The 67,688-nt window shown below is 37.5% G+C and overlaps 1 protein-coding gene and 1 pseudogene across 1 annotated transcript; one reads left to right on the top strand and one right to left on the bottom strand.

The window, feature by feature from the left end:
• Positions 1-9,308: 9,308 nt before the first annotated feature.
• On the bottom strand, positions 9,309-51,996 carry LOC120168101 (isoamylase 1, chloroplastic-like). Its single transcript, XM_039176927.1, is given in 20 exon segments — positions 9,309-9,657; positions 10,673-10,790; positions 10,870-10,952; positions 11,032-11,112; positions 11,523-11,606; positions 12,718-12,876; positions 13,529-13,621; positions 14,261-14,347; positions 15,741-15,867; positions 15,957-16,028; positions 27,534-27,619; positions 28,267-28,374; positions 28,460-28,601; positions 35,614-35,705; positions 49,455-49,607; positions 50,704-50,796; positions 50,912-51,094; positions 51,551-51,611; positions 51,613-51,694; positions 51,697-51,996. Coding segments are annotated over 20 exon segments (2,370 nt in total). The 5' UTR covers positions 51,899-51,996; the 3' UTR covers positions 9,309-9,393.
• A 1,621-nt stretch (positions 51,997-53,617) lies between these two features.
• Positions 53,618-56,980, top strand: LOC120168102 (annotated as a pseudogene).
• The last annotated feature ends 10,708 nt before the right edge of the window (positions 56,981-67,688 follow it).

Raw genomic sequence — 67,688 nt, 5'->3', positions numbered from 1 at the left:
AAGTTAACAAATCAAGCAAAGATCGTTTCGAAACAAGGTGTATGATTGACAAAAACTGTACGTGGCGTATGATTGCAAAGAGAATAAAAGATTGCAAAATGTTTCAAGTTAGGACTTTTATTGATAAACATACATGTTCAAGAACCCAAGGTTTTCCTCACCATAGACAGGCAAACAAAAGGTGTTGGGTGGTTTTCTGGCTGAGTTAATGTTTTGAATGGCAGGGTATATCGGGGACATGAAATTATGACTGACATGAATGCTCGGTTCAAGATTAGTATATCATATTCTCAAGCTTGGAGAGCCAAATGTTATGCCTTGGAATTGTTGAGGGGGTCGCCAGAAGCATCGTTTGCCCAACTGCCGGCTTATTGTCACAATTTAAAGCTGAAAAATCCTGGGTCGGTAACTCATATCAAAACAGATAGAGATGGACGCTTTGAGTTGCTGTTTATCGCCATTGGTGCTACGGTTAGTAAATCAATATAATTTTGTTGACTCATTTTTGTTAGTTACATGCATTTCACATTTAAATGATTATATTTCTTGTGTATATTATTTTGTAGATTCGTTCGTTATTACTTGCATGCGCCCAGTTATTATAGTTGACGGAGCACATTTGAAAGGTCGATACCTTGGAGTAAACTTATTAGCAGTAGCCATGGATGCTACAATGGATATTGCCAATAGCTTACGGGGTTGGCAAATCTGAAACCTCTGATTCATGGACATGGTTTATGGGCATCTTAGGGATTGCATAAGTCCTATTAGCAATCTGACAATCATATCCGATAGGGCAACTCAATTGACAACGCTGTTAGAAGGTGTTTCCCAGATGCTTTTCATGGACTTTGTGGTGTTCATTTGTATAGAAATCTAAAATCAAGGTCTGCTGGTATAAAAAAGCACAAATGGACATACTGGAAGGCTGTAAAAGCTTATCGGGAAGTGGATTTCAATAAGCATATAAATTGTTTAAGACGTGTTTTGCCTCAGTGTGCTCAAACACTAGAAGATGTCGGGTTTGAAAGATGGTCAAGAGTACATCAACTTGGAGTAAGATATGGTTTCATGACGTCTAATAGTGCAGAATCAATCAACGCTCTAAGTCGTCATTCCCGGAAATTACCCATTACTATGTTAATGAGTTTTTCGAGCCTCTATTCAACAGTGGTACTACAAGAAAGAAACCATGCAGGTATTATTTCTTTGAATTCGTAACTTATCATATTTATATTTTACTAAGTATTGTTTATTTAAATTTACAGGAACATTGGAACATCGTGTTACACCATGGACTGAAAAAAAGATAACGAACGTGTTGTGAAGTCAACGTCATGGAGAGTTGAACCATGTTCAACACTTTGTTTCAAGTACTGGATAATAACTTAAATGGGCTAGTCGATCTAAATGCAAAGACGTGTAGTTGTATGAAATGGCAAACATCTGGTTATCCGTGTGGCCATGTTATAAAAGTTGCTCTTCATTTAAACCAAGATGATTCAAGCGCATACGCTATGGATTGCTACACTACAGAAGTTTATCGACAGACTTATGCCGAGATTGTCTACCCTATTCCACATCCTTCTGAGTGGGACATACCAGATGACTTACAAACAGTTTTGCCACCAGCCATGGACAGAAGGCTACCTGGCCGACCAAAAAAGTCACGATCGTATACCGTCTAAGGGTGAAGAGAAGAAGAGATCGACATGTAGTCGGTGCAAGGAAAGTGGTCATACAAGGTTGACATGTGGATCACCAGTGCCATCAAAATCATCTTTTCCTCTACCAAAATATGGATCCTCATCAAAATCCAAAGCTCATATGGTGTGAACTTTGTATTATGTAAACGTTGTTATTCAGTTGTATTATGTAAACGTTTTAACATTTAACATTTTATGTGTATTATGTAAACGTTGCCATCAAAAGCTCATATGCAAACGTTGTATTATGTGGATTTTATGTGTGAACTTTTAACATTTTCAGTTGAATTAATGACTCAGGCCAACCATTTTGACTTAACCAACTCTTGTTATTCAGTTGCTATCACTATTAGGCATGCATTTTGACGGAATTACAATCGCAACGAGAGAATCGCAATGCGAAATGAAAATCCCAACATGAAAATCGCAATGCGGAAATAAAAATCGCAACGAGAAAATCGCAATGCGAAATGAAAATCGCAACGAGAGAATCGCAATGCGAAATGAAAATCGCAATGCGAAATGAAAATCGCAACGAGATAATCGCAATGCGAAATGAAAATCGCAATGCGAAATGAAAATCGCATTGCGATTCTCTCGTTGCGATTTTCATTTCCGCATTGCGATTTTCATTTCGCATTGCGATTCTCTCGTTGCGATTTTCATTTCGCATTGCGATTTTCATTTCGCATTGCGATAGTCATTTTTGCCTTCAACATAATGCAGATATCAACAAAATCAACCATTACATTTCAATCAATTAAACAAGCACAAATAAGAATTATGTTCGCATCAATTACACAAATCAACTTTTACAAATCATCTTTTACAAATCAATTAAACAATCAAAAAATAAGCAATAATTCTTATTTCCGATCATCTACTATTGAATCACTTTTACAAATCAATTAAACAATCAAAAAACAATCAATTAAACTATTGAATCAACTTTTGCAGCCATACATCATTTTCACGCAGTTCACTTCTGAGATTAACCTGCAGAAACCAAACATTTGCTCAAACAACACTTTCTACACATCTAAAACCTACAAACAGCAAATTATTGAATTCTAGGTACTTAACCAAACATTTTCAAACCAAAAGTATATAAACTTACCAATTGTTTATGGACATTTTTATAACGCGGATGCAGGTAGGCAGCGTCTCGTATATCGATTTAGCCATATAATGCCAAAACCACAAGCCTACTGCAGCTCTATCTCTATCGGTGGGAGGTAGATACTTGATGCTTCCCGTCGTCAATGCTCCAACGCCAAGCATACGAGAGGACCACAATCTCCTCTGGCTCCGCTCGTTTGTTGTGGCGCGGCCTCGTCTCTAATAACTGTAATATTGAGCTTCTTTGGCTTCTTGTTTCCAGAACGAGTCCAATAATTGATCGCATCCAAGAATTTAGCCAAATGAGAGCTCCATCCCTAATAACATCTCTTAAATCAGCCAATGATATGTAATTTATCATGCTGTCATACACTATTGTCTTAAGGGATGGGAGCTGAAGCTCGACGAGAATCCAATGTTTACGTTCCAAAACAGGGATAACACCTGCAATCATAAGAATAATTCATTCATTTGCGCACTTATTTCATAAAACCTTTAAACTCAATCTAAAATAAATACTAACCTTATCGACCTCCCACCATGCAGGATAAAGTTTAGCTTGTCCATTGCCCAAATCAAATGATTCATCTCGTGCATTCTTCAAGTGAACGGCGTGAAAAGACGTCGGCATAATTGTATATCGTATATTTTTTTTCTTAAGTTTTCTTATTATTAGAAGACGTGTCACCCACGCATCGATATGTTGTTTACAAAAAAAGACATATATTAGTGACTTACATAAATTTAAAAAAAAATTAATCAAATTGAAATATAAGAAAATATAAGACTTACCCCCCCATCGAAATAGCCATTGTCTTCGACCCCTAATAATACGCCCCACCAAGACTGATCAAGCAACAAATAGATATCATCGGTGAGCTTGCATATGTCAGTGAAACCCCTGGCTCCGCTCATGTAGATAAAAATCAACAGCGGTCTTAGCCCAAAAGGTGTTATCCAGAATTGTGTCCGGTAGTTGTTCCCTCTCCTCTTCAGATACCGGTATGGTACTGGCCGGTAACTCATACGAGAGCCAACTTGAATCCATCATGTCCGGCACGTCAGAGGGTTTCTCAAGAAGCCTACATATGACGCCATGTGAATCGGGCTCTTGAATGGTGGGAGGGACCTCTTCAATGATGACAGTGGCCTCTTGATCGGTGGGAGGGGACTCTCGAGGAATGATAGGGGGGGCCTCTTCAACGATAGGAGTGGACTCTTGAGGGATGACAGGCGAGTCGGGCTTCTTCTTGCGGTGTCTTCGCACTATTGGGGTGTACGGAGACTTAATAGCCGTGCACGCTGTCTGATGCGTGAACTCCGTCGTGCAAGCATAACCCGACGTAAAGCATCCACTCTATCGGGCCGCTAAATAATTAAATACAAAAATCAGTAAATAAACAGACATGATATTTAAACAGTGAAAACAAAGACAAATATGTTTCAAACTTGCATTGTATTCACCCAAGTCATTATTCTATCATAGTTCACAAAATGCATCAGATAACAAAGAAAAATATGTTTCAAACTAATACCCTGAAGTTAGTATTTGTCTTTGTTTTGTCTATTGGTTGAAGTAATGCAATCCATTCAAGTTTCAATTTGCAGAAGAAGAAATAGTTTACTTTCGCAACACGAAACTTAAAATCGCAACGCGAAATGAAAATCGCAACGCGAAATGAAAATCGCAACGACAGAATCGCAACGCGAAACCAAAATCGCAACGAAAGAATCGCAACGCGAAATGAAAATCGCAATGCGATTTTGGTTTCGCGTTGCGATCTTGTCGTTGCGATTTTGGTTTCGCGTTGCGATTCTTTCGTTGCGATTTTCATTTCGCGTTGCGATTTTGGTTTCGCGTTGCGATTTTAAGTTTCGTGTTGCGAAAGTAAACTATTCTTCTTCTGCAAATTGAAACTTGAATGGATTGCATTACTTCAACCAATAGACAAAACAAGACAAATACTATTCACAGTGTTAAAGAATACACAGTTTAGCAGAATTGGCAGCAACCGAACAAATTTACTTTCAACCAAAAGACAAACAAAGACAAATACTATTTCACAGTGTTAAAGAATACACAGTTTAGCAGAATTGGCAGCAACCGAATAAATTTACTAAGCAATCTAAGTGAAATGGCTAATCTAAGTGAAATTACGAGTAAATTTATCATTAAGTTAAATATGGAAAATCTTAAACTTACCTCGTTGCGTAGAGTATGAACCTCATTCTGCAACGATACTATCATCTCACGTAGAGCGGCAACCTCACCACGTAAAGTTGACACCTCCACACGCCATGCCCATCGTTATCGCGTAGAGTACCGATCTCCTCACGCAAGGCATTGACCTCATCACGTAACCCTTGACTCATCCCGTGGAGGTGGAGGTGGAGAACAGGGAGATAGGAGTCGTGGCATCTTTGCCGGTCGCCTATCATGAGGTGATGGTGGAGAAGAGGCTCGATGATGTGACGGGATAGGTGATGGCTCTCGTTCTAGAGGTGTATAGTCGGGTCGATCGGGTGATGGCTCTAGGTGAGGTGATGGCTCTCGAATTGGAGGAAGTGGATGCTGCTCATCATCCGTGCCATCAAAAAAACTCTGACTAGCTTGCCACCAATCAGTGGCAAGCTCTTCCTCCGTGGGTGTCAGTCTTTGTAATGGAATGTTGGCCTCCTAAAATATAAAAACTCAAACAAAGTTAAACGTCTACTATTAATAACTTGTTTATATATTATATGAAAGTATTTGTGTTAACTTACATTATTTATTGTCGCATATGGTATTAAGTCTTCCCAATCCAACAGAGTTTCCTCTTCCAGGAAATAGCCCTGGGAATATCATTTGACGTTTTTATTGCATATGTACGCATGCTGGGGAAAGCCTCGAATATCCAAATCTACAAACATATAATAACAAAATTAGTAATTGTTAAATAATTAATTATAATTTTAGAAACATTATATAGAATTCTTACCTTAAAGGCCCAAACAAAGCCTGACAAAGTGTATTTGGACCCATCGCCCCGCAAACTTTTGCGGTCATCAAAGGCAGACGACAACTTAGTCCAGGTAGCTTTCCATATATATGAACCCCACGGAAACAGATTCCATGCATTCAGGTCCTCTACCAATATTATTAGCTCCCGATGAATAGGTTGTCTGGCCTCTCTGCCTAAAAAGCCGGCATACACAAGTAGTAGAAGGCATACTCGGACAACATCGACGTCATCCATCCGAGTGAAACCAACTTTCTTATTAAATAATTTCTTCAGGTCGTCGACATGTAGGTTCGGCTTCTCCATTGACTCATCCGGAAAAACCCGGGATAACCATGATGGGCGGGCGATATGACGAGTGTACCGGCCTACATCATCGTGTCCGAATCGTAGACCAGTGATTAAGCAGAACTCCTTCCGCCCAAAACAAGTATACGCTGGTGGAAAATGAAACCATATCTCTTCCTCACCACGTTGTATACTGTCGGGTAGATTTGATGTCATGGTCTGAAGCCATAAATGGGTCAAATTAGCATCTCCACCCGGATGCTGTACTCTCAGCCATGGCCCGAAGCAGGTTTCCTCAAACAATTGTCTTTGAGCAGGTGAAAGCTTCGAAGCAATTGTAGTGGCCAGGCTGACTTTATTTCTCAAGGTCAATTGAGCCGAAAAAAATTTCTACAAAAACAATAAACATACCAAGTTAGATATACCAAAAACTACACTGTGAAGATATACTAAAAACAATAAACATAAAAAGTAGTAGTTTATTCTTGAAACTAAAATTTGCAACACTGTTTTGTCTTTGGGTTGAAATGAAAATCGCAACGAGAGAATCGCAACGCGAAATGACAATCGCAACGAGAGAATCGCAACGCGAAATGAAAATCGCAACGAGAGAATCGCAACGCGAAATGAAAATCGCAATGCGATTTTGGTTTCGCGTTGCGATTCTCTCGTTGCGATTTTCATTTCGCGTTGCGATTCTCTCGTTGCGATTTTCATTTCTCTCGTTGCGACAATCATTCTCTCGTTGCGACTCTTCTGCAAATTGAAACTTGAATGGATTGCATTACTTCAACCAAAAGACAGAACAAAGACAAATACTAACTTGAAAATCGCAACGACAGAATCGTAACGCGAAATGAAATCTAAGTGAAATGGTTAATCTATTATTGAAATGACCAGTAAACTTATCATCAGTTTCAATATGAAAAACCTACATAATACAAACATTTCAAATAAAAATAATTAAAAAAACTAACCCTCGGAGGTTGATTTTCCATTTCTGAATATGTGAGGGATTTCTGACCGTGAATGGTTGTGAGGGATTTCGCCGGAGATGGGGACGGAAATATTCGGAGATGGGGACAGATTTCTTCGCCGTAGAGAGTGAGAGATGGAGATGGGACTGAGTTGTGATTTTAGGTTTTAGGTTATGAGTTGCGATTACGGGATTTTGTCTTAATATTCGTTTTTGTAATTTGAAAATAAAATACGCGTAGCGATTATAATGGCGCTTTAAATATCGCGTTGCGATTTACGGATTCTCGTTGCGATTTACGGATTATCGTTGCGATTTACGGATACGCGTTGCGATATACGGATACGCATTGCGATTTACCCATACGCGTTGCGATTTACGGATACACGTTGCGATTTACGGATACGCGTTGCGATTTATGTGTTCGCGTTGCGATTTTCATATTCGCGTTGCGATTTTGGAAAATCGCAATGCGAATTTGTACTATCGCATTGCGATTTTCAAGAATCGCGTTGCGATTTTGGAAACTGATTTGCGATTCTGGGGATCGCGTTGCGATTTTTATTTCGCGTTGCGATTTTATTGGTCATTTTGGCAAATCCAAAAAAAGTTGGTTAAAATCGTATATTATAACTTTTTTTTGGTCACTGAGGCGATTTTCTCTTTAGGGAAAGTACCCGACTAAATGATATTATTTTATTAAAAAGTTACAAATAAATCCTCTCATCAACTGTAGTTTTTGTTGAATATTTTAGGTTATTAAAAATTATAAAATAATTATTTAATTATTTATTATATTTTAAATTTTTTTTTTCTTTAAAAAATTGACGATAGATTGAGTTTGATGTTAATCTACTATCTGAAATATGATAGTTATCATATATTAGACAACATATTAACATCCAATTCAATAAATCATTAATTTTTAACAAAAAAAGATGATTTTAAAACTTAATAAATTTTATATATTTTAATAGTCGAAAACTCAATAAAATAATTTTATAATATCAAGAATCATTTATGTACTTTAACTATTCTTTTTAATCAGATGTTTTTCTAAAAAGAAAACGGTAGAAGTCGACTTTCCCTTTTTAACCTTATAGATAAAGAAAAAAAAGATCATTAATATTTGAAAAATTATATTATAACCGCTAATTTTTTTGATTTATCACAGCCGAGGCAGCTTTGAGTTGGAAATTGCTTTAATCCTCCGCCTTATTGGAAAGTGAAAGAAGTTAATGGTAAAATTTATCTGATTTTTTTAAAAATAGAATTGTGTTTATAGTGAAATTAAAAAGATGTTAAAAAAAAGGAAATTATTTATTGAATGAGACTGTCTCAATGTAAAAAAAAGGAAAGAAATTTACATCAAACGAAACCAAAAACCTGCTACACGACAGCCATTCTCTCATACAAAGCAAAGAAACAATCAACCAATTCCCCTTTCGGCGAGGAGGTCAGCATCAGTGTCGCATGGCATCCTCTGGCAATGTGACGAACAATGTCCTTGTTGGACTGAACAGTAGAGATTATATCCTGTACTAAAGACGAATCATTTTAAAGGATTAAAGTTAAGGGACTCAACAAAAGACTATCAAGGTATATATTTGAAGTATATCCTCTAGTTCTAGTATAAAGACTATATCATATATTATATCTTCTAGTAATATTGTGTCTTTAGGACTATTAAAATATAAGTACCAAATATGATATTCAACCATGGAAAAATAGTTGATTGCCCTTTTCAATTGTTTTAAAGGGTTTAAGTCAAAAATAAAATTAAAAAAAATTAAAGAGTTACGGGGTTCAGAATCAAACACTTTGTTCGAGTTTCGTATGGGTAATTTTTGTATACAAGCTCCAAATTTTGTGTTCCAAGATTTATCGACCAAAGTATTTTGTCAATAAAAGAATAATAATTTAGAAACTAATTTTCACCCTTTTTTCTCAACAAAATTTCCATTTAAACTCGGCCAGTACTAAATTTCCGTCTCAAGATTATAAAACAATTATGACTATTTACCTTACCCGACGTATTTATAGGGGAAAAAAGCAACAAAATACTCGTATGCACAAACCTTAACCTATACAAAATAAAGCACCTTCAATCAACATGAGGTATTATTTACTGCAAACTTTAGGACTATAAACATACTGTACAGATTTGAGAACAGTTTTATTTCATATTCCATGGTTTGGTGCATAGATTTTAAACAATAAGCATGCTGTTTTCATACATATACCACCACCCGTTTACTTTATTTAGGGTCTCAGGCTTTGGCTAGATAAATATTGATATGATTTTTTAAGCATTTTCATCAGGTGAAAGTAGCAGAATAATTGAAGAATAACTGAGCATAGGGTATAGATTGGCATCAAGGAATTGAGCATATTGTTTGATGGCGATATCTCTTCCTGGGACTTCTTTGGATAGAAAATCAAATGGTGTGGGCTTACTCGTGTCCACCAATGGCTCCCATCTATATCCTGGACGCTCCGGCAGTGTAATCGTGACAGGTAAATGACTGGTGTTGAAAGCAACATAGATTTCTCCCTTCACGGAATCAATCTGGCCAGAAGCAATTGATAATAAGAAAACTCGATCCAGTCAAAGAACAGAAATAGAAGCAACGAGATTTTGAAAGTGATAATGCACTGAACAAGTTGGTCTGAAGGATTACATATCAACTCAAAGGCCGTGCAACTCTTTCGTTATGACCTACCTGGAAATCCTCCGGTTTGCATTACTGTTCTTCCACGTACAGAATAAATGTTCCATTTTGTGCAAAAGAGGTCTAACAATGTGTTATTTGATGAAAGTTCTCCATGAACTTCCAACAAGGAGACAATTGCAGCAAGTAGAGTAATAGCACCCCCCCCCCCCCAAAGGAAAAACAACAGAAGACAGCACCCAGGGAATCAAGGAGATAGGCTAAAACATCATAAAATATAGTTCTTCTTGAATGTGTTTCTTTAACAAAGATGTAACGGGACAATCTGATCAGACCATGTCGCTTATTTTTAACAGAAAACATCCAGGTGCTAACAGAATGAAAGTTGAAGGGCCCAAACTTAACCCCCAAAAAAAAAAAAATTAAAGGGCCAAAGTGAGAATTTCATTGAAGTATCAGAGAACATGAGTAGTAACCCCAACCCCCTCTCCGAACTTGCCTATTTTAAGCATAAACCCAAGCATAAACCCCAAAACATTGTCCAGCATGTTCTATACTCTACATATCTTCTTGTAATATGCAATTATGGTTAAATCATGCAGGTTAACATGCTCATGTAGCATATGGCCTAGAAAACTGAAGTAATCAGATTCCAGTCCTAACTAGCTAGTTATATTTCTACCTTTTTTTATCACGTTTCATTAAAACTGGCCCATGCAGTAACAGGTTCTATAGCAAGTTAGGCTCTAAAATGGAGTAACCTAATTCCATTCAAAATAGTCAGTTAGAGATGAGACCACCTTACTTGTGTCTTACACTAGACCCTATATTCCTTATCCTAGCAAATAAAAGCTCCAACACCACTAACAGTGCAAAATTGCAAATATGATTTATGTTCTTATAAAAAAGTACCAATGAGAAAGCCACAAAACGGCTTGTGTCAGACCAGTCTGGCTTTCCAGGAGTATGACCATGCCACTGTAACCTCTGTGCTGTTGGGAAGTCATTTAAGCCAAGTGACTCACATTCACTGCATGATTTTGGCACAATCAAATGATCAAAATGCAGAACAAGGAACTATCAAGGCTCTCTCATAAGAAGGTGCTCACCGGCGGAACCTGGTCATGAGACAGAAGAACCTGAAGAGATCTGATGAAGACTCTTCCTTTTTATCCCACCGAAAGTAGTTGATCTGTATCACAGCACCAGATAACAAAATGAACAATAAGGGTCAACATAAATTTGGACCTACTGAGGATATAGAGTATCACATAATTATCATGGCAATATGTGTTGTTGTTTCCTCCTTTAGTGTGACCATATTCATCACCCATGCAAATCATTGGGACACCCTGGTTAAATGAAGATCTTAGTTAGTAAAAATTCTGATATCTCACTCACAAGTTACACGAGTCAAAAGTAACACAAACAAATGGCTCCAAAGTTTGACCCTGAAAGAATTTATTATCATTTATTTAGGTTGTGGTAGTCATGATAACAGCAATTTCCAAAAAGGTGACTTAAAAAGACTAGTATCATCCGTCAATTTATTGGGCCCTATTTTATTTCACCTAGAGCATAGAGGGTGAATTTAAGAGTGGAGTGTTCGAGTATATCATGTTAAGGACTAGAAGTAACCAGCTGAGAAAAACTTACAGTTCAGTTTTCTTTAATTATAGTGTCCACTTCAGACATAAATACAAGTAATAGTAGTCCTGTACAACAAAGCAATCCAATGTGCATAACAATGATTTAACCTTACTTGGGAAACCATAAGGCAGAGGAAGAAATTCCGCATTTGACGTTTCCTCAGTTTCTTCACAGTAATACTTGCAAACTCCCCCTCCTAAATAACCATTGTGTCTACAAGTTAATCAAGTCAATCAAACCTAGAAGTGTAAATATTTTGGTAGCGGATATAGATGATGGCATTTACAGAAAAGTTTTTGACAAGAGATTCAAACCATATAAAACCTCCAGAATGAATGACCTTTAATGAGATTAGTTCTCTTTCGAAGTTTCCAAAATCCAAAGTATTTCCATATGGTTGTATTTGCAAAGGTGCAATCACATTTCCAAAGGAACTCTAATTAACCAACTATGATGAAGGGACGTTAATGTTAATTTCACTAGCCATGTTTTTTTTCTTTTGCTTCTCCTCAACCTATCTAATGTCAACATTGTGAGTCCAAATTCATAATTGATTAGATGGGCATAAGCATATGCTTTCACTCTCAATATTTCTTCTTCATGCAATTTAAATCATCAAAAGCAAGAGTTTCTCTTTGGACCTTTTTGGTCAAAGAAATTGTAAATTGTTTTACGCTCCAAACTTGGTCAAATAGCATTAAAAGTATTGAAACAGAAAATTGCATGAAATATTCTTTTTTTGGGGGCTACCGAACATGGCATCTTTCACTTGCTTCTGTTATTTTTGCGAAATTGGCAAATGGGGAATGAATTCGGAAATAGGAACTATGCATGTGGAAGAAAGAATCATCATAGGCCAGAATCAAACTTTTTGCTGTTCATACAAAAATTTCAAGATGCAATGTACGTAGTCAAGATGCAGGAAGGCCAACACTATTTATCATATTTCCCTTCTTACCATACTAGTTTATAAGATGCAAATCAAGATATGTGCATCAAGTATCTAGGCCAGTATATGGTCAGTTAAATCACAGAATGTATCTAATGGATATGATACAGGGTAAATGGCAGAGCAAATCAAGAAAAAAAAATAATGCCCTCTCTTTTTCCCAGAGCATTAGATTAGATCAACAAAGTACACAGGCAACTTTAGTGTTTTCAAATCAAGACATCAAGCCGGACACATTCTATTCTCCATGCCAATTTCATATACTCATTGGTGATGTTGATCTCATCTCACCCTTCAACATCAATCATCTAAGTAAAACCAAATCCAAGCATGAGTTCAAAGTTTAGTCAATATCTACCTGTCCACAATTCCAGCTATTGTTATGACTTTCTCCATCATTGTTGTATTCACCGTTTGCTAAATTGTGTTTGTTGTTATAGGTAACTAGATCAGCCAAAGTAAAACCATCATGCGCACATACAAAGTTGATACTGTTCCATGGTTTCCTTCCACCTTCCTGATTCACAAACACAGTGAGGATGCAACGAAATTAATATAAATAAAATAGATGATTGGGTAAACTACGTGTTTAGTACCTAAACTATCAGTTTTGTTACGATTTAGTACCTAAACTTTCAATTTTTTAAAAACCATGCCTAACGTTTAATTTTTGTTTTATTTTAGTGCCCCACCGTTAAAAACTTAACGCATTTAGTACTTAAAAACTTAACGCATTTAGTACTTAAACTATCAGTTTTGGTCCGTTTTAGTACCTAAACTTTCAATTTTTTTCAAAACTTAACGTTAAATTTGAAGGGGGTAATAAAATGAAACAAAAACTAAACTTTAGGTATAGTTTTCAAAAAATTGAAAGTTTAGGTACTAAAACAGACCAAAACTGATAGTTTAGGTACTAAACACGTAATTTACCCAAGATGATTTTGTTGGAGTTCAAAAATATTACATGTGAGAATGTATGATAAGGTATGATCCAGAAATGGCTAATAACTATGAAGGATTCTATGACATAAGGAAAATCTTAAAACGATAATTTCTTATTTGAATGTCATAAAGTTTGCATAGGAAAACTTCTATAAGATAATGAGACCATAATTATCCACTTGTTGGGAGGCTAAGTGTGTTCTAGAGGCAGATCATAAATGACAAACCTGATATAAGTTTGGGCTTCCACAAAGGCATTCAGCAAAAGCTCCAGAAAACCCCTCTGTACCTTTTATAAACTGCCGTACAATGTCACGATACTGAAATGGAAAGGAATATGCATAAAAATACTGAACCACTTCCATAGAATAAAATAAAATAAAATATAGATGCATCAAAAAATGTAAGCTGGATTTTTTTTTGATAGGAATGTAGGCCTCGTTAAAAACCCCCTTCATGATTAATGGAACACTAAGTGTTTCTCAATCAGCGGAAGGAGGAAAAGAGTGCCTTAGAATTCATTAAAAACCACAATATACATAATGTTTAACAACAACACATAAACACTCCCTTTACATAATCCACCCCAAAGACTACAAAAACAAATCACAAATGTAAGCTGGATTTTCGTAGCTCAACCACGAATTACAGTGCATCTGAAAGACATGAAAAAAAAGCTTGGCCATGGAAAAAGAAAACTAGTGTTGACCCAGATTTTAGGTAAGCTAAAATTTTCATTTCAGTAAAATTGGGTCCCGAGTAAGGTGTGAACAGTAAAATCTGAAAAATTAAGTACCGAGTATGGTTAGTTCATGCTGGCTACAAAATGCATCATTTTACACAAAGAGGCAAGGACAACCTCAAATGTTTGTACTGAGAACTTTAACAGAACAAATAAGAAAGGAATAATACAATGCTATAAGTTTTGAATTCATCAGTGTCATTAGATCTCCAGTCACCTTCCCATTCCATTCTGACCAAATACCCCAATGAGGAAATCTGCCAACTTGATAAAGGCCACCTGTATCCCATGCTTCAGCTATAAGCTACGTAGATAGAAAAGCTTTAATTAGATTTTCTTTTAAGTAATGTCAAGAACACATTGAAAAACGAAAAGGAAAAATAGAAGCAGGGGAGACAGGAGATAGATACCTCAGAAATGTAAGGTAGAATATAAAGAAATGAATAGTAATGGCAGTTTGACCATTTTGCTAAAGCATTCTACTTAAATTATTTCATAAATTTAGCTAATGTTAAGCGTATCACCCCACAAATATTTAAGTCTTAGGTTTCTTATAAGCTTATATTCAAGTTGGCCCTTCTTTATATTGCCAAGTGGGTTTATGTTGTCGGCTAATCAAAGCCAATCCGATCCTCTTCATCCTAAAGCTTTTCTGCTTGTGTTATGACCATGTCGAGTCACTTTCTTTTTCAAAAGATTTACAGATGAATCGCCACTTGAATATGCAGCAAAAAGGGTTTGGTTGAGAGAAGATACATGAATAGTGTTTGCAGATTTAAATTCGAAGATGCAAGAATAATTTTGCAGAGTCAAAATTCTCTTGACTGTGAAATAACTGGTTTAGTTGATCATTATAAATTACCTAAATAACTTGTGGATTATTTGAATTTTTTTTATTCTATCAAAGGCTATCTTTGTTGGTTATATGATTCGTACAAGGGAGTTTATAGTTGAGATATGCAAAAAAAAAAAAAAAAAAAAAAAATCAAAATCTCAGGAAAGACTTATTGTGCATTCATGGATTTTAAACGTGTGCGAGGAGCTAAATTCTCTTCATCCTTTCAGTGCTAATGTGAAAACTAAACAATTTCAATGTCAACAGATGAATGTTATGAGTTTCATTGTATGTTTTCCATCTAAATTTGATGCTGTTGGAACACGGGTTCTTTCTGGTTTAGGAATTTCCTCCTATGAAATCTTCACTCGCTGTTATGTTTTCAGATATATTCGTCTTCTATTCCAAATGTTACCAATGAGCTAAGGTACTTGGACTGATGATGGTAGAGGAAATTGTGGAGGTAAACAGGGGGTCAGCATAACAATAATTCTCACGTTGGTAGGGATGATGGTGGCTGCTGATTCAGTTGGAGTGGTGGCCATGGACAAAATAATCAAAATAAAGCAACCTGTTGTTACTGTGGTGAAATCAGTCATAATAAATGTGCTTGTCAAAAACTTACGGAAGACTTAATATCAATCACAAGTATCAACGTTACTCCAACTTTTCATTTTTCTTGAATTAACAATGTCGGACGCTATTTTACCTAATACCAAGGCATCTTTCCCGTGACTCTAGACATGATACCAAGATATCCTAAGTGATTAAAAAACACCTTCATGAGGAGTGAAAAATTATTATCGTAGAAAAAAAGACAAGTTAACACAAGGAATGAAGGAAACAAATTCAAGATGTATACCTTCACTCCACGAAGTATAGGATCATTACTCATCATGTCAATCAATGGGGGCCTGCTGAGAGGGGTGCCAGTTGTTATCAAATCACCATCCATAGAATCTCCATATACATTAACCGAATCCCAAAGACTATTAACATCGGACAAAGAAAACCACATAAGAGAAGAAAGCCAACAGAAATAGATGGAAATGTGCACTAGATGTTTGTTTACATTAACCTGCTACTCCTGGTCATAATGGAAGCAAGATCAAAACGAAAGCCATCTATATGCATTTCAGTCACCCAATATCTGTTGCATGAACAGGTAACAATGGATAGCCAAGAAGATCAGTTGTTACAAACAAATTGACAATCAGAAGGCAAGTAAAAGAATATGAGCCTTAGTTTTTGTAAGAAAGAAGGGTTTGTGAGTATAGTTGGCAGGCAAATGTCTCTCTTGCAGTTCATGTGTATAGTTATTGGTAGCTAAGATACTGCTATTTTGGGGTATCTTAATGGTACCCTAGGTGATGATATATATTTTAGAAGAATTATAACTATACTTATAGCAGGTTACTATAGTGATGATTGGGCTAAACATATTGATGATTAGAAGTCTGTTGCAGGATATTTTGAGTTTGTTGGTGTAAAGTTGGGATTCTGAAAAAAAAAAGGAATGAAACTGTTGCAAGATTGGATGCTGAACCTAAGTGCTAAGGCTCTGATAATGTGTGAATTTGTTTGGTTAAAAGAATTGATAGATGTAGAATTCTGAAGTAGAATATTCTTTCACTTATATTTTATTGATTAGTAGAGAGGGGTATATATACAACTCTAATCATGCTAAACTATGTAACACAATATATTACATTGAAGGTAATTAACCTAATAATCAGCCTAACAATTAGCTTAACAATCTTTAACACCCCCCCTCAAGTTGGATCATAGATATTAATCATGTCCAACTTGTTACATAGATAATTAATTTGGATTCCGTTGAGAGCCTTTGTGGAGATATCTCCTAGTTGTTCTCCGGTCTTCACATATCCAGTAGTGATCAATCCTTGTGTATCTTTTAGAGAACGAAATGACAATCAATCTCAATATGTTCGTTCATGAAAGACTGAATTGAAAGCAATGTGAAGGGTAGCTTGATTATCACACCAAAGTTTTGCAAGAGCCGAGCTTTTAATTCCTACTTCATTGAGGAGCTGATAACCCATATGATTTCACATACAAACTTGGCCATTGCTGTATATTCGACTTCTGCACTAGAACGTGAGACCACAGTCTGTTTCTTACTATTCCACGAAATTAAGTTTCCTCCAACAAACAAAACAATATCCCGAGGTAAATCTTCTATCTTCTTTGCATCCTACCCAATCTGAGTCTGAAAAACATTTGATCCGAGTATGACCATGATTGCCATATAAAATTCCTCGTCTAGGAGCACTCTCCAAATAATACAAGACTTGTTCTACTGCTTTCCAATGATCGACAGTTGGTGATGACATATATTGGTTCAAAACACTCACCGGATAAGCAATATCAAGACGTGTTACAATAACATAATTTTTTTTGATAGGAAAAAGGCCTCGTTAAAAACCCCTTTCTTAACTGTCAAGCTACATAGGTATCTTAACGGACATTGGAAGGAGGAAAAGAGTGCCAAAATTTTATTACTAAAACAAAAAGTACATCCTAGGTAAAAACCACCTTAATTACAACTTTCCCCACAAAACAAAACCTTTATCCTCAAAAACACTCAACCTACACAACCAACTGGAAACACCCTACATTACCCTATGCCCGACTTAGCTAAACTATCTGCTTCCCAATTAATACATCTACGAACATGCCTAATGATCACATTATAATCCAACACACACTTGGCAATTTCCTTAACCAGATGAACAAAAGCAGCAGGACTTGCTTCCGGATTTTTAATCCAATTCAAAGCACTGAAAGAATCGCTTTCCAAAATAAGACGCCCCTTTTCGCTCCACTTCGAATCCAAAAAAAGATTCAAACCAACTTGAATTGCTTTGAGCTCAGCAAGAATCGGAGGGCCTGGTCCAGACGCATACGAGAAGGACCACACCAGCTTACCTTCAGCATCCCTAAGCAATCCACTGAAACCACTGCACCTCCAGTCACATCTTACAGCCCCATCCACATTCACTTTAAAACAACCTGGTGGAGGAGGGCACCAATAGGGCAAGGGAGGAATTCTCTTTTCATCGAACCAGTGTGCAAATCAACCAAAGTTAGATCTCCCACAAGACAATCTAGAAGAACAGGGAAATTTGACTTCTTTGCCGAAAACCAGGCAGCCATCCTATATCTAGCCAAAAAAAAATAGTAGAGTTTGATCCAACCTTCCATTCTCAAACACCATTTGATTCTGACATTTCCATACGGACCACATTACAACACCCGGAATGAATTTCCAAATATCAGATTTCGGAAGTAAATCAACCCAATAGTACATAAACTCCTTGGGATTATTAGGCAAGGCTAAGCATAGATTCCACAACCTTAGAAACCATACCCATGCTCCCCAAGCTATCCTGCATGAGAAGAACAACTGACGAATAGACTCGATCTCCGAGCCACACAGTGGGCAAAGAGGATCCTAGATCCCACTCACACCCCGCCTAATTAAAACAGATTTGACAGCCATCTTCTGGTGAAAAACCTTCCATAAAAATACCTCCACTTTGGGAGGTGCAATTCCAACCCAAACAAGCTTCGACCAAGACAAATTCGGATCAGATAATCGTGAAACTACATTAATGCATGATTTAACCGATTATACACCCTCCTTGTTCCCTTTCCAAACACAACAATCATCAACGACCGATTCAAGACTAACATTATCCAACAACAACAATAATTCGATCCATTGATCAACTTCCCAATCCAGCAGATTTCTCCTCATTTGGATATATCCCATACCCATCTACCATTGATTAGAGACCCAAATTTCGCAATAACCCCATCAACCGAAAGAGCAAAAAGCATGGGATAATTCAATTTTCCAATCAGTCTTTTGTACCTTTCAGGATTATCAAATAATTCACCTTCTTTGGATAATTGTAGATTGGGGACCATTGGAGTACTACAAGGTTTATCACCCAATTTTCTCGACTCTGATAATAGATTAAGCACATATTTTCTTTGGGATAGGAAGATTCCTCTTTCACTTATGTTTACCTCAACTCCTAAAAAATATTTTAACATCCCTATATCTTTGGTGTGGAACTGAGTATGGAGAAAAGATTTCATAGATAAAATCCCACAAGAGTCACTTCTAGTGATTACAATATCATCCAAATACACAACTAATAGGATAATGCCCTCATCAGACTTTCTAAAGAAAACATAATGGTCTGACTTACTTTTCTACATCTCGAACTTCTCAATTGCCTAACTCAACTTCCCAAACCACGCTCGAGGACCTTGTTTCAAGCCATATAGAGATTTCTTTAAGAAGATGTCTATTTTTTCTTTCAGCAACACAATTTTGAGGAGTAGTATCAACACACGAGGTTTGATGAAGCATGCATTGATCAAACATGTATTTTTGAAAAGGACTTGAAAGATACTCTTTTGCATTATCATTTCGTAGTATTTGAACAGGTTTACCAAACTGAGTTCAAATTTCAACACAAAAAAAAGAAAAATGAGTAAACAATTCATAATGGGATTTCATCAAATTAAGCCATGTCATCCTAGAATAATCATCAACAAAGGTAACAAAGTATCTAAAACCATGTTTAGATATAACTGAACTAGGACCCCGAACAACAGAATGGACTAACTCAAATGGGGAAGAGGCACGTTTATTGACTTTAAGGTTTGAACCAAGGCGATGATGCTTCGCAAACTGACAAGATTCACAATATAAAGACATTTTTTTTTTATAGAAGATGAGGCCTCGTAAAAAACCCCCTTTTTTACCCTCCATGTTATGAAAGTAACATGAAGGGCATTGAAAGGAGGAAAAGAGCACCTATAATTATATTAAACAGAAGAATAGTACATTGCCAACCCTTACAACAAACAAAACTTCCCAAAAAGCATAAGACTTAAAAACCACTATCAGCTGGACAGCGTAGTCACTAATAACATAAGACTGAGAACCAAAATCTGCAGTAACAAAGTGAAACATACACACCAACTCCCCAAATACTAAGGCAGCAAATCAACCTATACCATCTTTAGCTATTCTGTCCGCTCCCCAATTAGCAGCCCTCAAGATAAGCCTTAACGTAATGTCCAACCCTTCCATAGTAGAGACTATCTCCTTCACCAATGATTGGAATAAAGGGGTGCTTAATTCCGGATTTTTGATCCACTTCAGCACGTTGAAAGAATCTGATTCTAAAATAATCCTCTGATTAAGAACCCCACCTGAATCAATAAGCAAACCCAACCCCCTCTTAATCGCCAGAAGTTCTGCCATAATCGGGGGACCTCCCCCAACATTTTCAGCAATCCAATGAATCAACCTACCACTGCTGTCCCTAATCAGGCCTCCTATACCTCCTTTGTTCCACCCCTTCACCATTGCTCCATCAACATTAATCTTTATGAACCCAACTGGAGGAGGAACCCAGCACGAAGGCTTGGATCTTACTTTGTGACTAACCATTGAATCAGCAAGTGTTAGATCACCCACAAGGGAATCGAAAGGAATCTGCGTATCAAAACTAGCAGCAAACCAAGAAACTATTCTAAACCGAGCAATAAAGAACAACAACACCACATCCAACTTCCCTTTCTTAAAAATAACTTCATTCCTAATTTTCCAAACCGTCCACAAGACTGCCCTTGGAATGTATTTCCAAATACTAGAATTCGGAAGAAGCTCGTCCCACTGAGTGATGCAATCTAAGGGTTTATTAGGAATCACCCAAGCAACATCCCACAAATTCAAAAATCTGACCCACAGTCCCCAAGCAACCTCACAATGCAGAAAAAGATGGGAAACAGATTCACCAAATCTGCCACACAACGGACATAAGGAATCTTCAATTCCAGCCACTCCACGCTTTAACAATTCCTCCTTAACCGCCACTCTCAGATGAACTACTTGCCATAAAAAGGCTTCAACACGGGGAGGTGCTATCCCTACCCAAATATTTCTGTCCCAAAAATCCTGATTCCCCTCAATACCATCTGAGTCAAAGAAACTCTTGATACATGAATTAGTAGAGAAGCAGCCCTCTCCATTCCCAAACCAAATCCAACAATCTTCCTCATCATGAGACAAAGAGGTGTTATTCAGCAAAGAAATCAGATGCAACCATTGATCAACCTCCCAATCCACCAGATTTCTTCTGAATTGAATATCCCACACCCAGCCTGCAGCATGACTCTCCCTAAATTCCACTACTTTCCCCTCTTTATTCGTCGAAAGAGTGTACAATCTAGGGAACAAATCTTTGAGGGGGACTTCTCCCAACCAAGCATCATTCCAAAATACCACAGAATGGCCATTTCCAGTTTTCCACCTCAAATTACTCCTAATGCAGACACCAAATCCATCATTGGAAAAGAAGTTATTGATCACTCCTCTCCAAATCCAAGAGGCACGAACAGTCAAAGAACTCTCTACCTTTTTGGAGTTCAGGTCCAAATTATTAACACAACAGACTACTCTCTTCCACCAAGAATCCTTTTCAGAGGCAAACTTCCAAACCCATTTACCCAACAATGCTCTATTCAGAATAGCTAAGTTCGGGATCCCTAGGCCCCCCAACCTTCTCGGCTTGCTGACCAAACCCCAATTCACCCAATGTATGTTTCTTTTATCAGTCGACCCCCCCATAAAAATGCTGCCATTATAGAATTTAATTTTTGCAGCACCGAAACTGGAATTCGAAATAAAGAAAGGAAATAAGTGGGAAGAGAGCACAAAACAGATTTGATCAACACCACCCTCCCTGCTAATGCTAGAGAATTCACCTTCCAGCCAGACAACCTATTATAAAAATTCTGCACTATTGGCTCCCACATTGCAACAGAATTTCTCCTAGACCCCAGAGGCAGGCCTAAGTAATCTGCTGGAAACTTACCCACTGAACAACCAATTTCCTTAGACCAGTCAACAAGCACATCCTCCTCAATATTGATTCCGTAAATTTTGCTCTTGACTAGATTAATCTTCAACCCCACCAATAGCTCGTAAATCAAAAGCACCCTTCTAACATTCTTCAAATCCCGAATTGAAGCCTTTGAAAAGATAATAAGATCATCCGCAAATTGTAGGTGCGAGAGCTTGAAAAAACGATCTTGAGCTCCCAACTCAAAACCCGAAAACAGTCCCAAATCCACTGCTTTAGTTAACATCAAATGAAGCAATTCACCACCCAAATTAAACAACAAGGGTGATAACGAACATCCCTGTCTAAGACCTCTTTTTGTATGAATTTTCTCAGTAGGAGTCCCATTCAGTAAAACAGAAACTGAAGCAGTTGACATACACTGAAACATCCAAGAACGCCATTTTCGCCAAACCCCATTTTACCCAAAATTTTCAACAAATCAACCAATCAACTGAATCATATGCTCTCTTGAAATCCACCTTAAAAACCACCCCCTTCAACCCTTTCTTCCTCCAGAAGTCGATTCCTTCATTCGCTATGAAGGAACAGTCCAGAATACTCCTCCCTCGGATAAAAGCAAATTGGGACGGACTAATAATGTCATTAATGCATAAACTGAACCTCCTAGCCAAAATTTTGTATAGCCCTCCCACAAGGCTAATTGGCCTAAAATCCCCCATCCCCTCCGGGTTAATCTTCTTAGGAATAAGAGAAATAAAGGAATGGTTCACCTCCAGATCCCACTCCTTCCCCTCGAAAAAGTCCTTAAAAAACAGCATAATATCCTCTTTCAAACTAGACCAGAATTTCTTGAAAAAGCCTAAATTCAAGCCATCCGGGCCAGGAGCTTTGTTGCTATCCGAATCAGCAATTGCTCTCCAAACTTCTTCCGAAAATGGCTTTTCAAGTGCTAACCTCTGCCCTTCCGATAATTTTAAAAATTCCAGATTTATATCCTCAGCCTCCAAAGAATTTTCCTGAGAAAACAGACCATTGAAAAACTCCACTACAGAATTTCTAATTGAGGTAGGATCTTCTATGACTTCATTCCCCACTAAAAGGGACTTAATGCCATTGTTTCTCCCTCTAACTGAAGCAGTATGGTGGAAGAATCTGGTGTTCTTATCACCCTCCAATCTCCATTTCAGTCTCGATTTTTGCAACCAAATCGATTCTTCTTTCTTTTGGAGGTCCCATAAATCCCTCTTTGCTTCAATTATTGACCTCATTGTCACCGAGGAAAGGCCTTGTTGCATATCCAACTCCATTTCGTGAATTCTTTTCTCCAACTTTTTAATTTTTCCAGGCAATTCTAAATAACCCCTCCCAGACCATCTAATTACCACGCCCTTCACCCTCTTAAACACCATAGACATGGACTTCCCCTTTTCCTCTTTGCAAATAATATCCAGCTCCTTACCCATCATCTCAGTAAAACCCTCCTCCTCCATAACATAGTTAAACAACCTAAACGGCTTCAGGCCCCAATTGCAATCCTTGTTCTCCAGCAGAATAATATTATGATCAGAAACTGACCTTGCCTGTAATGACTGACTTAGCTTCGGGAACAAGCTAACTAATCTCTGATCCACCAAAAAACGATCCAACCTCTCAAACGTAGGAAGTTCCCTATTATTACACCATGTAAATCGGCCTCCAGACAAAGGCAAATCTAGCAGATTAGCCTTACTCACAAAGTCCCTAAAAATATTCATAGTCACCGAATTCACAGCTCCTCCTCCTTTCTCCTCCTGTGACAAAACTACATTGAAATCTCCTCCTACGCATAATGGACATTCCACGTTATCCAAGAAAGATAATAATTCCCTGAAAAATGCCTCTTTCTCTGCATCCAGACTAGGGCCATACACATTAATGAAACAGCAACTTCCTGGGAGTCCCACCATAGTTCCTTTTAAAGCTACAAATCTGCTATAAAGGACTACATCTTCCATCACAAATTCCTTCTGATTCCACAAGGTTATTAATCCACCAGCAGAACCTATGGAAGGGGCTACAGCCGATCCAGTAAGTAGTTTCCCCCCCATTTTCCTCACTAACACATGGCTGACAACCTCCAATTTGGACTCTTGCAAAAATAGAATTGTAGGTTTTTTATCATCCACAAACCTCCTAATAGCTCGAGCTTTCACTCTCCTACCCAAACCTCTAACATTCCAAGACATCATCGACCACTCAACCATCAATAATATATCATAACCTTGCAACTCAGCTACAACTACTGACGCTCCTTCGAATTACTTTCATTCACCAGCAAACAACAATTTTTGGTTCTTGGGTATCGAGGATATAGAGACCATAAGACTCATATCCTTTACCAATAATCTTCTTCATCAAGAGATCCTGAAACAAACAATAACCATAAAAAAATGAAACATAACAATTAAGGAGACACGTAAGTTTACTAATTGACATCAAATTAAAAGATAATTTTGGTAAGCTCAAAATAGATGACAAAGTAAGAGATGGAGTAGGATTCGCAGTGTCAGTGCCAATAACATTGGATGTGGAACTGATAACTCAGCGAAAAGGTCATATTTGAGGCCTTTTCACTTAAGTTATTGACTGTCTAAGAGCTCATATAGGATCATATAGATGCATTTAGGAGCATATAGTTGTATGTGGTGGAAATATATTTTGTCGCAACATTTTATTTTGTAAACAGTGATGCGTCATGGGGAAGGTGTTTTGTTTGATGATGTGCAGGATTTGGGAGCAAGAATAAGCAAAAGGGAATTGCCGTGACATGATGAGATTGCTGAGCAGAATGCAAATGCCAAATCGGACGACATTTTGGAAGCGGAAAAGATGATATTTTCAAGAGCCAACTGTCATTGTCTTCAGGTGCCCTCAACTGCTAGTCACCTATGAGGGAACATCTGCCACCTGGGTCGGCTGATTCTGTCGAACTACGCCCAATTGCAAGCTGCCCATGAGGGGATCATGCCCAGCTGCTCTGGAGGGGACCACTGCCACAGCTGCTCACCCCCCTCACGTGAAAGGAACCTGATCAGGGTATCCTAGGAATTTTAACACAAATTCCAAAGTTTATTCTCCCACTCTAAATAGGAGATGAAGCCACCAAAAGAAAGAGACTTTACATACGCTAACTTGAGCTTAATTTCAAAGAGAAAAAGATCTCTCCATTTTCCGTCAATCGTCTTTGTCGTGGCATTCCTCCATTAACAAGCTAGAGGGAGTGGCAAGCTAGGCGTCCGAGAGGTGCTAGCGAGTTGGGGCAGTTCGTGGTGGCCGAGGGGAGCTCCAACAGTGCACGTGGAAGGCTTTTCCTCCATCCCTTTGCTATTTGCTCTCTTTTATCTTATTTGGGTTGTATGGAACGAATTAATTTCATGCCTTGTTGCTTGGAATATTCGAACCCCACCTTGAACTAGTCTTATTTGGTGGGAGTTCCTTATGGATATATTTAAGTTTTATTTCAATGGATGGTTGTTTTTGTATGCTTTTATATGTTTTGTTTATGATTTTTAATGCCTTAAGGTTGTAGGAGCTATGAGAGTAGTCATTCCTTAGGAGATTGCTTAGTGTTCGAGAGAATGACTAAGTAACATATCCTTAGTGTTCGAGAGAAACTAGGGAGGATCCACATAAGCAAAGGGTTCTAGATAGTAACTAGGCCTAATCCAACCTTAAGACATAAGGATAGGATTTCAATCGACTAAAAGTAGTGCTCGGTCGAGAGGTTAGATGCTAGTGCTGCCGCTAAGTTGTATTGTCGTGACATATTCTGTTATCTGAACCAATATGATCCCTGCACTTGCTAACGCCAATAGGTTTTGCCATGGCATCCTAAACCTGTCGAGTCCCTTGACTAGAGATAGCATAGGACACCCTTAATAAACTCTGTCGGGCAAGTAAAGCATAGAAGTAAGACCATCCTGAAAAGATAGACTTAAATTTCCTAAGTGACTCCTATCATTCATTCTTATAGTAGCTTGTTGTGTGAGGAATCTAAAGTAATTTTAATCAAATCTAGTGCTTACATTTAGTTTTGTCTTTAAATTTTCAATTGATTCCACTACACTCAATTTAATTTTGCCAAGACATTTTCATCCACTTTGCCACTACATTTCCATTTACTACCATATTCCATTAAACCATTATTTCATTCCCACCAACATCCATTTCATTTTGCCATAACAATCTCATTTGTATATAACATCACTAACTATACTTTGGTGAAATAGTAAATTGCTGTGATTAAGCTTATAAATTTCCTCCAATCCCTGTGGATACGATACTCACTCATCACTGTATTACTTATTCGATTGTGTATACTTGCACATATTTTCAAGACCATATTTAGTAGTCACAATTTGCGAGCAAGAACCATCGGCTAAAGTAACAGGAGTGATAGACGGATGGGATTTAAAATGATAAAGAAGATTGGGGTTACCTGTCATGTAATCAATGACCCATTTCGATAAGGCGGAAACAAGATATATATTGGGTTTACTTGACTCAACACGGGTAGAAATGAGACTAGACGATTGTTTCATAGTTTCTCGAAGATGAAGGAACTTGGCATACTCATCCGCAGATATTGTAACAATCGTTGAAGAAGTTTCTATATTCTTTTTATCATCCATAAGTGCAAGGAAACACAACCCACAAAAGAAGCAAAACTAGCAACCAAACAATACTTAGAAAAAGAAGGTGACACCCAACCCAAAACGAAAAACGGACCAAAGACATGGGTCGGCAACAGGGTGTGGTCGGAATTACCCAGAGACAGCGACAGAAGGAGTCGGTGTCGGAAAAGGGCAGCCAAGTACCCTCGCGAGCCGGTTCGTGACGAAGTGATGAAACCTTGTGGCGGCGCGTGAGCTTCACGCGTAGGGAATCGATGACCGGTCATTCCAGATCGGTCAATCGGCGCACAATGGACCACCTGGTGCTGGCGGTGTCGAGAGAGTAGCCTCCAAAAGTCACCGGTGAAAAACGACCAAAAAACACTTTTTTCTTTCGATACCCAAACAACCAAAAAAAATTCAAACACTCGAATATTTTAACACATCTGATACCATGTAGAATTCTGAAGTAGAAAACTCTTTCACTTATATTTTATTGATTAGTAGAGAGGTGCATATATACAACTCTAATCATGCTAAACTAGGTAACATAATATATTACATTAAAGTTGCGTAAGAATCAGCTAACAATTAGCTTAAGAATCTGTAACAATAGAAGAGCAAGGATTTAGACTTTAGAGTTTCTAGATTTCAATTGCGACAACAATGCACATATATAGATATGTATTGCATCTAATCCGAGCTTTCTTGAATGAACCACAAATTAAGTTGATTTTGATTCATTTAGACACAGACTTCAACATAAGGAAATTGCTCAAACACTAATAAATCTGCAAGTTAGTGGACATGCTTACAAGTCCTTCAGAATGTCCAAGACTGATTTATATTTGCAAAAAGCTAGAAGCATATAATATATATTAACCGGACTTTTTGAGGGAGTGTCGATTTCTTATTCAAAAGAGTGTATGACCTTTTGTATTCCTATAAATAAAAGAGGCTACCACTGTGTTTATCATATCCCTCATCTTTGTTCTCCTATCTCTCTTTTCCACTTGAGAGTAATGGCTTTCATATATAAGAAATTTTCCAGGAACAAAGCATGGCATAGAAAAATAGATTGGCCTCTACCTTAAGCAGTCTAATATAAATTGACGCACCACAGGATGGTTGCAGTTGAATGTATTTCCACAGCCTGAATAATTATAGTACTCACCCTGTAAAACAATAAAAATTAAACTGAAATCGTGACTTTCATTAACCAGAAATCAAATGATATTATAATAAGGAACAAAAAATAGTGAAGTAAATATCTCCTTAGCAACTCGAACTGCTGTAGTTTTGGGTTTAGTTCAATTGATCATCAGCACCCAACACCACTATTTGAGTTAGTTTGTATGTCTTCCAAGCCTCTTTTGCAGCCAATATTTATCTACAACCATTCCATCGATGAAGCTTGTTTCTATTCTCTTTGTGATTAAGATTCTTATGACACCAATGGAAACGACTAGAAAATTCAAGTATTGAAAATCTAACACTCATGATCAATACGACCGAGGATAATGCTCTTTTTAGCCCTTAAACTTCTATTTTATGGGTACAACATAAAGCGAGTTCCCCACCATCAGGAATATTAATTGTCATTGTTAACTTATAGATATACTTTAGATTAAAAGTTCTCATAACACGTAGACAGTAATATCATTAGTATAAATAGTCCTATAAAAAAATTAGTATAAATAAAGGAGTAGCGTGCCAATAATACTACTATAAAATTCATTAACCTATCGAGGCACATAATACGACAATAGTACAACACGAGTCTGTGTGTGTTATACATAGTAAAGTCTCGGAACAGCTATACCTTTGGTGCCAGCATGTAATAGACAGAGTTATCAACACCTCTAAATGACAGAATGGGACCTTTCTCATTGCCTTCAGCTGTGTGATTGAAAACGACATCCATGATAACCTACTCAAACAAATTCAATGAGAAAAAACTAAACATTTTCTCAGATGAAATTGTTTATCGAGATTAGAATCTGCTCTGATCTGACCTCAATTCCGCGTTTATGTGCTTCTCTAATAAGATATTTGAATTCTTTAATTGCATCACGACCACAGTTACTAATACCAGAAGATGAATACCTTATCATGGGAGAAAAGTAATTGATTGTTGAATATCCCCAAAAGTTCAACCTTGAAAAGAAGGTACTCAGGTGTAAGTAATGACAAGAAATTGCCAACATGAAATTTTAAGTAAGACTGCATGTAGTCAGCGCACAACTTTTTCAAACTTAACTCTGTCAGTAAAGATGCCAAACAGTTCGATCAATGCAATAGGAATTGGCAACTGAATAAGTCCAGCGTCCTTAGAATGTTTCTTAGCTATTTTTTTTATAAGTAGGTAGGCCTCGTTAAAAACCCCCTTCATGATTAATGGAGCACAAAGTGCTCCTTAATCAGCGGAAGGAGGAAAAGAGTGCCTTAATTCATTAAAATCCGAAAGATACATAATGTTTAAAAACAAAAACACCCATTACAATAATCAACCCAAATCCTAACTAAAGCCTAAAAGAAGGCTGTGTAACTAGCCAATACCAGCTTTAGCTAAGCTATCAGCCTCAACATTGGCTGATCTAGGAACCCATCTAATAATACCATTAAGATCTCTTAACAAAATAACAATGTCTTTCACAAAGGCTCTATAAACAAAAGGACAACAATCATAATTTTAACCCACTCCACTGCTAGTTTACTATCTGATTCAACAATTAAGCGTTCTTTAAACCTATGATGAATCAAAGCAAAGAAAGATAAGCCCTTCTTTATTGCCATAATCTCAATCAACAGAGGTAGACCTGGACTAGCTGCCTCTTGGAAATAACTCATCACCGAGCCATCCTCAACTCTTAGAATGCCCCCAACACCACTTTTCCTCCAATCTCCATTCACTGCTGCATCGACGTTCAATTTTATAAATCCCTTTGGAGGAGGAGACCAAGACACAGTTTTGATGATCGAAAGCCTTGAATTAGAACAACAGTCCCCAAGAGTTGGATCAGAAATAAGAGTCTTTTAAAATAGCCACATTATTGAATTTAGCTAAGAACCAAGTAGCCAACCTACATCTTGCCATAAAAAATAACTCCATCTGATCAACCCTTCCCCCATCGAACACAATGTCATTCCTAGTTTTCCAAATCATCCATATAACCACTCCCGGAATAAAGGACCAAATTTTAGAATTTAGGACTATTTCTTCCCAAGCTACCATAAAACTTTGAGCATTATCCTGCAGAACCGAACACCCCCCCCCCAAATTTTCATAAATTTGTTCCAAAGATTCCATCAGTGCAAGTGAAAAATAAAAAGATCCATCAGTGCTCTGAAGATTCATCCTCCTCTTTAAAACGGGCATGCAACGTCAACAATAACTGAAACTCCTCTCCTTTGTAATTCCTGCTTTACTGCCAATCTATTATACACCACCTGCCACGTAAAAACCTCCACTCTAGGAGGCACTAAACCTCTCCAAATATATCTCATCCAAAAGGAGTCTGTTGTCGAAACAGGACAGCAAGACTTCACACTAGACTTGTCAGAATAGATACCTTCCCCATTCCCTTTCCAAACCAACCCATCTAACAAATCATGGGAAAGAGTGATATTGTGAATTATCGCCATAAGTTCAGAAAATTGTTCCAGCTCCCAGTCACTTAGATTTCTTCTCAATTGAACATGCCAAGACCAAACTGATGACTGAAACTCTCCAAACTCATTGAGCTTCCCATACCTATTTAAAGACAACAAATAGTCTCGGGAAAACTACTTTAAGAGGGAAATCAATCGCTCAACTATCAAACCAAAAACTAATGCTCTCTCCATTCCCACCCGTACTTTAAACATACTTCGAAACTTAGCTCCAAACTGATCCTCTTTGAAATGATTTTGAACTACCAATTTCCAAATCCAAGAAGCATGTGCAGGAAGTTTATCCTTGAACAACAAAGATCTAACATCCAGATTGTACTTAAAGTAGATAACCTTCTTCCACACAGACTCTCTATCATTAGCAAACCTCCACGACCATTTTCCTAGGAGAGCTCTATTCATATAATTAAGATCCAAAACACCAAGACCCCCAACACTTTTGGCAGAGCACACTGTCGACCAATTAATCCAGTGAATTTTCTTTACCTCTACCCCTCCTCCCCATAGAAATCTGGCCATGATGGAATTAAGTTTAACAATCACCGAAGAGAGAATTTTAAACAAGGACATGAAATAGGTGGGTAAAGAGCACAAAACAGCCTTCAAAAAGACCACTCTCCCTGCCATTGACAGAGTCTTCGCCTTCCATCCTGCTAACTTTTTGTAAAACTTCTGCACAACCGGATCCCACATCAATATAGAGTTTCTCTTAACACCAAGCGGCAGTCCCAAATATTCCGAAGGGAAATGGCCGACTGAACATCCAATTGCATTAGCCCACTGCAATACTTCTTCCTCACTGATATTTATACCAAATAGTTTACTTTTAGTAAGATTCAGTTTGAGGCCTGACATTACTTTAAAAACCCGTAGAACCCTCTTAACATTAAGAATCTGAGTCTTCGATGCAGAGCAGAAAATTATTAGATCATCTGCGAATTGCAGATGAGATAAATTATAAGAAGCCTCATCTTTGCCAACAACCAGACAAGAAAACAGACCCTCAGTTACTGCCTTTGACAGCAGTAAGTTAAGCAACTCTCCAACGAAATTAAACAGCAACGGAGACAATGGGCACCCCTGTCTAAGTCCTCTCGCCATACCAAATTCATCCGTAGGTACTCCATTAACTAATACAGACACCGAGGCTATTGTAACACATTTCCTAATCCAGCAACACCACTTCGATCCGAATCCCATTTTAGTCAAGACTTTAAACAGAATATTCCAATCAATTGTATCATAAGCCTTCTTAATGTCTACCTTAAACACACAACCCTTTAATCCTTTCTTCCTCCACAAGTCAATTCCTTCATTCACAATAAAAGAACAATCCAAAATTTGTCTACACAGAATGAAAGCATATTGTGAATCACTAATAATATCATCAATGCAACCTCTTAACCTTCTCGAAAGACACTTGGACAGAATTTTATGCATCCCTTTTACTAGACTAATAGGTCTGAAATCATCAAGCCTCAAGCCTCCCAATATTAGAACCCTTTGGAATGAGAGTAATGAAAGAATGATTAATGCCATTCTCTCAATCTTTTTCCAAGTAAAAATTATGGAAAAAATTCAGAATATCACCTTTCAAAGAGGGCCAAAATTTCTTAAAAAAAACCCATATTCAACCCATCTAGGCCAAGAGCTTTGTTGATATCACACGAGTTTTTGGTTTCCCAAATCTCATCTTCCGTAAACTCCTTCTCTAGCATAAGACATTGCTTCATAGAAATTCTTGAAAAATTCAACTTAATATCCTCCACTTCCAAAGTTGAACTACAATTGTAAGCTTTGTAAAAATGCTCTCTAACAGCTGACTTGATAAGGACAGGGTCTTTGATAATTTCACCTTCAACATTAATAGCATTCAAAGAATTCATCCTTCTCCTAATGGTGGCACATGTGTGAAAAAATTTAAAATTTCGGTCTCCATCTTTAACCCACTTCTCTCTTGACTTTTGGAACCAGATTTGTTCCTCAAATCTGTATAGTCTCCAAAGCTCATTCCTCAAAAACCTCAACTCTGTTGGACTACCATAGTCTATCGAATTTTGGTTTTGCTGAAACTTATTTTCCAGCTGGTGAATTTTATCTTCTAAAGAAGAGTTATCATCATGTGGAAACTGTTTCTTATCCCCAGATCAACTCTTAATAGCGACCTTTGTATTCTTAAGAATACTCAAAATACCAGCTTTTTTCTTGTCCATCCTGAACTTCTTTATGGACTCTGTAATCTTCTCCTCAAACCTTTCCTCAGACATTAGATAGTTAAACAACCTAAAAGGTCTTTTCCCCCATTTATCTACCCCACTCTCCAGAATTATTGCATTATGATCAGAGATAGATTTAAGTAATAACGACCGAGTGATACCAGAAAAAACTGCAGAGAAACTAACATTAACCAGAAACCTGTCAAGTCTGACAACAGTGGGATAATCCCGGTTACTGCTCCATGTAAAATTCCCCACAATTAAAGGCAGATCAATTAACCCCGTTTGCTGAATAAAAAGACTGAAGATTTCTATAGAATTCCTGTTCTGAGTACGCCCCTCCTTTTATTCTTCTATTAAATAGGCATTGAAGTCCCCTCCCACACAACAAGGAATGTTGAACCTGTTTAAAAATAGTCCCAGTTCTTCAAAGAACCCAGCCTTTTCTTCTTCCACAGATGGACCATAGACATTTATTAAACCACATCTAAGTTGATTGGATTTGAACTTCCCGAAAACAGCAATAAACCTGCTGTGAACATACTGATCTTATTTCTCAAAAAAGCTATCATCCCAACAACTTAAAATACCCCCTAAAGAACCTGTTGTTGGTGACTCAACGACCCCTTGCAACTTATTCAACCCACTTCTCCTTAAGAAAGATTTTGGTAAAATCTCAAGTTTTGTTTCTTGTAAAAAAAGAAACGTTGGTTTTTTCTCAGAAACTATTTTTTGAACTGCTCTTTGTTTTTCTGTTTTGCCCAACCCCCTAACATTCCAAGATAACATACATAACTTTGGCATCATATTTCTATTTGATAATACCAAACCAAACCAGGATTAACCCACGACTCAGGAAGCCCCACTCAGCCTTTCTCCAAATCCATAATTTTTGAAGAAAAACATTCTTCCCTTCCTTAAAAGATATACCCAAAATCATGTGATCTCCCATGTAGCCATAGCTTCCTCCAACAGCACAGAAAAGGCTGATGAGGACAATGTAGAAACACAACATGATCGAATGCATCCCTAATGAGGGATCTTTTAAGACTCCTGTTGAAACTCCTCCCCCTTGTACCATCTCTGTCCCCTTCTGTAGAATCAACAGCCTCCGAAAAATCAGAATGATATCCTCTTGGAATTAAAGCCCTGTCCAACTTAATACTGCTCTCCCCACTTGATACATCCAACCATATATTCCTTTCCTTGGATCTACTATAAACTCTCTTATGACTTTTAATAAACTTTCTTCCAACCAGGGCACTTTTCATGGATAAAGAGCTTTCAGAACAAGTATGAGAACCAACTCTTATCGTTAACAACTTTAAATCTTCATAAGACCCCAATTCAACATCATTCCCTGGTGGATCCTTGTTACCAACCTCTATTGACATAAAACACTTACTGTCGTTAGCTTTGTCTTCATCCCCTGATCTGCTTGAGGAGCTATGAATCATTTTTTGACTTGCATACCCAAGCCCAAAGATATTAACTGCTGGCCCAACAGGAATTAATCTCTTGATGGGAGATAAGAGTGCACTGCTCCTCTCTGATTGGGCCTGTGAGCTTCTAATTCCTTCCTCCTTATTTCTAATGCCCAACCCAGCAAATTCTCTCTTTTTACTACTCCCCAATCTTGGAAAAACTGACACTCCTTCATTAATGCCTTTCCCTTCCAAGCTTTTTATTGGAAACTATAACTCTCTACCTGCTACACCAAACCCAGCAGACGCTCCCTGATCAATCCAAATATCAACTTTCTGACGAGCTTCCTCAACTAGTCGAACTGGCCCTGACATGTCAGAAAATTGTGTGCTGTCATCTTCCTCCTCTGTCATGTGATTGACTGTGCATTTTTCATCGGAAAATTTTTCCGGCGAATTACCAAGAAAAAAATCTGAAACTTGTGCAGTAGATCCCAACTTAGAAGACACCTTGAATGATCTTCCATATGATCCTAAAGTAAACACTTCAGGGACGTCAAACGGACTTGACCTAAGCAAAATTTTACCGTCGTGAGATCTTCCCTAGTTTTTATTCGAATGGTATATACCCTCCATTGAGCCCCATCTTCCTGCTAACTTCTCCAGAAAATTCTCTTGCCAACATAGTAAAGGAACACCATACAACTCAACCAGACAATAAGCCATTGGCACTCCACCTTCATTCAACATAGGTGCCAGCCGGTCGAACCAGAACCATAACTCCTCACTTTTACTCGCCCATGCCTCTTTCATCAATTCCTCAGATTTGAAAGTAACAACACAAGCATTCCATATATACCCCCAGCTCGCAATCTGAACTTCAAAACCTTCATTTGCCAATGCTCTTTGAACCAATTCCAGATCGAATTAAGTTTAACAATACCCGTGAGAGATTTTTTCACCCAGTTTGAACTTGAGTGGGAATATGCATTTCCCAAATATTCTTCTTCCCCCTCCCCCTGTCAAAACTATCATCTCTAATCCCATTGCTCCGAATGACACTTCTGCGTGCTACTCGACAACAAGACATCTTTGTATGATCTATCGTCTTATACTTCGGAATCTCGGCCTCATCACGTGGCTTAAATTTCCCTTCTGTGACCTTTCCTTGAGCAACAGTTAATGACCAAGATGTACCAGCAGCCCTTGGACTATTTTCTGATATTTTGCGACTCTAACAAAAACTTTCCTCCCATCTATCCACAACCCATTCATGTTTTCAACTGCCTTCCTTATTCCTGTCTCATTACTAAACTGAATAAAGGCGAACGTGGAAGATTTATACTTTGGTTTGTTCATCACATTTGGTATGAAGACTCGCATCATATGACCCTGGTCAAGAAAAAGATTCCTTAACTCTCTTCTAGATACTCTCTTGCAAAGGTTGTCAACGAAGATTATGTCTCTGAAGGCAGGCAAGGGACTGTAGTGACAATTTGCACTGGATCCTTGCTCATTTTACCCATTTTCCCCCTTTTTATGTTTGGATGATGTTAGAAAGAATTGTAGCTAAGAGACATTCATTGGACACAGAATCTATATGATTCATAGAACCAGTAGCTAAGAGAATGTCAATTAACAATCTTTCTTGCATCATAAAATACAGCATTTGATGATATTCTACCATCTGGGAAACTTCAAGGAAAATAAAAAAAAAGTTATCATGACTAATTTGTTAGATAGGAGCTTGTTTAATTGCACACGATAATATAACCAATATTCAAAACCATTCATTAGTTAACTAAACCTGGCATCGTAACTGAAGATTACTCTAAATCAAAGGGTGGAATTTCATACTTATAGTCACCCAAGACAGAATTGTAGCTGTAGTACTCCAACTCATTGAATTCATGACATGGCATTAATTCTATGCAGTTGACTCCAAGTTCCTGCAAACCAAATAAACAACTAATAAATTCACAAAGAAAATAATAATTCTAGTCATGTCATCTCATTTGATAATGCCATTATCTAAATATGTTGGAAACAGAAACTCAAAATCTGAAGTTTAAAGTGTACAGCAGTTAGTAGTTAACCTGTACTCCCATTAAGAACAAACAATTCATATAATTGCTCTTAGTAAACTGAAAAAGACACATTCTCTTAACAAAAACATAGGTTCTAGAAAAACTGCTCTGGATAAATAGAATGCTTCCTAACCATATTCTCATGAACACCACTCCTATGAGAGGTGGTCAAGTTCAAACCCAATATTAATTGTCTAGATCAACACTTCAAAATCAGAACACCACCTTCCTTGACTTGTCTTGACAAAAACCTAATCTATCTTAAGTATGGAGTTTACCAGATTAAAAAGTTTAAAATTCATTTAGAGTTGACTATTTCACACAGCCAAGGTTCTACCAGAGCTTCACTTAGAGTAATTTAGTTTCATTTGTTCATAATTCCAAAGGAAGATAGACTGCAATTTTTACCAAAAACTCAATTAGACTATACAAACAAAAACATTTCTCTTCTTTTATGAATAAGTTAAATGGTGTTAAACAAGGGGCCAAGAATGAGAGCTCAACTAAATCGTACCAAACTAGCAAATGAAAGAAAAGAAAAACAACTAGATCTTGATAAGACTTAAAATGTGTCAATAAACTCTTAACTCAGGGAGCAGCAGCCAAACTAAACCCACATACAAAGTCACTAGTTCTTGCAAAGCAGAGGACAATTGGGGTAGGTCAAGTCATTTCAGCTTTGCTTCGTTCAAGTACAGGTCTTCTCAAGTTTTAAAGTTCTGGTGGATTTAGTTTGCTGCTGCTGTTTCATATATCAAGTATTTTTAACTTCAACCACTTGAGTTTTGGTTACTTCATGCCCCAAGTCATTTTGAATCCAAATACTTTCTAGACCAGATTAACTTGGGCTTCATTACCTTTTTTTTTTATAAAAATGGGAGACCTCATTAAAAAACCCCTTCATAACCTATGAAATATAAAATATTTCACAAGACATTGGAAGGAGGAAAAGAGTGTCTCAAAATTTTATTGAATAATAGAACCATAGTACATTAAGGTCAACATCATACACCATACGACTACCACTAACATACATACAATAAAAACCCCACAGAATCAATCTCCCGTTCCTACACACAATCCCCAATCAACCAATTCCATCTTTAGCAAGTTTGTCTGCCTCCCAATTAGACCCTCTGCTAATATGCCTAACAATCACATCCCTATCCCTAACTAGAGAGACAATCTCTTGCAAAACAAGGCCCATCGAAACAGGATAACATTTCTGGTTTTTTATCCAAATCACAACATAGAGACAATAACATTCTAATATCAACCGCCCTTTATTGCATGAGGACCCTGTCCAATAGCCTCCGAGAAGGAACCCAACACTAGTCCCCCTAAATCTTTAAGAACCCAGCCAATTCCCCCTTTTTGCCAATCGCAACTAACTGCACCATCAACATTCATTTTAAAAAATCCTACAGGTGGCGGAACCCAAATAGAACGAGGGAAATCATGTCTCTTATGGCTCACACAGTGGTCTGCAAAAGATGGGTCGCACTCACATTGTGCCAAAATGAAAGAGACTTTCCATCCCCAACTTTCATTTGCATCAACTTTCGGACACACTCACCCAAAGCATCCTCATTCAACCAACTTTGAACCACATTTTTCCACATCCAGGATGCATGGCATGGTAACTCCTTCAAGAGAAAGTTTATAGTATTCAAATTGTGTTTACAACAGACCATTCTTTTCCACCAGGTGTTCTTTTCACAAGAGAATTTCCACGCCCATTTGCCCAGAAAAGCTCTGTTCACTAACTGTAGATTGGATATTCCTAGCCCTCCACACTCCTTTAGCGAACAAATAATCGACTACTTAACCCAGTGGATCTTGTTTCTCTTAGCCGAACCTCCCTACAAGAATCTAGCCATAATAGAGTTTAATTTCTTCAAAACATAGGCTGGAATTCTAAAGATAGACAGAAAATAGATGGGCAGCGAGCTAAGAACAGATTTAACAAGAACTGTTCTTCCAACCAACGAGAGGGAGGAAGCTTTCCACCCAGCCAATTTAGAATAGAATCTCTGAATCGCCGGTTCCCACATTGCAACCGAGTTCCTCTTAGCACCCAGAGGAATTCCAAGGTATTCTGTTGGGAAAGTGCCAACTGAACACCCAATAATATCAGTCCAGTCTTTGATCACCCCCTCGTCCACATTGATGTCATAGATCCTGCTTTTGACTAGATTGATTTGAAGACCCGTTAACAACTCAAAAATCAACAGCACCCTCCTTACGTTCTTTAACTGACCTAACGATGCCCCGCAAAAAATCAAAAGGTCGTCTGCGAATTGTAGATGAGAAAGTTCAAAAGCATAGCCTGGTTTCCCAATGGAGAACCCATTAAACAATCCCAGATTGACTACTTTAGAAAGAAGACGACTAAGAAGCTCCCCAACCAAATTGAATAATAAGGGGGAGAGGGAACAACCTTGCCGAAGCCCTCTGGAGATTTTAAAATCCTTCGTGGGAGAACCTTTCACTAAAACAAAAACAGAGGCCGTTGAAATACATTGACAAATCCAAGAGCACAATTTCTCCCCAAAACCCATAAGTTCCTTTACTTTCAATAACAATGAACAATCTACCGAGTCATAGGCTTTCCTGAAATCGACTTTAAAGGCAACTCCTGCCAACCCTTTCCTCCTCCAATATTCAATGCCTTCATTTGCTATAAACGAACAGTCCAGAATCTGCCAACCCGGGATAAATAAGAATTGGGAAGGCCCAATTAATAAATCCATGCAACCTCTAAGTCTCCTAGATAGAGCTTTTAACAAAATTTTGTACAACCCCAACAAGATTGATTGGCCGAAAATCTTCAATACACTACGGACACAACTTCTTAGGGATCAGGGTGATAAAAGAGTGATTAATTCCTCTATCCCATTGTTTTCCAGCAAAGAAATCACCACAAAACCTCATCACATAATCTTTCAGGTTAGACCAAAATCTTTTAAAAAATCCCATATTCAACCCATCTGGCCCTTGTGCTTTGTTAGGATCTGACCCTGTAATTATTTCCCAGATTTCTTCTTCTGAAAACGATACTTCCAAGCGCGTGGCATGATCTGTATTAAGTCTGGAAAAACTGATGTCCATCTCCTCTACTTCAATAGTATGTTTAGTGTTATAGACGTCTTTGAAGAAATCAAGAATATGGGCTCTAATAACGCTTGGATTCAAACACTGCTCACCATTAATTTTCAGGGAGTTGATAGAATTCACCCTTCCTCTACTTGAGGCACATTGATGAAAGAATCTGGAATTACGGTCCCCCTCCAAGAACCATTTGCGACTTGACTTCTGATGCCATATTCGTTCCTCCATATGGTAAAGACTCCATAATTCTTTTTTAGCCTTAAAGACAGAGTCAAGGGAGGCAGATTGCAACCCCTGCTGCAAGGCCAACTCCATCTCATGAATGGACTTGTCAAGAGCAGAGATATTTCCCGACAGTTCGGAGTATCTAACTCTGGTCCCTTCTTTAACAGCAGACTTCACTCCTTTCAAAAGGTATGTTATTCCTCTACGCCTATTCCCCCATCTTCAGTTCTCCGATTTTCGCTTTTACCATTTCCTAAAAACCCTCTTCTTCCATCAAATAATTGAATAATTTAAACAGACGAGGACCCCAATTAATCACGCAATTTTCCAGCAGAACATGATTGTGATCAGAAAGAGAACGTGGAAGCAACAATTGAGAGATCCTCGAGAATAGATCTAAAAACCTTGTGTCAACTAGAAACCTGTCTAGCCTGACCACCGATTGATCCATCAGATTCGAATTTTAAACAAACTTAGAAATCACCCTAATTGAATGAGAATTTTGAGACCTGCTTACTTTTTCTTCCGGATTCAAATAGGCGTTAAAATCACCACCTACACCGATAGGCTAAACTCCTTGATTAATAAAGGAGTATAACTCATCAAAAAAACCTTCCTTTTCGCTTCAATGGATAGACCATACACGTTGACAAACCAACACTGAGAGACATTCTCTTTAAATTTCCCTAATAGCGCTACAAATCTATTGACAACTAACTGATTCGTTATTTCAATCTTCTCTTCATCCCATAAACTTAACAAACCACCTGCCGACCTTACTGATGGAACCACAGCACAACCTTAAAATAATCTCCCTCTTAACCTCCTCAACAGTGACGGTTTAACCATTTCGACTTTGGTTTCCTACAGGAAGATCATCATATGCTTCTTCTCCACGATCTTACGCCTTACCGCCCTAACCTTCTCATTTCTCCCCAAACCCCGCACGTTCCAAGACACGAAAAATTTAACATAGATAAAAAAAATTCAAATGCCTCCATAGGACGGAACAAGCAACTAACGTCCATCCCCCCTAACCCTTCTTCCCATTTGGTCGAGCTTCTTCGCAAACGCTCTCTTTCCTCCCCTAAAAGTTATGCCCAACAGATTGTTTACCTCCCAAGTATCGTTGACTTCCTCATCAACCTCCTGTATTCGAACCATCATGTCACCAGCTTCCGATCTACATCTATCCCTTATGCCTCCAGATCTATGGTAAACTCTCTCGAACCTCTTTTCCTTGTTGTTGCCCTTAACTTCACTATTTACCAAAACATTACACTCGGAACAAGAAGTAGACCTTCCCAATATTCTATCACTTGACTGCACAGACTGAAAACCCTCAACTTCTGACCCCCACCCCACTCTATTCAGTCCACACCTTACTTTACCACTTCCCTCAACACCTCCTTTAGTCAACGTCTCTCTTACTTCAATTCCACCCGAGCCATCCCCCTCAACAACAGCTGGGATTTGGGCTTGAATTCCATATTCATTTCTAAGCTCACATTGATTTATTTTAAGAGCCGACCCAGCAGGGAGGATTTTGATAATAGGCGAACTAGGCTCTCTCATCTCGTCAAATTGGGCATGTTCATTAATTGTTAAGCTCACATTTCTTCTTAACCCTAGCCCTGCATAATCCCCTATTAATGCCCTCCTCTGCTCGATACAAACTGTCTCTTCTTCATTAATGCTCCCATTTTCCATGCCCAACATTAATGATTGCTCTCTCGATTTCTCCCCATAACCACCATTCATCCTTCCTCTTGCTAACCACGATGCTACCCTGCTTATGGATTCTTGATTCGATTGATCTTCTTCCACCTCCCTCACCGCCAACCTCCCACAAACTTGATCCTTCTCCGACAAATCCTCGGACCATTGATCTTCTGACACCGAGTCCGAATCGTTCTCCCTCAGAAAACTCGGCTTTTGGAATACCGAGTCCAGTCTAGTTCTCACTATAAAAGATCGACCATGTGACCCAACCGTGATCTTTTTAGGTACATCGAAAGGGCTAGCCACTCTAACCATCAACCTAGCAACGGACATGTCTCCTCCATTCTGTGTTGACTCCAATATACACACACTAATTCTCCCCATCTTTCAGCTAGTTTCTATAGGAAAGACTCCTGCCAACATATCAACGAAAGACCATACAACTCAACCAGACATAACACCATTGGAATTCCATAATCATCTAGAAGAGGTTCCACCCAATCGAACCAGAATGACAATTCCTCTTTCTTGCTATTCCATGCCTCCTCTAAGGCTGCAATCGATTAAAAAGTAACAATACATGAATTCTAAGCATAACCCCAGCTTACCAGATTCACATCGATACCATCACTGTATAAAGCCTTCTGGACTTGCTCCAGCTCAACAGATGCTTTAATGACCCTCGTCAATGAGAGCTTCAACCAATCTGACTCTTTCACCGAAATATGCATCTGCCATAAATTCCACTTTCTTGTTCCTTCTGATGAAGTCCCACCTATGTTTTCCACCAGCTCGTGTTGTGCCCCCACACTCTTACTCTTCACCAGAACTTTATACGATCTGTCATCTCTTATACTATTCGTAGTCACATTCCCGACCTTGTTCTCACCACTTCATTATCCTTTGACTGATTCTTACCAGACTGCTTAAATCCTTATGTGGCTAAACCTCTCCGAGGTTTCTGGTATTTCACCACCCCCACTGAAATTTCCCTCCCATCGATCAACGAACGTTAACTTTCGCGATAGCATTACTCGGGCTTTTCTCGTTTTTAAACTGGACAAAGGCAAAAGTAGAAGCTTTATATTTTGGTTTCTCCACAACTCTCGGGATAAAGACACGGATGATCGACCCATGATGCTGAAACAGCTCCCTTAACGCCCTCCTTGACACTCTCCGACTCAGATTGTCCACAAACACAGTCCATACCTCTTCGGACGTAACATGACTTTTCATATTCTCTAAAGTTCTCTCACCCATTCTCTTAGTCACAATGCGCTTCTCACACTAAGTTTCAATTCACAATTTGTTCTAGGTTATGATGTTCCTAGTATTTAAACAATTCAAAGGTGGCATATGTTGCTAATCTATCTTTTCCTTTTTTTATATATTCTAATAACGTTGAATACGGTACACAGCGGATTTTGAGGAAAAAGAAAAACTCCAGAATGTTTTATTAGAGAAAAATTAGATCTTAATTTATACACAAAGTTAGAGATAAGTTTCCTAGTAGAAACAAACTACTTAGAAGTTATCCTTTTTAAGAGTTAGAATTCTATTAGGTTACAAACTAATATACAGTATAGTTATATCGTTTAACCTACACTCCCCCTCAAGTTGGGGAGTAAATGTTGAAAAGACCCAACTTGAATGTAATCTCATCAAAGGTAAGTCTTTTTTTTTATAGGAATAGAAGGCCTCATTAAAAACCTCCCTCATAGTTGTCTCTTTAAAGGAGACAAGTAGCGGAAGGAGGAAAAGAGTGCCTTAGTAGATTAATAACCAACAATTACATAAGATTACCAAACATTACAAAAGATTGCCTAAACAAAGAAACAAAATAAAATGCCAAAAGCACAGCTCCTAAAAACAACCTCCACACTCACTAACCAATTCCTGACTTAGCTAGACCATCAGCTTCCTCATTAATACATCTGCTGATATGCCTAATAACAACATTATAAAGCCCAACTGACTTCTGAATTTCTGTAATAAAATCAACAAGGTGAACCGGGCAGAGATCCGGGCTGTTGATCCATTTCACTGCCAGAAACGAGTCACTTTCTAAAATCAGATTTCCTTTGTCCCTCCAAACTGAATCAAAAACTATCTAACCCTACTTTGATCGCATAAATCTCAGCTAGAATAGGAGAACAAGGTCTAAAGCTGTAGAGAATGAAACCAGCTTGTTTTACCAGCATCTTTAAGAACTCCACCAATACCACTCCTTTTCCAGTCAAAATTGACTGCCCCATCAACATTCATCTTAAAGTACCCGGAAGGAGGAGGGCACCATTTTAATCTTGACAGTCGAAAATTAGAGGGGGATTTATGCTTATCGCCAAAGTAAGATCTCCCACAAGGCTGTCCAAATGAATAGACAAATCCTTATTTTTGCTAAAACCATGATGCCACCCTATACCTCACCAAAAGAACAAATTATCTTTGTCCATTTGCCATTCTCAAAAACAATCTGATTCCGGCACAGCCAAACAGACCACAAAACTGCTCCTGGAATAAATCTCCAATATCCGAGTAGGGTCTAAGATGCAACCATGAAAGCAAGAAGCCTTTCGGATTATTAGGAAAGCTGAAATAACTTTCCACAAACGGAGTAGTTTTATCCAAATTTGCAAACCTGGACACAGGAAAAGAATAAGTGACTGACAGATTCTGGTTCCTCTCCACATAACACACAAAGAGGGTTTTCGATATCTTTAACCCCTCTTCTCAATAAAACAGTTTTGACAGCCATCTTCTGATGAATAACTTGCCACAGGAAAATCTCTACCTTTGGTGGGACTAAGCCCTTCCACACAATCTCCAACCAAGAATTGTCAGATTCTGCTAAACTTGAAAATAATCTTGAGCAAGAATTAACCGAGAACTCACCATCCCCACTACCTTTCCACACAACACGGTCTCCACCCTTCAACAGCGGGCGAAAATTATCCAGCAACACTATCAGTTCCATCCAATGCTCAAACTCACTATCCATTAAATTCCTCCTAATTGTAAATCCACACCCCTCCCCATTCGACAAACACCCAAAATCAGCACAATACCTTCCTTATTAACAGACAGAGCAAAGAGCCTAGGAAACAAAGTCTTCAAGGAAACATTAGAAATCCAAGAATCAAGCCAAAATCTGATAGATTCTCCTTTTCCCACCTGAAGCACGAGATTATTTCGAAAGCATAATCCAAATGAGTCGTTAGACCAATAGTTATTTAAAACACCTTTCCAAATCCAAGACACATTAGAGGGCAAATTATCATCTACCACAATAGAGCTCGAACCCACATTGTACTTAGAACAAATCAATGTCTTCCACCAAGAGTCCTTCTCTGTACCAAACTTCCAAACCCACTTGCCCAATAAAGCTCTATTCCGTAATTTTAGATCCGAAATTCCCAATCCCACCAAGTCTTGGAAGCGCTTTGGTGAAAATATTTGCTAACTGATTCTTTGTTGAGACATAATTGAGTTTTACCGATCCACCATTCACCTTTTCAAAGATAAAATGTCTGTCGATTTCCACATGCTTCGTTCGGTCACGATGAACATGATTCTTTGTAATACTTATTGCAGATTTACAATCACTCTGAAGTTCAAAACACTTGTTATAACATAATCCCAACTCAGTTAACAATCTTGGTAACCAGATTCCTTCGCAGATTCCAAGTGCCATTGCTCTAAACTCTGCTTTTGCACCTACTTCGAGATACCACAACCTATTTTTTTCTTCTCCAAGTGACCAGATTTCCCATACAAGCAATAACCACTTGTAGACCTTCTATCAGTTAACTCGCCTGCCCAGCTTGAATCTGAGAAAATCCTTATTGTTTTGTCATCATTCTTTCTAAAAATTAACCCATGACCTGGTGTCATTTTTCAAGTATCTTAGAATTATATTCACGACCTCTAAATGTTCTTCCTTTGGATCATTCATATATTGACTCTGACAGGAAATGTGATATCAGGTCTAGTAAGTGATAAATAAATGAGTTTACCTACTAGCCTTTGATATTGTTCTTTGTTCACTGGACTTCCCAATTCTTCTCTCCTTAGTTTAAGGTTGCTTCCATGGGAGTTATGTCAGTTTGCATCCCTTCATTCCAGTTTCAATAATAGATCAAGGATATTTCCTTGATTTATCACTATCCCTTCTTTCAACCTGCAACTTCCATCCCTAGAAAATATCATAGAGTACCCTAGTCCTTTGTTTCAAATTCTTTTGCCAGTAGCTTCTTCAGTCTTTCTATTTCCGTAGAATCATCACTTGTTAAAATGATATAATCCACATAGACAATTAAAATTTCCTTTTTCTTGTTCGAGGTTGTTTTGACAAATAAGGTGTGAATCGATTGACATTGCTTGTAACCATCTTGAATGATTACTTTTGTAAATATGTCAAACCAAGCTCTTGGAGATTGCTTAAGTCCATACAAGGACTTCAATAGTCTGCATGTTTTTCCAGTATTACTCTTCCTCCTCCTCCTCCTCCAAGTTCCCATTTAAAAAGGCATTTTTGATGTCTAATTGATGTAGTACCCAGTTTTCATTTACTGCCAATGACAATAACACTCTCATAGTGTTAAGTTTTGCGACTGGAGCAAATGTCTCTTGATAATCAACTCCAAAAGATTGAGTAAATCCTTTGCCACTAATCTCGCCTTGTATCTTTCAATGTTGTCATCCGCTTTGTATTTCACCGTGAACACCCATTTGCAACCGACTAGTTTCTTGTCTTTTGGAAGATCAACTACAACCCAAGTATGTTGTTTTCCAGTGCTTATAACTCCTCTTCTACCGTTTTTTTCACTTAGGATCTTTCAATGCATCCTCCACTATATCTGGAACAGTAATGTATCTATACTTGCTATAAATTTTTTAAAAGACGTTTACTTCCATATGCAACAAATCTATCAATCGAATACTTTGTGCATTTTCTTACTTCTTTCCTTTGAGCAATTGGAAGTCATAATATCAATTAAAACATTTAATTTAGTGGAACTCTTATTAACTCCATCATTCTCCAAAGAATTCTCGTTCGGTTCCGGTTCATGACAGTGTCTATGTTGTGTGGGAGAATAAGGATTTGGTTCAGGTATTGGTTTGGAAACAGTCCTTTGTCATCTTGTGTAAGTCAATAATTCGATCTGAGGAAGTGGAAGTAAGCTTGTTTCAGTGGGTTGTTTTGGTAGTTGTGAAACAGTTGTTCGGTTCTTTTGGGGTTTTTTGAGGACTGATTCGGATGGATTAACTGGTTCAGTACCGGTGGTTGAACAAACGGAGTTGGCTGCAAATAATCAAGAGATACAATTGTTGTGAATCCTCAGACTGATATTCATTATATGATTCCCCCTGAATATCAATTTTATGGAAAGATGAGTCTTTTCAAATAGGTAGCATCCATGGCTACAAAATATTTTTTAATATTGGGACAATAACACCAAAATCCCTTTTGTCTCGACAATAACCCAAAATATACATCGGAATGCTCGAGGATCTAATTTGGACCTAGAAGGAATATTATTATGAACAAACCAGTACATCAAAAACTCGAAGGGGGTAATAAAGAGGTCATCTGTTTAAAAGCAGGAAAGAACTGAAGAAACATATCTCTTGGACATTTAAAATTCAATGGTTTGCTAGGAAGACGATTAATCAAATAAGTGGCAGGAAGACGATTAATCAAATAAGTGGCAGTTAAGAGGGCATTTCCCCAAAATAACGGGAACATGGTGGAAAAGAAAAGAGAAGTCGTGTAACCTCAAGGAGATGTCGATTTTTGCGCTCGCGATGTGAGGTGAAGAATCCCTTTTTTCTGGAAAAAAGAACCCAAAATAGTGACAAATACTCACTACAATTGCCAGAATGAAACATTTTGATAGAAGATTGAAATTGAGAAATCATCTTATGGAATCTTTTAAATAAGTCACAGGCTTCAGATTTATGTTTCATAGAAAAGTCCAGGTCGTACGAGTATGATCATCAATAAAGGAAATAAACCAACGAAACCCATGGACAGATGCAACCCTTGATAGACCCAATATCACTATGTAGGAGCGTACATGGTTTGGATGGTTTATACAGTAAGGTAGATAAACGCGTTTAGTTTGTTTAGCAAGTGGACAAATATCACAAGAAAAAGATTTAGGGAGTTTATTGATAAACAAATGTAGAAACAATTTTGCAAGATAAAAGAAACTAGGGTGTCCTAAATGAAAGTGTAATCGGTTGAAGGTTCAAGGAAAGGAAATGCTGGATGACATTGAAGGATGTAGGCGGTGGGGAAGTTGCCGGAAGTAGATAAAGACCCCCACAAAGTCTAGCATTAGAATAGATGAGTCGGCATGAAAAGTTTGAAAGAGCCGAAGATCACTTGTCATATGGTCACTTGCACCAGAATCCACAATCCAAGTAGGAGTATTGGATGTGTGAGCTAAAGTAGCAAAGAAAGTCTACCTTCAGGAGAGGGTCGCAGGTACGTATTGGAAGAAGTTGCAAATGACTAAAAAACTGTTGCATTATTCCATTGTTGTTTAGTGAACGAACTGCCTTGCACACCAGTATTCACAATGCAATTGCCATGAGTATCACGCTATTTCAAAGACTTTCCATCAGAAGGCTTTCCATGTAACTTCCAACAAGAATCCCGCACATGGCCAACCTTTTTACAATAGTCACACCAAGGTCTGCCCTTTTTGGGTCGAGGAGAAGGCTGAGAGTGATTACAATGCGGATCCTTCATTGGTTTGTACGACAGGAAGCATAACCGAGCGACGGCTCTCTTCACTACGAACTTCCGAGAAAACTCTCGGATTGTAGGAAAAGGTCAGAGTCCCAACACACGACCACGAACGACATCAAAATCCTGATGTAAGCCAGACAGAAATTGGAATAATTGTCGTTGTTCAACAATCGTTGGAATAGACGAGTATGTTTACACACTTCCATTCATGGGATTTGAAGAGATCAATTTGCTTCCATAATCACGACAGTGGGGTAAAATACTGAGTAACGGTCAGGTTTTCCTGTCTGAGATTGACAATTTGACATTCAATTCCAAAGAGGGCAGCCTTGTTGTCTAGATTCGAGTACGTCGCCTTAGCAGCACTCCAAATTTCAGACGCTGTTTCACACAGCAGGAAGTTCTCCCCAACGGCAGGAAGCATAGAATTAATGAGCCATGACATGATCATGGTATTCTCACTGAACCAGGCCGCATACTCGGGATCCGTCGCAGCAGGAATCGGTGTGGTCTCCAGTAGATAGTGTTGCTTGCGCCGACCGGATAAATAGATGTGGACTGATTGAGACCAAGCGATATAGTTGTCACCATTCAAACGGTGACATGTGATGGAATCAGAAGAGACATCGGAGAAGTTCAAGGCATACGGTGGAGGTCAGGTTTCTGAGGTGACATCCGATGTAGAAGAGGTGGAAGTCATAATCGACAGTTAGGGTAGGGGAAAATTTTTGCGCGATCGGCTAGGGTAGAAGAAAGTGTGCGATCGACAAGGGTAGAGGAGAGGGACCGATCACCCAACTAATACCATGTTGAATACGGTACACAACAGATTTTGAGGAAAAGGAAAAACTCCATAATGTTTTATTAGAAAAAGATAGATCTTAATTTATACACAAAGTTAGAGATAAGTTTCCTAGTAGAAGCAAACTACTTAGAAGCTATCCTTTTAAAGAGTTAGAATTTTATTAGGTTACAAACTAATATACAATATAGATATTGTTCTATCGTATAACCTACAAATACGTTTAGTTAAAATTTAATAGCAGTATCAATCTAATATCTGGATCAACTGAAACCGTGCATATCAACCTCGGCATTTCAGATCAAAGCCTCCCAAAAAACACATGTATGCAAGTGTGCTGCATGCACACATATATATAATTTAAGAAGATTCGTGCATGTTATAAAGAATAAGAACAAAACTAAGGCAGAAGGATGCTGCAATCAATCAATGAACCTAAACTATTTATCTTCAGCAGTCTCGGCAATCATATTAATTTTAGTCTTAACAGCAAAACAGTAAATGGAAATTTTCCTACCGAAAGTATATATCTGTGATGGTCAATCAAAATTTCTAACTTTGTTCACGTCTTTAGGGAGGCCAAGTTGAGTTTGTTCACATTTTTGGGGAGGCCAATCATATTGCTAATAACCTGGTCAAGACTACTCCAGCAAACCAGATGCCACTTAGAAGATTTACCACTCCTCCCTCAGTGATTCAGAAAATTTATCTTGTTGATATACATGGGCTGTCTGTTTCTAGAAAGAGTTCTACGTAATTAGGGCTAGCCCTCTTTTCTTTAACCAAAAAAAATGCCTACCTTCACGTGGGTTTTTTTCCTGTTTAGATACGACTGCTTGGTCCTTCAAATAGCCATTAAGCAAAGAATATACTTAAGTCACTCGTAAAGCACAAAAGGCTATTTTTAGCACCAAGACAGGCAGATTATCGTGAAAAATGAAAACCCATCAGAGAAAACACCACAAATTGTTCTATACAATGCTATAAGCTCTACCTTCAAGTGGTCAAGCTTCTCCACCACACCACAGTAAGTACCAGGAAATTGTATCCCACTAGATTCATGCCTAGTATATCCACGCACATGCATTTCATAAATTATGAGATCTCTTTGTGGATACCTCAGAGGTAAATCACCTTCCCAGTCAAACTAGAAACATAAATAACCAAATACACAAAGTCAAGGAAATAAAATGTTAAAACTGCAGAAATATTAAACAGTATCCCTTAGTGAGGAATGGATGAATATACAGTTTAGCATCTAAAAACCATGACAGAGTTCAAATAACAATACATACTTTATAAAGAACAACAATAGTTTGCAATTATAATTTTTCAATTCACAGTATTTTATTTTTCCAATAATCTTTTTCATATATGATGAAGTAATATGTTTTTACAAATCAGTATATAAATATATGTATATTTGTAAAATTAGATAACAATGGAAAAGAAGAATTAGAAAATAATTGTAATTTCCACTTGTGTCTCATTGACAATAAAAAATCAGCCTTTTATAGCCTATAAGATTGTTCAACTATTTTGGAGTATCAGCGTAAACTAAGACAGTCTATATTAGTGACAATTATTATCAGGATGTTTTAGAAAACATCATACGTTATGAGCTCAAGCTTAAACTCTAGAAAAATCACTCTTTGCTACCTACGTACTTCCTGGAAGAAGACAGAATTCTGTAAAGATGTCTCTATTTATAACCAAACTGAACATCTATTTGTTCTCAATACAAAGGATTCTCATTTTATAAAAGATTGTTCTTCCCCTATCTTATTTTTAAAGTGAGGCTTCTCACAAATCTAGGTATTAGTGAGCAAAAGAGAGAAAAGGAACAAAACATACCCACATTTACAAAATGAACAAAAAAATCCTCCTAGGGGAAGGAATTGAGATGAATAGGCAATTTGGAGATTTAACTATAATAGATGGTGAAGATATATCAAGTATCGCCATTACTTATTTAATTTCCCTTCAAAAGTTCTCATTTTCTCCTACAGTATTTTAAAGTAAACCTAGAAAGGAAGGATTATTCCCAAAGTGAAACCTCACAAACAGAGCAAACCATGCTTCATTACACACAAACTTTTGTCATAAATAGAAACAATGAAATAACAATGGAAAGTGGATAGTACATTCCCTCTCCAGAAGTCACCATCATAAACATATCTTATTTTCCTTCACAACAGCAAACAGCATTCACTGCAGTATAGGAACATATTCTGATTAAGTACCTGATCTTCAAAAGTAGGCACCATGCCGGCCATTTGGGGCCAATAATTATCTTCAGGCCCTAAAGCCCCAAACTCGCCTCTGCTTATTACAGCCTAGAAAAGGGACAAGTAAACCAGGTGTCCGTTTCACAAGGAAAAAATAGAGGAAGCTTGGTCAGTATAGAAAGAAGTCTTCTCTAATAGAACTTAAGTAAAAGGCCTATGTTACCTTTGCATATGGATCCAACAGAACCTTGGAAGCATCATAGATATGACCTTTTTCAGGAGAAAATTCCCCGTCAAACAAGTAGCCATATAGGATATCTTTAAAATCCCCTTTCAAAAATACATGCCAGACATCTCCAGTCTTATTAGTCAATGAATCAAGTGGTATCTTCTCGGTAACTTTATTCTGGATGCGAAAACAACCATTTTATCCAAGTTAATCACCAAAAACAAAGATTATTCTATTAAAATATGAAACTCTATGAAACAGCCAATTCTTTTAGCGGCTAATTCTAAAATGAAACAACACATTGAATTGCCCAACCGCAAAAAGATAATTAGGTTCCTTTTGGTTGTTACTTTTACGCTAGCTTTTCTTCGTGCAGAAGAAAACAATAGATATGTATAGACAAGTAAATAGTAAATAGCATGGCTATTGGCTAAACAATTAAAAACTTCAGATTTGATGAGAATCAAAATGAAAGATATGGCACAACCATGTTGGGCAAAAACTATCACATTTTAATTGCTTGGCTACGGTTCAACGATCAAAGGAGACACCCAAAAGTTTCAAAGTTTATCGTACTAGTGGAACTAAACATATACATAACAGAATGTACTGCAACATCAATAATCGACCAACCTGGTGCAGATCCGAGAGAGCAATCAGACAAAGTGTAGCGGAAACATCATTGGCCGAATATCGCAAAATTAACACCACCTTCTCGAAGAGTGGCACCAAATGGAGCGGGATGGCCCTCCGACACCTGAAATCTCTTAATCACCTGGGCTTCTCAACCACTGCAGTTTCAGCCTCGGCCGCTCCTCCTCCTCCTCCGCGCGCTTTAACCACCATTCTAGTCGTTGATACGGTTGCATTGGTGCTGGAGATTGTTCTCAACTTGGGCTTCGGAGTGGTTCGGTGGCGCAATGCTGAAGGGATGAGGGTGGGAGAATATTGCAAGCAGGAAGTGCAACGAGTTAACTCCATGCGACTCAGATTAAATGCAATTTGCTCATGAGAAATGGATTCGTTTCTTCTGGTCTGAAATCAGTGGATTTGATTCTTTCTGCTGTGCTCTTGCTCAATTTCTACTGGACTCTGTGTTACTAATAAGTTAAGATTGAGTGGACCCGCTAGTACTGCAGCTTGTTATGCTTTTCCGTCCATTGTCGTTAACTTGACGGTTGCTTATAGCTTAATCATCGCGTTTGTGAATACTTTTGGGATATTTTCGCATTCATCCTTGTACTTTATTAATCAGTTTAGACGGAGTCTTCTATGATAACTAATCTAGCAGTAAATATCAAAATTACAGATTAATTTTAGTTTAACACCATTATGTAATACATATAGTATACTATACCCACAATTATATTTTTATATATTTGTTCAAAAAAATTATTTTTATATATAAATATAAAAATCTTAATATTAATTTAAAAAAATTAAATTTTAATTTTTCAAAAATATATTATATATTTTTTAATTTCCTATAACTCTTAAATCCCTAATTCATAAATTTTTATATCCTTTTAAGATTAAAAATCAGACGGTTTGCATGAAATCATAGATTTAGGTGAAGGTGTAATCTCATTGACGACTATAGACAGACAAAATAAAGATGATAATTTTTTACTGATTTTGTTATTTAAACAATAATAAAATCGATAATATCTTTTTTTAATTATATATTAAAATTACCGCACGTGATCATTTCTCAAAAATTGAAGAGAGTCTTGACAAAGAAATAAAGACTATAAAGAATATAAAACTAAGAGATTTGATATTAAAGATTTAGAGAATTTTTATATAAATAAAAGTTATTGATTTATTTTGGTTATATATATTATATAATTGACATCATATCAAATAACAGATATATATTATTATTATTATATAAAAATTTAATATATATATTATAAAAATATTTAAACTGAATTATATTTTATATACATGTTATATATAAATTATACAGATTATCATTAGTTAAATGAAAAAATCACATTATTACAAAATTATAAAATTGATTTATTTAATATTTTTCATGATAAATTGAAGGTAGATAAAATTATATCTTATTCATATATTAAATACAGGTTCTTATTAAATATACTCGTAACAAAAGTAATATAAAAATAAATAACTTAATCAATCAATGAATTATTTTTACTCATAATATTCATAATTTTTTATTAAATTAAATTAATTATAAAATAATATTTATTTTAAATACTTTGAACCACCTTATTATTATTGGTGCTTGAATTTATAACTTTTAAAAATATAATAATAATAATCTAAATAAATAAAGATACAAAAAAAGGAGTTATATTTGCAATGGGAATCAAACTCAAACAAACATATAATATTAATATAAAATGCTCAATGCAATCAACGATTTATTGAGCGAGTGATTGACGCCGAAGGAAACGGTAATGTTGAGTCACCCGGCGAAGAGCAGGGCAGAAGACAAAAGCACACTGGTTTTCACGCGGATTCCAACGCAATCTCACAAGCAAAGCACAAAGCCACATACTTTTTTTTTTTTCCCAGTAGTTCTTCAGGTGTCGGTCGGTAAAGATTTGAACTGTGAAACCGTGATTTTCTCTCACTTTCCATAGTTTTTCGGTTCAGCTACACCGCCACGTGGCTTCTCTATTTTTCTCACATAAAAATTGAATATTTATACTAAAAACAAAATGAATCAAAAGCAGAAAGCACTCTACTAAAGTGGTAGTGTGTGATGGATGTGTAGAAAACCCAGCAAGCTGAAAGAGGAAAACAATATGCTTTGTAGCCGTGAGATTTTCAAGTTTTTAGTGAGGAAAGATGTGAGGAAGATACTGAAGCGGAAGGACAGCGATGCTGGCGAACGAGGTGAACAAAAATGGGGTGAAACCCCCTCATTTTCTCGATTTTCTCATTAAAATTTGTTGTAGTGTGTTCGTTTCCTAAAATATTTTTTTTGGGTTTTCAGTAGTGGGTATTTTGTGATCTTGGGAGTTAAATGTTTAGGATTTTTCTCTAGAAATAATTTTTATTTTTGTAATATTTTAAACGTTGTACCAATTTCAAGACCATATTTGTAAACTATACTTTGCTTGCATTTCCTTGGAACGAAAATTTGAATGCTTCTGATATGCATTTCAATATTAAGTAGAAATTAGAAATTAGCTCAAAATGGGTACTTGAAATGCTTCTCATCATAAGTGGATTATACTAATAGACAGTTCTTCTTAAACATTTTTCTTGGTTAAGGATGCATAGTCTTAAACAAACCTTTTTTGGTTCTGTTTAATTGTTGATTATTTCTAGTGAATTTCAGCCTTTACTACTTCAAATGTTAGTCAATCTATTGACATCTATTTACTTTGTCTGAAACTGTTGGAATCATTTGGTAATCCATCTGTGCTACACTTTACCTCTTAACATCTACTATATGTTGTTAACTATCCTTTCGTGCTTAATAGCTCTGTTGATGTTCTGTACAGAGCATGGAACTCTATTTTACTGATTTTTGTTATTTCATCTGTAGATTGAAATGCTTTAACTATTGGAACAAGCATACGAATTGACCGAAAAGCATCATTCTCTATGCTGTGTTTCTCATTTTTTGGCTTCCTTCTGGTTCCTTGCCTTAAAAATTCAGGGAAAGCCCTCGAGGACTTGCGAGCTTCACTCTTTAAAAAATTCTACTCAGTCGATGGTGCAAAGCATCAACGAACTTGTGGCCCTGTTGCTGCTCTCACATTCAACTTTATGGTTGCTGTTGCCATTATTTTCATAAATAAATGGGTTTGTATGCCAAATTTTCTCACATATAAAACAACTATTTTTCATGATCCTGGTTTTAGATTTAACAGCGTTGTCCAATATGGTTGATATACTCATTTTGTGTTTTCAGGTACTTAAAAATGTAGGATTCGAGTTTCCGGTATTTCTGACTTTTATTCACTATGCTGTCAGTTGGGTGTTGATGGTCATCTTGCATTCGTTTTCCCTCTTCCCAGCATCTCCACCCACTAAATCAACCTCTTTATCTTTGTTTACTCTTGGTATTGTCATGTCTTTATCTACTGGTCTTGCAAATGTCAGCTTGAAATACAACAGGTTTGATATTTTGTTTCTCTTTAAACAAAATCCAACCAAACCTCTTGGAGGACCTTTTGACTTAATTGTTAATGAATTTGTTTTCCAGTGTAGGATTTATCAGATGGCTAAGATTGCTGTCACGCCATCTATTGTCCTCGCAGAATTTTATGGTATCAGAGAGAGTCACTTTCTCCAAGGTAACTTGTTCATTTCTATTTCTTTCGACTTGGAAAACATTGTTGTAATATAAAGTTCACTGGTCTTAGGTGTAACGATGGAAATAATACAATGGGAAAGTTTAGTATGGAGCTTAAATAAATTTTAGATCTTTCTCTAGATGAAAATAGGTTGTATCATTTTCCATCCAGGCATTGTTATTCACCATGTTGATAGGATAATGTTTCTCAAAACTTGGAGGTATGTACCCCATCAAGCCGAACTTTGATCATTTCAAAACATTGTCAAATACCTTGAAAATGAGTTCTTATTCACTCCCTTGTGCCTTTATGGACTACTGAGTACTGACTGCATGCACTCTATTTCACTCTCATAAATGTTTTAGGGTTTCCGAGCTCTCCAAAACTCTTGAGTTTATCTGTGTACGACATTGCCTGAGATTTCATGTATATTATGATATGTCCTTGTTATTTTTTTTACCGAGCTCTGTAGCTTGTAACGTTTGTCCCCTTTTTCTTGAAATTCTTCCTCTTTAATCTGTCAGGTGATTGCGCTGACGGTTGTATCTATTGGTGTTGCAATTGCTACGGTAACTGATCTACAGTTCAGCCTCTTTGGAGCATGTGTAGCAATGGCTTGGATTATCCCTAGTGCCATCAATAAAATCCTTTGGTCCAACCTGCAGCAACAAGAGAATTGGACGGCATTGTCGTATGTTGCAGGCCCCTTCGAGCACACTTGTAGTTTTTACTTGTTGATGGAAAGGAATTCAAAGGATAAGCTTAGCCCAAGGAAATCAAGATAATAGATTCTGAAAATCGATTCTTTATTATACATTTTCTTTTCTGTTTTTTCTTAATCAGCAATAGAAAACGGATTCGTTGCTTCCCCTGGGCTTTTCTTCTCCTTTGTTTTCTTTTGATGTCTGAACAAGCTTTTCTTCTCCTTGTGTTTAACTTGTTTCTAAAACTTTCAATTCGATGTTGCTGAAGTTATGAATTTGTTGAACAGGTTAATGTGGAAAACAACACCAATCACTCTGCTGTTTCTGGTTCTATGATTCCTTTCCTTGATCCCCCGGGTGTGCTCGCCTTCCATTGGAGCTTCAACTTCCTTGATCCCCCGGGTGTGCTCGCCTTCCATTGGAGCTTCACAATACATCGGCAATCCTCTTGTCAGCTTTTCTCGGTTTCTTGCTTCAGTGGTCGGGAGCTTTGGCACTTGGGTAATACATATCTTTGCATTTTCATAAATGTTGTAATATGATAGTTTGTTCTGGCCAAACAATTACTTTTGTATGCTTGTCCCGCCTGGCCAATATAAGTTCTCGATTCTCATTCTATCAACTTTCAGGGCAACGTCTGCTATCTCCCACGTGGTTCTCGGTCAATTCAAAACCTGTGTTCTGCTTCTCGGAAGTTTCTACCTCTTTGGTTCGAATCCAGGCACAACCAGTATTTGTGGAGCGTTTATAGCTATTGGAGGCGTGTCCCTTTCACGTACCTCAACTTAAATGCTAAGAAGCAACCGGCACCTCTGACCTCTTTACCGAAGTCCAAATTCAGCGAATGTAATGGGGAGAGTCGCCATGGAAACGGTCCCGATAGTGTTTAACCCAAAAGATTCTACGGATACTATTTGACTCGAGATGCTATAAATCATTGACCTGACCTTTGCTTCTCTTCATAATCTGATGATTTCGATGTTGTCGGTCGAACATTGGAGTAGTGTGTTTTGCAGCTTTGTTTTTGCTTAAAGATGTAACCGAGTGCTTTAATTCTTAGAGCAAAAACAAAGATGCTGATTATAGATTCAATTTTTAATCTTTTTCTTGTGTAGTACGATGTGTTATCATTTTAATTGTTTTCTTTCGCACACGTTATAAGTGTTATAATCTAGTTTTCTATAAATACGAACCATGATCATGTTGGATGGATAGCTTTATAAAAATATTTAATGACAAATATTTTTTGCAATTGGTGTCTATTTTAGAATTTTATTTCTACACTTCCTTCAGTGTCAAGATCAAGAAAAATGAAAAATGAATCATATCTGATTTTAGGAGCTTAAATCTTTAACACAACATATGTGTTCGATGCAAGCGAAAGTTCATGTTGATGCCCGACCTTGAAGCACATTACATGTTGATCTTATCAAATGCAAGTGACCTTTAGAAGATGTTTAGGGTTTTAGTGTCATTGGTATGAACGTCGAGTTAGTAAACGTCAGGAGAAAGAACAAATAATTGAGGAATTGAACTTAACATCAAATATTTTTATAGACCATGAAGAAACGAAATAGACTCTTCTATTCATTTCAACTAATCTTAACTTCATGTAGTTTTTTTTTTATTATGGTTATAAATTAGTATTTAAATAAATTAATGTGTTGCTAAAATCGAATTTCATAAAATATGATAATTCCCAACGTATTTATTTATCAAACCAAAAATTAATTATCATATTCTTGAAGGATAATTAAAAACTTAATTTAAACTTAATTAATAATTTTAAAAAAAGTTTAATATTATATTCGATTTGATGATATATTTAAAATAGAAAAAACTATATTTTTTTCATATACTATTTTCTTTTTACTATAATCGCAAACTACAAAGTCATTTTTGTTTTTTTATTTTTCATATTTTTTCATTTCTTTCTCGAATTCGTTCGTGCGTCGGATTGATGGGGCATGCCCAGTGGTAGAGCATGCCTAAGGACAAAAGGTTCGTGGTTTGAATCCATGCCCAAGCCTCCTCCTCATTTTAATATATTTTTCTTTGCACATATGGTGACACATGTCACCACTTGATTGGTGAGAAAAATTATTTAATTAAAATAAATTAATTAAATTCACCCCTCCAATCATATAGTGACACATGACACCTTCGGATTGGAGGATTAAATTTATTTAATTAAAATAGTGACTAAATTGATATAATATGTAAATATTAAGGACCAAATATTTACTTATGTCAATTTTATTAACTGCCACACCATCACCTCCATTAAAAACTAACGGTCATTGGCTTGATTGAACCATTTAAATAGTTAGGTTGGTCTAATTGATTATTTCAAATGTTGGTGGTCAAAATGGTTTATGACCATAATTCGGTGGTCACCCGTGTGATTTACCCACAAAATTATATATCACATATTTAGCTGATGACATTGTCACATTGACGTTTCCTTGAGTAATAACATAAAATTTTAACAAATAAAAAATATAAAAATAAAATAATTTGTGTGGAAAGAGTTGAAACGATGGACAAAGCTGCATGAATTTTGTGAATTGTGATTGCTTGTTAACACATTAGTTAACTTTTTGGTTCTTTCATTTGGCATTTTCTCTAACCTTTTTCCCCAGTTGTTTTCCTTGGATGATTTATGGGCAGCAACACTTGTATTTATCTTCACCAAATTCACTTTCTCTATATATTTTATAATTCCAAAAAACATTTTATATTACATGGAGACAAATGTGTATGTAATATTAAATTATCCTTTCCTTAAGAACTTGGCAGTAGAGATGGAATCATCTGGTGAAACTGAGAAAGAGGTGACATTTATATTCAAGATCCTCGAATCTCCAGAATTCTTTTGCTCCTCTTATTCTGGCATTTTCCATTTCTCTTTATCCCTCCTAAATCCTAACCCTAAACTCCAAAACCTATTTTTTTTACATGAAAAAGTATTGTATATCAAATAAATAATTTAGTCAATGTCAAGATTTGCTTTACGTGATTCAAGACAAGGGGGAAAAAAAGAAAACAAAATGTATCAGCAATGGCATCTGTTAGTATTTCTTTTTTTTTTTTCTTTTTCGGAGGATCATGAAATGTTGTCGCCTCGTAGAAGGTTAAACCTAGATATAGGAGACATCGAATTTAGGTTAGGCAGAACCGAACATCTTTAGAACAGTGCTGCGAAGAACCACCAAATTTAAGTTTCATGTTGCATACCTGACTGGTGAAAAGGATGTTCAAAGTGATTTACAAGCAACCTCCAAAAATTTAAGAAGATGACAGCTGACATTTATCATATAATATTCACACAATCAGTGTTTTTTAAGATACCAGAAAAGAACCCTAATTATAATCTAATGATCATTAAAAAAAACTTGGTTTGACCCTTGAAAATGGCATCATCCCATGATAAAAATATGTGTGTAAGTAATCAAATTGCAGGTAAAATACTACCTCGGTCATGGTTGGACGGCAGGCCAACGACGTTCGAATGCAAGGCAATTCCTCCATCTCTTCTCGAATGCAGAAAAAACCTTCTTTAAGTGCTTCTTTTTCTCTGAAGATACTCATCCAGGCATGCGAAGCTCTGTCACCAAGTCGTGCTTCCAGATATTCTGCTTGGGGAAGTATTTGATTTCAGTACCTTCCAGCCAGAGACTCCACACTTGGCTTCCAAAAAGTGCGAGGTTGAACAACTTGGTGTCTCTGAAGCCCATACCACCTTATCTTTTTTGCTCTATAGATCTTATCCCATGAGACCATAGCCCATCCCCTTTTGTCTTGTTTCCTGAGACCCTGACCACCAAATGATCTCACTTGAGAGATGATATCATCAATGGTTTCATCTGGAAGAAGATAGCATGACATCACATATGTAGGGAGAGCTTGAGCCAACGACTTCATAAAAACCTCCCTGCCTCCAAAAGAGAGGAGGTTCTTGGTCCAGCCTTGCATTCTTTTGGCGATATTATTTCGGACAAAGCTACATGTGCTAATCTTCCCTTTGCCCACCACCAGAGTAGCCCAAGGTAGGATCCTGGGTCTTCCTTTTCAGCCACTTCAAGAACTCAGAGTATATTGTCCTTATGTTCTCTAGATGTGTTCGTGCTGAAGTAAATACTTGATTTGTGGAGGTCGATCTTTTGACCCGAGGCTTGTTAATACGTGCAAATGATGTCATTGATCTTCCTGGCTTCATTCATAGAGTTCTTATGAAAGAATACTGTCATCAGCGTAGAACAAATAGGTAATCCTTGGGCCTCTGATACTGGCTCTGACTCCTTTGATCAATCCATCTCTCTGTGCTCTGTTAAGAAGAGCTGACAATCTCTGTACACAGAAAAGGAACAAATACGGGGAAAGAGGGTCTCCTTGCCTAAGTCATCTTTTCGAAGTGAAAGTATTTGATAACTGGCCATTAATCTTGATTTGGAAAGATACAGTGCAAACACATTTCCTAATGATATCAATGAAGGACTCCCCAAATCCCAGTCAGTCCATTATAGCAAACACAAAATTCCATTCGACTCTATCATAAGCTTTTCCATGTCAAGCTTAATGACTGCTCCTTTGTTTGGACCATTTTTTGAGCCCCTAAGGTAATGGATAAGTTTGTGGGAAACAAGAAAGTTATCAGAGATTCTTCTGCTCGGGACAAAGGCACACTCATTGGATGCAATGTATTTATGCATTAGGTGTTTTAGACAGTTAATGAGGACTTTAAACACAGCTTATAGACAAATACAAAGACTGATAGGTATAAAGTTTTTGTTGTTCTAAGATTATCAGATTTAGGAATAAGGACAATGACCGTCTTGTTAACAAATCTAAATCAGCCCTACCGTTCAGTAATTGAGATACAGAATAATAAAATCAGAACCAACAACATCCCAAAATGAACGAAAGAAAGACCCAGGAAGGCCATCAATACCTGGAGCTCTGTTGGGGCTAATTTGTGAGTAAGCATGAAGGACTTCTTCAGTGGTGAAATCTCTGTTTAGGCATGCGTTGTCCTCCGTTGTAATGCATCTCTCAATGGCGTTGAGAATCGAAAGAGATGTATACGACCTGGAGAAGGTGAAGAGAGAGGAGAAGTAACCAGTAGCAATGTCAAAGATTTCATCTTGGTTCTCTGTCCAGACGTCGGCAACATTTCAACCATTCTATCCAATTTTTCTTTAATCTCTCATTAGCTCTTGCATGAAAGAAGGCATTATTTCTATCACCATCTTTAAGCCAAGCAACCCTTGATCTCTGAATCCAAAAAGTTTCATCTTTATCAATCAGTTCCTTTAGCTCTTTTTTTTTTGCAGTCGGTAACCTCTCAACAGAGTCGTCTGTTATAGGGGACTTCTCAAGATTATTGATGAGATTGCAGAGCCTCTCTTTCTCTTTCTTTGCCTTCCACCTACGATCTTTTTTCCAAGATCCTAAATTTTGGCCAATGACTTCAATCTTATCGGAAGCCGAGCCTTGAGTACCTTGCCAAGTGTACTCAACAACTTTCCTATATATTTCTTCCTTGGCCCAACAAAGGTCGAACTTGAAGTAATCACCTCTTCTTCTCTCGTGCTGAGCGTAATGGTCCCCCAACATTTCAATCGGAATGGCCGAGTGGTCAGAAGTATTCATAGCAATAGTACTCCTGCGACACCCATTAAAACATTAGAGCCAAGCTTGGGAGGCCACAAAGCGGTCCACCCGTTCTCGAATATGATTCCTCCCTGATCTCTCTGTACTCCAGGTTAACCAACCAATTTTATGTTTAATATCCCATAAACCACCTTTTCCAAGATGTTTCGAAAATCGTCCATATCCACTCTCGGACGTTGTCTACCCCCAACTTTTCATTCGGGTGAAGCAATTCGTTAAAGTCTCCTCCCATAACCCATGAGATATGAGTTACCGGCAATCCGATCAATGAGATTCCAGTTCTCAATTTTCCTTCCTCTAATACATAATCCATAAAACCAGTGAAACGGAATTTAAAGGCTTCCATTGCACCTAAGCATCAATATGAGAGTTCGAGTAACCCAAAAGAGAAATATTGATATCATTTTTCCACAACAAAATAAGGCCAGTACAAGGGTCGGAATTTTCAACAACAAAACAACCTGACATTCCTAGCCTAATCCTAAGGCGCTCCGCTTTGTGATTGCGAAGCTTATATTCCGAAATGAAGATGATAACAGGGTCATTCTTAGAGACTAGTCTCTTTAGGTCACAAATCGCCGACAGTTCCAACAAATATTACTCATGGGGGCTGCTCCGCAGCCTCTACCGTTGGTACATAATCATCCCCCTCTCACTAGGTTGTTCGCTGGGGTTCTCTTCCTCTGTTAGTTCATTTGTGACATTCTCTATTCCTCCTCCATCCGATTTGCTCAACATTCTCTTCGACTTCTTTTTCCCACCTAGCTTGTCCGCATTCTTCCGCTTCCCTATGCTTGACGAGACAAGATCAACAAAGTTGTAAAGCCTCGAATGGTCGTACGAACACATAGCAGCCAACGTGCAAATATGATCATGCTTTATAAATACGAACGATGATCATGTTGGATGGATAGCTTTATAAAAAATATTTAATGACAAGATTTTTGCAATTGTGTTCTATTCTAGAATTTATTTTTACACTTCCTTCAATGTCAAGATCAAGAAAAATGAGTTATATGATCTGATTTCAGTGGAGCTTAAATCTATAACACAACAGATGTTTTGGATGGAAGCGAAAGTTCACGTTGATGAGCCCGATCTTGAAGCACATTACATGCCGATCTTATCAAATGCAAGTGTCTTTCAGAAGATATTTAGGGCTTACAGTGTCAGTGGTATGAACATCGAGTTGATTGTAAGATTTTAGGAAGAAGCATCTTCATCAAGTAACGCAAAAGTAAAGTTTTGCTACGTTACGTCGGGAGAAAGAGATCATAATTGAGGAATTGAACTTAACATCAGACATTTATATAGAGTACGAAGAAATGAAAATAGACTCTCTTCTATTCATTTCAACAAACCGTAACTTCGTGTAGTTTTTTTATTATGTTTATAAATTAGTATTTAAAAAAATTAATGTGTTGTTAAAATAAAATTTCATAAAATATAATAGTTCCCAAAGTATTTATTTATCGAACCCAAAAATTAATTATCATATTCTTGAAGGATAATTTAAACAAATTAATAATTTAAACTTAATTAATCATTTAAAAAAGTTTAGTATTATATTCGATTTGATGATATATTTAAAATATAAATTATATTTTTTTCATATACTATTTTATTTTTTACTATAATCGCAAACTACAAAGTTATCACATTTTTTTCATTTCATTTTTAAATTCGTTCTCTACGTCGGATTGGTAAGACATGCCCAGGGACAAAAAAGGTTCCTGATTTGAATCCACGCCCAAGCCTCTTCTCATTTAATATATTTTCCCTTGCACAGATGGTGGCACATGTCACCACTTGATTGGTGGGAAAAATTATTTAATTAAAATATTAAAATTAATTAAATTCACCCTCCAATCATATAGTGACACATAACACATCTGGATTGGAGGACTAAATTTATTTATAAATTAATTAAATTCACCCTCCAATCATATAGTGACACATGACATCTCCGGATCACTCCAATCATATAGTGACACATGACATCTCCGGATTGGAGGACTAATTTATTTTTAAATTAAAATAGTGATTAAATTGATATAATGTGTAAATATTAAATACCATATATATATATATTAAATGTCCTTTTTTGGATTTTTTCAATTCCTTTCCCTTAAGGAACTTGCAGTCAGCAGTAGAGATGGAATCATCTGGGGAAACTGAGAAAGAGGGGTGACATTCATATTCAAGATCCTCGAATCTCCAGAATTCTTCTATTATTTACTTGAAAAGTAATTGTATATCAAATAAATAATTTAGTCATGTCAAGATTGCTTTACGTGATCATGACAAGGGAAAAAATGTATTAGCATAGCATCTGTTAGTATTTCCTGTTTTTTTCTTTTCGGAGGATCAGGAAAATGTTGTCGGTCTCGTAGAAGGTTAAACCTAAATATCAGAGACATCGAATTTAGGTTAAGTAGAATCGAATATCTTTAGAACAGTGCAGCGAAGAGCCACCAAATTTAAGTTTTCATGTTGCATACCTGACTGTTGAAAAGGATGTTCAAAGTGATTTACGGGCAAACCTCCAAATATTTAGAAGATGACAGCTGACATTATCATATAATATTCACACGATCTGTGTTTTTTTGTGCCGGGAAAGACCCTAATTATAATCTAATGATCCTTCGAAAAAACTTGGTTTGAACCTTGAAAATTGCATCTCCCGTATAAAATATGTGCGTAAGTAATCAAATTGCTGGTAAAATACTACCTCGGTCATGGTTGGACGCCAGGCCGACCATGGTCGAATGCAAAGCGATGCGGTGAACGTAAGTAGCTTTAGCTGCGAGCTGTCGAAGGAGCCTCCGAGCCTCGGATCCACCAATTTATCCATCTCTTCTCGGTTCAACAGAGGTTTTTCCTATGGAGTTCAAAAGGGTAAGCAACTAAGCAAGGGCATGGCAATAACACGTTTATGGTTATAGAAAAAGGCATTGCAATTGCAGCATTACCCAGCAGTGCAAGCTTTGATGCGAGGCGTCGACTGGTTTCCTCCCCGATATGATCTCTAACAAGAAAACCCCGAATAAAAACACATCTGTTTTCTGATCTCATTCAAGGTTCCGTGCATGAAGTACTCGGGTACTAAATGGCTAAAAATTATCGAATCGGTATTATGATTCCTGTCTAAAGACTAGATAACTAAAAAGAGTTGTTCATTGTTGAATTAACATACCCGGCTGCCCCTTCAATTGTAGCAATGGAATGGTGTGTCCATTGAGAAGGAATCCATTTCGCCATTCCGAATCCGATATCTAAAACGTTGATTTCAAAACGAATTAACCATCAAACTCGAAGATCGAAAGACAAACCGGAAAAAGCGGAGCATGGTCCGATAATTTGGTACCTGGGGTTTGAAATCTGCAGTCAATAGAATATTGGATGACTTGATATCGCGGCGAATTATCCTTCTTTGGCACACTTTGTGCAAGTAATGGAGTCCTTTTGCAGTACCAATCGCTATCTTATACCTTGTTTTCCAGTCCATTGGCGCCAAGTTCGCATCTGCGTCGACAAAAGCTCGAATGAAACGCAGAAAATAGATAAACAATTCAACCTCGAAATAAAAAGATATTACATGGAGACGAGAAGTAAGAGAGCCTAAAGACGAGAATCGGAAGATGAGAAAAAGGCCATTGTCGATGTAACAGCCTAAAAGTCTCAACATATTTGGGTACTGACACACATGGCTGATAGTGCCAATTTCCGTCAAGAAATCCTTCTATTTCATTTCGTCACTGTAAGTTTTCGTTAGCCTCTTCACCGTAATCTAATCCCCATTGTTGAGCACCCCTTTGTATACCTCTGCGTACCCTCCTTTTCCGACCAAATTCTCTGCTTTCCACGCAGACATGAAATCAAATGGAAGATCGACAAAACAAATTGAACCCAAAGAAACAAGTTCGAAGACAGACCTTATCTGAAAGCATTGGTGGCGACAAAAATCTCTTCAAAAGAAAAATAACTTCAAGATGTTAGACTGCTATCAATGCACGTGCATGAGGAGGCAATTAGTCTGTTAGGTTGGTTAGCTAAGACTGTTAGTTTGTTAGACAATTAATGGCAGCTGATGAGAGCCTAACCTCTTCCTATAAATGTAATGTACCAGCTGAGATGTATAATGAAGTATTCTTCCTGTGTATACTTGATGTTATAGTCACTTCCTAATATGGTATCTTTTGCCAAGCATTCTGGGGATCATTTGTAAACTTTCGTTGTTGCTTGCTCTCGATAATGGCCATGGAGTCGTCCAAGAGTTTTGCACAAAAGAAAGTGAGTATTGTCCTCGATGAAATGAATTTTCTGCTATGGAAGCAGCAGATCTTACTCACAGTTCGAAGCCACCGTCTCGAACAGTTATTGACCGGTGCCTTGAAGCCACCACCAGATACGGTCCCTTGAAAACAACAACGATATGACTGTCAATGATGCCTTTGAAGAATTCGTGGCACAGGTCAGCGCGCTGGCGTCGTGGCTTCTTTCCACCATCAGCCCTCACTTTCTACCACAGTTTGTTGGAGCGAACTCGGTTGCCACAGTATGGAGCACGGTGTAATAATTGTTTGCCAGCAGATCTACTACTGCTGCCATGGGATTGCACTGTAAGTTGCAATCGCTAAAAAAGGGAATGATACTATGAGGATCTACCTTACCCGAGTTAAGGAGGTATGTGATGCACTCGCCTCTTGTGGAAGTGCAGTATCACATGTTGGTCATATGGCTAGTGTGCTGAAACGATTACCCAGGGAGTACCAACCGTTCATGGAGGTTATCAATACGATGAAAGAAACCCTCTCGCTGGAAGATCTGCATACAATGCTTCTAGATGTTGAAGCCCAGCTAGCTGGTTTTGATGAGTCCTTGGACTCATTACCTATGAGTGCCAATGTTGTTCATCATGAGGTGAAATTCTCCGATGACAGTCGTGGTTCCAGGCCCTCTCTTCCATCCTCAGGCAATCGGTCTGCTGGTCGTGGTCGAGGAAGATCCAGAGTACAATGCCAACTAGCTGGCAAGCTTGGTCACCTCGTTGACCGTTGTTGGCATCAGTTTAATGAAGATTTCATGTGTGTCACTGCTGAGCCTCGATCTCACAAAGGTCAATATGTTAATATCCATTATTCAACTGCTGAAACATCCAATTCGGGGTGTGACTATTGCAATGGTCGGACTCAAACAATAGCACAAACACCATGTCAATATGGCTTCTAAACCAGTTGATCTCTGGGTAGTGGATTCGGGTACAACTCACCATGTTACCCCTGACATTAACAACATCCCAAATTTTGCTGAATATAGAGGTCTAGGTAAACTAACTATGGGAAATGGGGTTTTTCCTTGACATTCACAATATTGGTAATTCATTTGTGGATTCTTCAAGAGCTTTATTTTTAATGATTTATTTCATGTGCCCCGTATAACAAAAAATTTGGTTTTGGTCTCCAAGATTGCTAGGGATAATGCAGTTTATGTTGAGTTTCATACTGGAAAATATTATGTTCGAGATGAATCAACTAGGGATGTTCTACTGCAAAGTGAAGAAAAGGATGACATGTACACATTTGCCTTCAGGTTGCACACTTAAAGAAGAACCTGGTGTTGCTGCTCATGTCGTGGCTGTAGATGTAACTCAAGTCCAGTCTGAACTATGGCACCGTCGCTTAGGACATCCAGCTTAATATGTTTTAGATAAAGTATCTAAGGAAGTCAATGTAAAGCTTGATCATGAGATTAATAAAAACGTGTGGCTTGCCTTATGGGCAAAAGCCATAAGTTTCCCTTTGATTCATCTAAAACTCTATATAAAGACCCATTTGAACTTATTTTCTCAAACTTATGGGGACCTCCACACGTGACATCTAACGGGTTCCGATACTACATTTCATTTGTAGATGCGTATACCCAGTTTACATGGGTGTACTTCCTAAAAGACAAGGCTCAAGCTTTATATGCATTCCAGCTATTCCACAAGTTTGTGTTAAATCGGTTTGGTGCATCGGTTAAGGCAATTAAAATGATTGGGGAGGAGAATATCGCCTATTCTCTATGCTGCTAGCCCAAGCATGCAAAGTGTATTGACTGTCCTATCCA

Source organism: Hibiscus syriacus, unplaced genomic scaffold (genome assembly GCF_006381635.1).
Source record: "Hibiscus syriacus cultivar Baekdansim isolate YM2019G1 unplaced genomic scaffold, ASM638163v2 tig00111708_pilon, whole genome shotgun sequence".
In the NCBI taxonomy this organism is placed as follows: domain Eukaryota; kingdom Viridiplantae; phylum Streptophyta; class Magnoliopsida; order Malvales; family Malvaceae; genus Hibiscus; species Hibiscus syriacus.
The sequence above is the reverse complement of the archived record's forward strand: the minus strand, read 5'-3'. Positions and strand labels throughout refer to the sequence as shown.